The 70993-nt window shown below is 35.5% G+C and overlaps 7 protein-coding genes across 10 annotated transcripts; 4 read left to right on the plus strand and 3 right to left on the minus strand.

Moving 5' to 3' along the window:
- Positions 1-411: 411 nt before the first annotated feature.
- On the minus strand, positions 412-13673 carry LOC106139122 (mitochondrial Rho GTPase). Of its 2 annotated transcripts, none has more exons than XM_013340497.2 (11): positions 13262-13673; positions 12365-12573; positions 11550-11702; positions 10781-10912; positions 10434-10630; positions 9759-9948; positions 9355-9490; positions 8838-8968; positions 8388-8615; positions 2347-2540; positions 412-706 (listed from the first exon to the last, which is right to left on the minus strand). In XM_013340497.2, exons 1-11 carry the CDS (start codon positions 13452-13454, stop codon positions 580-582), a joined length of 1890 nt encoding a protein of 629 aa, XP_013195951.1. In that variant the 5' UTR covers positions 13455-13673; the 3' UTR covers positions 412-579. The 2 variants fall into 2 exon arrangements, with proteins under 2 accessions (XP_013195951.1, XP_060810937.1); XM_060954954.1 differs by lacking the exon at positions 13262-13673 and adding an exon at positions 12918-13013.
- A 754-nt stretch (positions 13674-14427) lies between these two features.
- On the plus strand, positions 14428-21989 carry LOC106139117 (DNA-directed RNA polymerase III subunit RPC2). Its single transcript, XM_013340488.2, has 12 exons — positions 14428-14688; positions 14924-15255; positions 15533-15645; positions 16069-16244; positions 17191-17378; positions 17869-18253; positions 18647-19010; positions 19432-19890; positions 19998-20792; positions 20869-21005; positions 21314-21477; positions 21773-21989. The coding sequence occupies exons 1-12, from the start codon at positions 14614-14616 to the stop codon at positions 21987-21989; spliced, it is 3405 nt and encodes a 1134-aa protein (XP_013195942.2). The 5' UTR covers positions 14428-14613.
- A 129-nt stretch (positions 21990-22118) lies between these two features.
- Positions 22119-28562, minus strand: LOC106139098 (sphingomyelin phosphodiesterase 4). The gene is made up of 13 exons (XM_013340465.2): positions 28358-28562; positions 27856-28158; positions 26486-26588; positions 25672-25888; positions 25217-25391; positions 24789-25078; positions 24434-24617; positions 24015-24136; positions 23711-23928; positions 23283-23413; positions 22974-23081; positions 22748-22870; positions 22119-22480 (listed from the first exon to the last, which is right to left on the minus strand). The coding sequence occupies exons 1-13, from the start codon at positions 28373-28375 to the stop codon at positions 22157-22159; spliced, it is 2316 nt and encodes a 771-aa protein (XP_013195919.2). The 5' UTR covers positions 28376-28562; the 3' UTR covers positions 22119-22156.
- A 505-nt stretch (positions 28563-29067) lies between these two features.
- LOC106139099 (tRNA-dihydrouridine(16/17) synthase [NAD(P)(+)]-like) lies at positions 29068-32774 on the plus strand. Of its 2 annotated transcripts, XM_013340466.2 has the most exons (7): positions 29075-29456; positions 30074-30233; positions 31103-31298; positions 31447-31695; positions 31791-32046; positions 32134-32298; positions 32512-32774. In XM_013340466.2, exons 1-7 carry the CDS (start codon positions 29238-29240, stop codon positions 32665-32667), a joined length of 1401 nt encoding a protein of 466 aa, XP_013195920.2. In that variant the 5' UTR covers positions 29075-29237; the 3' UTR covers positions 32668-32774. The 2 variants fall into 2 exon arrangements, with proteins under 2 accessions (XP_013195922.2, XP_013195920.2); XM_013340468.2 differs by lacking the exon at positions 31447-31695 and having other exon boundaries at positions 29068-29456.
- A 377-nt stretch (positions 32775-33151) lies between these two features.
- On the plus strand, positions 33152-34274 carry LOC106139044 (palmitoyltransferase ZDHHC11). Its single transcript, XM_013340378.2, has one exon. It carries the CDS (start codon positions 33207-33209, stop codon positions 34272-34274), a length of 1068 nt encoding a protein of 355 aa, XP_013195832.2. The 5' UTR covers positions 33152-33206.
- Positions 34275-34507: 233 nt separating this feature from the next.
- Positions 34508-42453, minus strand: LOC106139054 (bax inhibitor 1). Of its 2 annotated transcripts, none has more exons than XM_013340392.2 (5): positions 42091-42453; positions 41342-41568; positions 40916-41142; positions 36072-36242; positions 34508-34710 (listed from the first exon to the last, which is right to left on the minus strand). In XM_013340392.2, exons 1-5 carry the CDS (start codon positions 42135-42137, stop codon positions 34678-34680), a joined length of 705 nt encoding a protein of 234 aa, XP_013195846.1. In that variant the 5' UTR covers positions 42138-42453; the 3' UTR covers positions 34508-34677. The 2 variants fall into 2 exon arrangements, with proteins under 2 accessions (XP_013195846.1, XP_013195847.1); XM_013340393.2 differs by lacking the exon at positions 42091-42453 and adding an exon at positions 41882-42014.
- Positions 42454-44390: 1937 nt separating this feature from the next.
- On the plus strand, positions 44391-51273 carry LOC106139124 (pre-rRNA 2'-O-ribose RNA methyltransferase FTSJ3). Its single transcript, XM_060944528.1, has 10 exons — positions 44391-44631; positions 44749-45506; positions 46907-47056; positions 47328-47432; positions 47912-48073; positions 48973-49180; positions 49356-49616; positions 50027-50227; positions 50472-50671; positions 50758-51273. Exons 1-10 carry the CDS (start codon positions 44565-44567, stop codon positions 51196-51198), a joined length of 2553 nt encoding a protein of 850 aa, XP_060800511.1. The 5' UTR covers positions 44391-44564; the 3' UTR covers positions 51199-51273.
- The last annotated feature ends 19720 nt before the right edge of the window (positions 51274-70993 follow it).

The following is a 70993-nucleotide window of genomic DNA, read 5'->3' on the forward strand; positions in this document are numbered from 1 at the left end:
TAAAATAATAACGTGAAATTAAAATGCACGCTTCGAATTATTTTAAGTAGGTACTAACTGCTGACTGCGGCTCGAGCTCGAGTGTGCGTTTGAATGTATATACCAATGACTATTTGCGAAGTTATGTAGGTACATTAGTTTGATAACTAACCGATGTCCTTACGGTGAGGGAAAACATCTTGAGGAAAACTGCACATTTAGGCAACTGGATGTGTATGTACGTGTAACCATATGATCCAATACCGGTTAGGTTCCCAAAACGTTACAGAGGTCAGACGAGAGTCGCTTCGTGTGAAAACCTGACTTACCCAATCCAGGGTCGTCGGCTTACCCCGGGCTCCTCTCCAGAGTGATGAGGATGCCACCGGGACAATAGCCAGGCAGAAGAAAAAGGTAAATGAAAGCAATAAAAATAATGAAATAATTTTAATTTAAATATCAAACCAATATGTAATTGCTTTTTAAGTATTTCTTTGGTCTATATAACTACTACTTTGTTGTTTAAATTAATATATAAACTATTTTTAATACAACAACTTTATGTACATATGTGGCAATACTCTATGAATGGCTTGATATTTATCTTCTCTGGAAACTGAATATTTTGATGAGGAGAAGACCCATGACGGTTGCCGCGGCGACGCCGATGCCCGCTTTCCACCACGACGAGTTGTCCCCGGATAAACTGGCGAAGTGCTTCAAGTGTCTAGAAAATATTAAGATTAATATAAATTTATCAGTATTGTATTATATTGAACAGTTTAAAAATTTATTATTATAATAACAAATACCTATTTATAATTAGAAAATTATAAAGAAGATAAATAAAAAATGGCAGCAACTCATTCGAGTCTGACTTGGTTCTACCAAGTTTTCTTCAAAATGTATTTTTGGTTTGTATCGAATAATCTCAAAAAGTACTGGACTGATGAGGAAAGCATTAATTAGAGGAAGAATCATAGACTATTTTTTTCTGGAAATTCCCACGGGAGCGAAGTCTAGTAAAAGCTACAGTGCTATATTCGTTGCAAAGGCAATGTAATTTAAAAAAAATATATATTACAACTTGGATTTCAATACTGTTTTATGATTTTATGTTCTCACCTGTGTTTGCTGAATAACATCCAAGCAGCTTGAAATTGACTGACAAAAACAATTAAAATAACAACTTAGGCAGCAATTATTGCATAAACAGTTAAAAGTAATTTACAATCAATGTCACAATTATATCTATGGGAGTCGAGAAAAGAACCCACAAGAGTGCCGTTTGACCACATTTAGTAGCATTATTAGTCTTTCCAAAGTGGTGGTTGGTAAGACTAGTAAGTTAAGCATGAAACCTATAATTTTTACCTAACCAATGTAGCGGGAGCGATGATTCGGCTCGACCGCCACCAAAGGGAAGATCTTCCGCCAGGCTAGGTGTTATGCCTGGGGAACCGCGGCTCCGACGATGTTGTGTCGGAGGTTGTATATATAGCTCCAATCCGTGAAATCTCTGAAATCGCGTTCTAGATACTTCGCTGCTATTGGTTGAGCGCGTCATTTTCTTCGCGATGATTGACAGTAGTTGTTTGATTTGATGTTTGTGGCGAGTGGCGTAGAGATGTCGCCACAGTACTCCCCCCCAAGACCGGAGGTCTGAAGTCTTGATCTTGCTGTGCAATCTGTGCTTCAGTAGCTTGCAAGTGCCAGTTGTCTTCCAGTGAGTCGGAAGTTGCTCGAAGTCCTAGTGAGTCAGGAGTGAGCCGTTGCGTTGCTCGTAGTCTGCGGTGAGTCGAGACAGTAGAGAGCGAAGTCGACTTGTTGGCGCCGGGAGAAATCGTGCAGAGCTGCCACGCTGGAGAGAAGAGCGGCCGTCGAAGAGATCCAGGCGTGGGCTGCGGTAGATGCGTCGGTCGCTGAAGTCGATGAGAGTGAAGTGCGGGTGAAGACAGGACCAGGAAGCTCGGTGAGTCGGCTGCGATGGACCTGCTGCGATACCCAGTTGCTGGCTTGAGTTGGAGTTGATTGATGATGGAGAAGGTTGCTTCCAATCACGTCGGGGTCACCAATGTAGCGGGAGCAATGATTCGGCTCGACCGCCACCAAAGGGAAGATCTTCCGCCAGGCTAGGTGTTATGCCTGGGGAACCGCGGCTCCAACGATGTTGTGTCGGAGGTTGTATATATAGCTCCAATCCGTGAAATCTCTGAAATCGCGTTCTAGATACTTCGCTGCTATTGGTTGAGCGCGTCATTTTCTTCGCGATGATTGACAGTAGTTGTTTGATTTGATGTTTGTGGCGAGTGGCGTAGAGATGTCGCCACAACAGCATTAGTAGGTGAGCGACAAAATTATACTTACGGAAACGCGGCCATGGTGGCAAGTTTGACAAAGATGTCGTGTTTGTTCTCCTTGATGTTGAACATCTGCGGCGCCAGGAGCTGGTACTTGGCGCAGAACACCTCGGGCTGCAGCATGTACTCCTGCCGCGCCACAAGCGAGTCGCCCTTCGTACCCACTATCAGAACTGGAATGTGGCTTTCGGCGAAATATTTCTGGAAATTTATGGATATTCTTGATAATAAGACATTTAAATTTAATAATATTAAGACGGTCAGTGTTTGAATAGTTAAAGGGATGATAAAACTGGTAAATGCATATAACTCTAGAGAGAGTATGAGTTAGAAATGAAACTTATGTATTTTAATACTCTTACGACGAGGCAATAATCGGTGCATATTCAGGAAACTAGATGACGTTTTACCAACCTTAATGGGCAAGATTAATCTGCAAAAGTTGCGTAGGTCAGGCGAGAAACGCTTCGTGTAATATCCAGGGTTATGGACTTACCCACTCTTGGCTCCTCGGGCCAAGAAGTTGAATGTTATGAAATACTCTAAAAATAGGGTTAAGTTTACCGCGTCTTGCGTGCAATACTAACTAATGAGCGTAGCGAGGATTATACACGTTTGTTTTTTTAAAAAATGTTAGTGCAAATCACGCCTCTAAGGGTTATTGATATATCGGAGCTTAATAAAACAACCGCCTTGCTTCAATGCTGGTTTATTACTGAATAGATACCCGCAAGACTTGACATAAGGAGTAATCAAAACTACATACAGTACAACTCCCTCCAACATTAATTTGGAAACCTGTAACAATAATATCACTAACTAATCTAATTATCAACTAAAAAACTGACACTGCTCTGCTCATCCTTATATAATATATATGTTTTAAATCTTAATAACAAATCAATATACCTAATTATCTACAATCTCGGCTTGTCTGCTTGAAAAACGAATGAGGAGCCTACGGTTCAAAGAAAACCGTTGGTTTCCGAACTCTTTTAGAACGTCTAGCAATATCTTCATTTAAATTACTTTGTTTGTCGTTAGTCGCCGCAACTACCTCATTCTGATTTTCACTCCGCTCCGATGATTGAGCCTGAATCACATTTCCCTCACAAGCCTCTGCCCACACTTCCCCATCGTCTTGATCTCTCTCACACCGAGTATCACCTCCACCACCGGACATTACCGACATCTCTCCCCCCTCAACATAAGTAGGCAGATCAGGGCTATGTGCCGATGCCGGCGCGAGCTGTGGCGGCGCCGCGGCGGACGCGGGCGCGGGCTGCGGGGCGCGCGAGTCGGGCGCCGGGGCAGGCGTGGAGGACACGCTCGGGTCAGACAATAAACACGTATCTGGACCGGCCGTGTCCCCGTCGTCGTCGCTTATCATATCATTATTTGTAACATTAGCCTTAGTTAACTTCCTTATTTGATCTATATGTCTATAACCATAACTATTATAATCCTTAAAATAAATTTCATACATTCTTGAACCCACAACTTTGTTTATAATGCCTGTACACCAAATAGCTTTTCTAGCAACAAACCATCTCGCCCATACTGCTTCACCTACTATGAAGCGTCTACTAGGCTTTAATAATGCTGACTCATTGTTTACAATGTCATCGGGCTTCGAGTTTTGTGGCAAGATAAGATCTAACCTGCATCTCAGATTGCGACCTAACATAAGTTCAGCTGGAGTTGAACCTGTAGCACAATGAACAGTATTCCTATAACTAAACAAATAGCTCTGTAATTTTTCTAAAATTTTCCTTTGACACAAGTTGCTCTCCAAAAACATACATTTTAACATTTTTTTACAAGTTTTGACAGAATTTTCTGCTTGGCCATTACTAGCTGGGTGGTAGATAGGCGATGTTAAATATTTAATACCATTAGATTTACAGAATGTATGAAATTCAGCAGAATTAATTTTTACATCATTGTCAGATACAATAACCTTAGGCAAACCAAACCTACAAAACATTTCTCTTAGTTTTTGTATCAATGCGAATGTAGAAGTGCCACGTTCCATATAAATACATTCCAACCATTTGGAAAATGCATCAATAACAATTAAATATATAGCCTGTCCTAAAGCCATGTAGTCAATGTGAATGCGATGCCAGGGTGCCGAGGGGCGCGGCCAGGGCGCGGGGGCCGCTCGCGGCGGAGCACTGCGCACTGCGGAGCAAGCTGCGCAGGCGCCGACCCACCGCTCAATGTCGGCGTCGATTCCCGGCCACCACATTCTACTACGAGCCGCGCTTTTAGTTTTAACTACACCGAAATGTGCTGAGTGAAGCTCTTTTAACATTCTTTCTCTAAAAATATCCGGAACGACAACCCTATGTCCGCGAAACAAACAATCATTGATAACCTCCAAGTCAGTTTTACATTGAAAATAAGGCACAATATTCTTACATTTAACTTTCCTAGGCCAACCAATTTTCATGTATTTAATAACCGTTTGCAAAACTTTATCAGATTGTATGGCACGTTTTAAATCTGAAAATAGAACCGGTTCCGCTCTTTCTTCAAGGAAAAGAAAATATTTAGAATTTGCGTCTTGCTCGCCTTCGTTGTTAACTGATACTGGCAATGGAGATCGAGAAAAATAATCCGCCACGTCGTTACTTTTGCCATCTATGTACTTCACTGTATAATTATATGCGGACAATATTATGGCATACCTCTGCAGACGTAAGGCTGCTGTTACCGAAACCCCTTTGTTTTTATCAAAAATTGACAACAACGGCCTATGGTCGGTTTTTAATATAAAAGGTTCACTGCGACCATAGATGTATTGATGAAAATGCCTAACTCCAAAAATTATAGCTGTTGCTTCCTTCTGTATCTGGCTATAATTCTTTTCGCTCTTTGACAAAGATCGCGACGCGAAGGCAATCGGTCGCTCGCGCCCGTTGGCGTCCTGATGAGCCAGCACGGCGCCGAGGCCGGCGGGGCCCGCGTCCACCGTCAGTACGAGCGGCGCGGACGGGTCAAAATGAGCAAGTACCCGCTCGCTAGCTAGGATCCGTTTGACTTCTTTAAACGCCTCCTCTTGACGCTCCCCCCATTGCCATATTGCGTCCGTGCGAAGAAGTTCATGCAACGGATTTAATAAGGCTGATGCATTCGGTATGAAGTTCCTATAATAATTTACGATTCCTAGGAAACGTTTTACGCCTAACATATCAGTAGGTGCCGGAGCACAAACGATAGCTTCCACTTTGGTTGGACACGTTCTTAGGCCATTTTTATCTATGACATACCCTAAGTAGGTTACGCTCTCCTGAAAAAAAACAACATTTTTCTTTCTGTAGCCGTAAACCTGCATCGTCTAACCTACTTAAAACCTCGTGAAGTCTAGACAAATGAGACTCTTTATTCGGCCCAGTAATACAGACGTCGTCCAGCCAGATACTAACCCCTTCTATCCCTGCCAACAAGGTCTCCATAGCCCTTTGAAAGATAGCAGGTGCACAAGCTAAACCATAGACTAAACGTGTATAGGAAAAAAGGCCCTTATGTGTATTAATCGTACATAATTTTTGGGACGACTCAGATAATCTAAATTGATTATAAGCATTACTCAAATCTAATTTTGAGTAGCACTCCCCCCCACCAATTTTGGAAAACACCTCTTCAATTCTAGGTAATGGGTACTTATCAATTTCCAGGTCCTTATTTAGAGTGCATGAAAAATCGCCTGCAATTTTTAGTTTACCATTCTCCTTTAATACCGGAACAATCGGCGTAGCATAATCGGAATAACAAACCGGTTTTAAAATGCCTACACTCACGAGCCGGTCGAGCTCTGCGCTCACCTTATCTTTGAGAGCGAAGGGAACGGTGCGAGGTTTGAAAAATTTTGCCGATGCTTTGTCTTTAAGTTTTAAATCAATTTCAAACCTATTAAAAGACCCTAACTCATCTTTCCACAGGTTTGGGAACTGTATCAATAGACGTGGCAATTCTTTGCAGATTTTATTATCAGTTATCATATAATTTTTAGTAGCAAAATAAATTTTAAATTTCGCCATAAAGTCACGACCCAAGAGAGGGGGTCCGCCATTTTTAAATACATACATTTTAATTTCATGTACAGATTTAATATATTTAACTTTCGCAATAAAATATCCCAGGGGGATGATTTTGTGTCCATTGTAAAGACACATATTTACATCGCTCTTAAACAATTTTAGGTTAGAAAAATGCTGTACATATAATGTACTTGAAATAATTGAACTCCCCGACCCAGAATCTAACTCCATACACATATCTACATCGTTTATCCTAACTGATAATTTAATCGGTTTATTGACCACATACCTCATGTTGAATAATTCACATTCACTGCAATCCTCTCGATCCGAGCCCACATTTTCCGGCACGATATTATGCACATTTGACTTTTTAACTACGCACATCCTTTTTAGGTGACCTTTTTGACCACAAACAAGGCACTTGTAATTTTTGAATCTACACTTAGAACCATCGTGATTCCTGTAACCGCACACCGCGCAACGCACTTCATTATCATCGACCTTACGACCGCCTCCCTGACGGCCGCTGCTACCCGCGCCTCCGCCTGCGCGTCGATGATCCCCTGCATAGAACACGGACTCCTCCTTGATATCAGCTGCCCCTGCGCCACCTGCGACGCTAGCGCGTGCCTGACGGACACACGCTGCTTTTTGGGCAATTTCCATCGCTTGCGCTAGTGTCAGCGTCTTTGAATCTGCTTCAAACAGACGGTCGCGCTCCCGTCCTGTTCCAAAGCCCAAAACGAAACGGTCCCGCAGCACGGTATGGAGTTCCGGTCCAAAATCGCAATATACCGCCAGCCCACGTAGCCTCGCAGCCCAATCTTCGATGCTCTCGCCATCCGATTTTACCGCGTCATAGAACTTCGCTCTGTCAACGAACGTCGACCTTTTTGGCGTAAAATGCGTGTTGAGTAACTTCACCAGCTCACTATAGTTTGATTCTTCAAGCTTATTCGGATGCACAAGGCCCCGAACCAGACGGTAGGATTCATCCGATAAGTTTGTTAACAGCACTGCACTTTGATTTTCAACCGAAATATTATTCAACTTGATGAATTGCGTCAATTTTCCGTAAAAAACTTCCCATTCGTGAATTTTATGGTCAAAAATCGTAAGATTTCCAATTTTGACGGCCTCTGTGGCGCAGCGGTAATACGCTTGTCTGTGACACCGGGGGTCCCGGGTTCGAATCCCGGCCAGGGCATGATGAGAAAAGAACTTTTTCTGATTGGCCTGGGTCTTGGATGTTTATCTATATAAGTATTTATTATTATTATTATAAAATATAGTATCGTTGAGTTAGTATCTCGTAACACAAGTCTCGAACTTACTTCGAGGCTAACTCAATCTGTGTAATTTGTCCCGGATATATTTATTCACATAACGCGTTGACAAATTTTTATTGTCGACATTTTGTTTTTTTTTTTTAAATTACGTGGGTAGTGATGCCTCGTCGCCAGATGATATATCGGAGCTTAATAAAACAACCGCCTTGCTTCAATGCTGGTTTATTACTGAATAGATACCCGCAAGACTTGACATAAGGAGTAATCAAAACTACATACAGTACAACGGCCTCTGTGGCTCAGCGGTAGTACGCTTGTCTGTGACACCGGAGGTCCCGGGTTCGAATCCCGGTCAGGGCATGATGAGAAAAGAACTTTTTCTGATTGTCCTGGGTCTTGGATGTTTATCTATATAAGTATTTATTATAAAATATAGTATCGTTGAGTTAGTATCTCGTAACACAAGTGTCGAACTTACTTCGAGGCTAACTCAATCAGTGTAATTTGTCCCGTATATATTTATTTATTTATTTTATTTATTTACAGTTATACCAGAGCCTTCGATCAAACACAGTCAACCAAAAAGGCTCCGACCGAAAGAGTCAGATAGAATTCAATTTGAGATAGTTACAGTTTGCTCGGCCATCGCCTTAAAGAAGAATTCAAGTTTATAAGCATTTACTTTCGCTAGAAAACAAGTACAAACTTACTATATAAACCCTCGCGATGTACTCGAAGGACCTGCTAGCTGCCACGTCGTACACCAAGCAGGCGACGTCGCAGTTCACCTCGTTGGGCTGCAAGGAATCCGAGACGCGAGCGATTGGGATCTCCTTCAGAACCAGGTACTTCTCCTGGCCGTACACGAGCACCGTGTTTATGCAGCAGGTGTCAGCGACGTTGCTGTCCCCGCGCTCGTTCGCGTGCGGCTTTATTTTCTGTCATATTAAGTTTATATTTATTTTAATTAATTTATGAATAAGTTTCAAGTTTTACACTATTTATGTACTGTAGGGTTTTCGGTTATGTCTAAATAGACAAATGGCAATGGCTTAGTTTATTGAAAAAAAAAATCTAAATATAAAAAATAAGCGTTAACGCTCAAAGAAACTTGAGCGTACAAATCATGTTTTTTTTTGCAATGAAAAAATGAACCTCACCTTATGCGCAATACCAAGGAAACTCCTACAAATAGAGGTTTTGCCACACGATCGCGGGCCAATGACGTGGCACTGGTAAACGTTACGGCTCGACTGTTTCTTGGCAATATCCACCTTTTTCTCACGCGTTACTGTAATAATAATCATAACACGCATTATGGTTATTGTTCACTGTTCAATACACTTGGGGGAGGGACTTGGATTTGGACAAATTTGTAAACATGCTTAACAAAGTGATGAATTCTAGCCAAACTTGTAAATTCTTTGTTTAGTGTTAACCCTATTTTCCGAAATTCCCACGGAATCAGAAATTAACAAGAGCTAATGCGGTTTGTTTCACACGGGTATAGCCGCAGGCATATTCTATATACGTGGTTCTATTGAACAGATCTCATATTGTCCTGTATAATAAATAATTCACTTAAGATTTTATAGTGATGACAAACAGATATTAATTAAATTATATTCTTATTTTACATATATCTTTAAAGTTTTTAAATGAACCTTTACCACTTACTATGTATAGCGGCTTTTTGTGACTCATTTTCTAGAAAATTAAACCCAAGATATGCTAAATATGCGCTAGTGTTCTGCAAATCCGTAAGGGTCATTAAAGTCCACCGACACATCCACCCTTGTAATGTCAAATAGCCCTGCAACAAATTAACTCATTTAATGTCAAAAATTATTATAACACAAGTTTGAGGATTTCTACAATCTGTGCCATATTTTACATACATAAAATCATGACTTTTCCCCGGAAGAGCTCGGCACGATCCTTTACATTTATTACTCTTTTCGCGCAAGCTTTTTCTGCAATATTTCTATCATCTCTAAATATAATGAAGACTAGCCGTTCCCCACGGATTCTATACTTCATCACTTTGTAAGTGAGGAACTATGTACAAACTTTTTATTTACCTTATCATTTGTTGGAACAGTGTATCTTAAGTTATGCCAAGGTATCCTAGGGCAGCAAGAAAATACATTTTTTAATTCTGTCGGGTTTAGCATGCCATCCTTATCCCTGTCATATTTTTCAAATAACTGAGTAAGAAATTGTTGTCCCTTGTATGACAACTCTGTAGTGCAACCAACAGGAACTTTTATACTGCAAGAGAAATTGAGTTATTAATGTCTAACACAATGTTTTAATCAACTATGCTTGCTATGCATTTTTAAATATTATTGATACCGACACGAAGCTGCCGAAATTGTTATCATTATCGACAATACAACACAGAGAGAAACAATATTCCGTTTTTATTTTGTAAGTTTATATTTTGTATTATCTATAAAATATGAAAAAATATTTGAGCGCAGGTTGATATTGACCTTTTTTAAGTGTTATTTTCATAACATTTACTTTTTTATTATTTTGACTAGTGTCTCACCCAGTCTTCGTGGGGATATCATTTAAAAATATAAACTTTCCTCAGAAAATCCTTTTTCCAATATTTTGAACAGGATCAAAATCTGTCCACAACTTTTCGAGATTAGTGCATACATACATACAGGCAGAGAAAATAATGGGAATTTACAACTTATAGTAAAAAAAATCGAATGTAAATGCTACATATTAACCTAAAAACATACTTAGCATATAAATAGCTGTGGGTTAGTTCTAAACTCTCATCATATCCAAACTTGCGGAGTACAGTCCACGTGGTTTCGTTTCTTCCTCTTTGTATAAATAAACAGTGTAGGAAAATAAAACCTTTGACTGTAATACAATCATTCTCAATTCCACCAGCGATGTTCTGGGCAATCACCGATTTTACCTCATCTAAAACCTGCAAATATTTTAAACATAATTAATAGTTAACATGTCTGAAATTGATGTTTGATTACTAGCAAGGTATATTTTTAACGTCATACACACACTCGTTTTTTTGTTTTTCTAAAATTTATTCATAACAAGAAGAAAAATTATGAAATTTCACCTGTAGTTGCAGTGGTGTATCAAAACATTTCCTCTGAAATATTGTCACCTCATAATCATCCAGAAGTCCATCGCCGTCCAAGTCACATATTTTGAATATTCTTGTTAGTGCTTTCTTACATTTTTCTGTTAACTGCAATAGAAAAATATTTAAAACCTTAAGAATTTCTATGAAGTACATTATTAGAATAGATATTATTGTAAACCAATTTGTTCCTTACTATCTGTTGCCCGCGACTAAGTTCGCAGAAAAAGATCACTGACAATCTCAATAGATTAAAGCTGAGCCCGGTATTACCTTTTGAGTGTTGGGTGGAAAATTTTTAATGCAAGCAGACAGAAATTCTAAAAGTCCCATTTTTGGCCTTTTGCTCTTATATACATCCCCCATATCACTTTTTTGGCAATATCTTCCCAGTACAGACATTAGCCAGTTACAATTTTTTTATTGTATGCATATCCAATCCAATAGGTACCATGATTGAATATTGGGAATTATTATTAGATAAGTTGAGAGTAGAGATGCAACAAAAAAAAACAATGTCAGGAACAGTGCACAGTCTCATTGATTATTTCTTGTTTTCCACTGAACTTTCCAAGTAGTTTTTAAGCATTCATTGTTTCTGAGAGAAAATAAACAGTGAACACAACTATCACTTATGTAACTTAAACCCCACACAGGTTTTAGTTATTTAAAACCATATTTCACTATGATTGGATTAAAACCAAAATTAATTTTAAGCCTAGTTTTTTCAATTACAAATTCTTACCTCTTGTTCATCAATGGAGTATATTGGGCAAATGGGATGCAGGACAGCTTTTTGTGCGTTGTAGAACATTTCAGACACATTTGTCAACGTTTTTGCAGAACATTCAATGCATCTGTCTACTTCTGGATACTCTTCTGCTATATCCCATATGTTCTACCATGAATAATTATATATTAAAATACAATAACTCTTGATGCACCACAATAAATTACAGCAAATTCACATTTATTAAAAACTTAGCAGCAAGAGGCGATTTTATCACGAACTCTTCCAGGTAACCTGTGACATACATATAATCACGTCTATATCCCTTGCAGGGTAGACAGAGCCAACAGTCTTGAAAAGACTGATAGGCTACATTCAGCTGTTTGGCCTAATGATAGAATTGCCTAAAAGAAATCCCAGGTTTATAAGCCTATCTACATTAGTCGCCTTTTACGACAGCCATGGGAACAAGATGGAGTGGTCCTATTCTTTTTTTATTGGTGCTGGGAACCACACGGCATATACCTATAAGTAACATATAAATTGTTTATAAAACATGACCTAGAGAAAAGATTAACAGATGGTGCTTAGTTAATAACATACTATAGAAAATTGTTAATATTGTATGATACAAGATAAAGGCATAAGTACAGGAAGTATTCATTTACACTAACCCCATGCCGCGGCCTGGCTGTGTAGTTTAGTATATGAATTAAAACCTTTAATTCATGTACTAGTTAAAAAGATTGTATTAATTAAAATTAAATTAAAATTTTATTATCAAAAAATAATACCAATTACTACTGATAAGGTAAAACACATATACTTACATCAATAACGGAATAATCAATTAAATCTATTTTGTTGCCAACCAGTATCACTGGCTTACGTAAATCTTCAGGGCAATTGTCCCTTACAAATGGAAGCCAGTAAGAAGCTATTTTGCTTAGGGTATCCTGTCTATCCACTGAGAACACTATGCATATTACATGTGCCTTCTCTATTTCTTCCCCTAATTGTTCCAAAGACTGTTCAGCAACTGCAAATAACATAAAAAGATGTAAATAATTTTTAAATTCAATGCAAATTTAACATTTTAATTCATACAACATTGGTTGACGTCAAATAAATTACATAAAACTAAAGTTTTCTGCAGCTTTCAAATTGTCATTATAGAAGAAGCGGTAATAACCTGTACTGCAGTATTTTGTTCAATAAAGTCAACTTCCTATTATCTAAACTTAGAATTTGAATAGAAATGTGGCTTGATTTAATTGAAATTTTAACTGTGAAATGGAATAAAAAGATTCTGCAAAACTAAATAGTTTTTTTTCACTTTTTAATTATTTACTTAAACCAAATAATTAACAAGTAAGTACCTACCATACTTTCTATGAACCTAATTTTTACAGTGATGAGCCACAGTTAAAAGATCAGATAAGAATATGTTGATGCAATATTTTTTTATCATTTTGAAATAATTCAAGTAGGTAGTTACTCAGTCAGTAGAAACTCAGTTCTAATTCCATAATAAAACTGATTTTCTATCAAGTATAAGTTTTATTATGGACTTATTTTATATCAACGAGTTCGAAAAAATATTTTTATATTTGACAAGTTCCTCAGGTCTTTTATAATGGCCCTCTGATGGTTTTCTCCACACAACAAATAACAAAGACATACATTATGACATAATGCAGGAAAACGAAATCATCGCAAAAACATACCGCAAACATCAACAATGTTCGTTGGTACTTGCTCAGGTGTAACATCGGCTGGGATTGTAATTTCTTCTGCTTTCGGTGGCACATGTTCTGTAAATTCTTCAGTCACCAAAGAAAGAATAAGAGAAGTTTTTCCGACTCCTGGCTCACCCAGCAAAAGAATGCGAACATTTCGGGGCAATGATTCGTAAACCATTATGGCTATTCGGAGTTTTATGTGTATTACGTAAACATTTTATTTCTTTTTAGATAATTGAACATAATTTTGGTAAATCACAAAAATATTTAAAATATTTTATTGCTGTTTTTTTTACATTTAAAATATTTGACTTTATTTTTCACTCCCATTCACATTTCATCACATCACAGTGATCACAGATGCGAAATCACAGATATTAATATAATGCGAAACTCACTTACAGCAAGCTAGGAATGTGAAAAAAAAATCGATTATGGAAAAATTCGATTAAAAATCAATTTTAAAAAAATAAAAATCGATTTTTATACGCGATTTTTCAAAATTAATAATCGATGTTTATAATCATGCAATAAATGCACTCCGACATTACGTTTTTGTCTTCAAGCTTGGAGACCGGAACGCGAACTGCCAAAGAATACTATCATAGCTCCATAATATGTATTACATTAACGCCATCTGTGCATTCTTTCTGTGCTTTTAAAAAAGTTTAGTTGATTAATTTAATCAATCATTCTCTAGATGGAGTAAGTCGATGAACAGTTTTTTACTGACATTCGGTTGATATGTTATTCATTAGTCGTTGCTGAAAGTTCCTTTTATTAAACTTTATTGTTAAAAACTTTAATTTGTGTTGATTATATAAGAACTTACTGTTTCTGTTGTTAATTTTTTTGAATATGGCGTTTATTTTGACATTAATTGAAAAATTAGGAAAAAATCTATCAATATAATAAAATCGATTATTTTCTTAAGAAAAATCGATAAATCATTAATTGATTTTTCATACTTAAAAAATAAATCGATTAGATAAAAATCGATTTTTTATCAGAAATGTCACATCCCTACAGCAAGCAAAGCAAGCAAGCACACACAAACCACAGTTAGAGAGCGCTTCGGCCACTGACGTACATATTGGCAAACAAGCAAGAGACAGTTTTCGTGAGTGGAAAAAAAAAGTTATTGACAAAACGTCAATGTCTAACGTATTCCGAAATACTGTCGACTCGGAAAAATAATAACGAAAATAAAATAAATCTTGAATAAATCATATTGATTACATTTTTCAATCAAGCCTAAATAAATTATATTTAGGTTTCCATTGGAATTACCTACTTTTCATGTAGAAGCGGCGAAGCTTATATTCTAATATACTTCAATGGGTGGACTACATGAAAAAGCGCGTGTCTGGGAATCAAACAAAGGTCTACGAGAACCTATAAAAACTATAGAGGTTAGTATCACAGATGAAACATTATAATTTAATCTTATCCATACTAATATTCTAAATTTTAAAGTGTGTTTGTGTGTCCGTCTTTCATGTCAAAAGCACTGAACTAAAATGAAATTTTATATGTACATGTAAAATGTGAAATTAATTTTTGAGTACGGACAAAATGTACATGTAAAATTCCATGGAGGTCGGTTCAGTGCTTATTTTTTAGGAATAAGCTTCATTATCTTTTTAGGACAAATGGAAGTTGGTGCCATCGTTTCTGCAAGTCAAAGGTCTTGTTAAACAACATATAGACTCATTTAACTATTTTATAAATGTGGAAATCAAGAAAATTGTTCAAGCTAATGAGAAAGTATTTTGTGATGCTGATCCACTTTTTTATATCAAATATTTGAATGCATATGTTGGCACCCCTGATCTAGAGGAGGGATTTAATGTCTCAAAACCAACTACCCCACATGAATGTCGTTTAAGGGACATGACTTATTCTGCTCCTATCACAGTTGATATTGAGTACATCAGAGGCAACCAGCGAGTCATCAAAAACAAGCAGTTGATTGGCAGGTAGGATTGCTTGAAAGCAAATCAAAACTTTGAGTAAAAATTCTTCTTCATGATACTTGATTTAAAAATAAACTTTGTGTGTGAGCCCTATGGATTAAAAAAAACACCGTTAAAACATTTTCAAAGTTTTTGGGAACAATTCAAACTTAATTTATTTTATAATAAGAATTCATCAATACATCTTTGTCTTCAAATATTTTAGATAAAAACAAGATGAAGCTTTTATATGATGATAAAAAAATTAAAATACTAATTAAATGAATTAATAAAATTTTAGAATGCCTTTGATGCTGAGGTCTTCAAATTGCGTTCTCACAAATAAGTCAGATTTTGAATTGGCCCAGCTGAATGAATGTCCACATGACCCTGGCGGTTATTTCATCATTCGAGGTAAGAGTCATATTAATATTCTATTTATTTAAAATTAAACAACTAAAGGGAGGTTCTCAATTCAACCATATTTTTTAAGTTACAGTTATTAGATAGTAAAGTTATATTTGCAAGTATTTTCATGAAAAGAAACATGAAAAAATTAGAAAATCTAACACCAAGGTATGCAGGATCAAGTCACATACTAAATAACTAGCTCACCATTTTACCTCTATAGGCATTTACTCATTACAGGTGGCCCATTTAAATCCTGGTAAAATTCCAATAGTGGGCTAAATGAAAAATGTCATTTGTATTTTTTAGATATCTTTGCTGCCTTTCTATCCTTTGCACTTAACTGGGACAAATTTTATATTTGGCCAAGCTTTTGTATAAACTGTTTTGGCAGAGTACAACTAAGCAATGTATCTGCTTTTCAACTAGGACAAGAAAAAGTGATCCTGATCCAAGAGCAATTGTCTAGGAACAGAATGATAGTTGATGAGTTCAAAGGAGCTATCCAGTGTCAAGTTACAAGTTCTACACACGAAAAGAAAACGAGGACAAATGTTATTGTGAAGAATGGAAAATATGTGCTAAGACACAATGCATTATCTGATGTAAGCTATTTATATTTGGTTATTTTTTATTTTTTCATGTAATTTGACTACTCATTTACTTTGCATTGGCTCTTGCTGAAATGCTAAATCAAATGGTCCATTCTTTGAGATAGTTATTATACGAATTAGCCATTCTTATGAAGAACTGATGTATATTAAAAGTACTTATTGCCTTTGCTCTGCTTGTGTGTAGGTTGCTTTTCATGTGGAAACTACTTTTTTCCAGATCTGTAATTGATTTAAAAGTTTATTCTTTATTATCCAATTCCCGTGCCATTTTACAAAGCCATTAAATTGCTTTGCTCACAAATTGAAAATATTAACAAGGCATTCAATGCCATATGGGTCCCGGCACTTTAGAAAAGGACCTCTTTATAACTTTCCCATGAATATCATTAAAGGCGACTATGGAAAAGGCTTATTAACTTGGCATTCTTTTTGTGGGCGATGGGTTAACCTGTCCGTTTTTGAACTTTTATTACATCATTTAGTCATACAGATGAATGTAGACATTCAGTCTATTCAAGATTGTTGGCTCTGTCTACGCCGCAAGATATATAGACGTTTATGTAAATCGCATTCAACTCTGTTAAAAAGTTTTGATGTAGTGCTTGAAGTAAATTTCAATTGACCATTACTTTATTTTCCCTTTACTGATTTTGATAAAACAAAGTTTTGACAACGCTCCAAATTATACTAGTAATCTACATGTGAAAACCGTGTTCTTTATTGAGTAGATTAAAAATTATGATGTCCAGATAGAGAAAAAAACGTTTTTATGGTTTTTGTTATTCTTTTTAGGGTAGTGGTGGTGTGGTAGGTGCCCCTTTCAGTTTTTAGGAAAGATATTTAATTTACAGAAACTCGATTTTTACTTTCTTATTATTTGTATTGATTAATGATGATGATTAATCGTATTGAAATTTTTATCTATTGTTTTTTTCAGGACATTCCAATAGCTATAGCCTTTAAAGCTATGGGAATCTGCAGTGACCAGGAGATAATGCAGTTGATTGGCACTGATGATAACACTGTGAAGAAAATGGCTCCTTGTATTATGGATTGTCACAATTTGAAAATCTTTACACCAAATCAAGCATTAGCATACATCGGTAGCAAGCTGAAAGTGAAAAGGTAGATTTAATATATATATATTTTTATCCTTTTATTTCATTTTGATGCCCAATTAACTACATATATATAAAATTCAATACCGTTTTTTCTAGTTACCTATCCAATTTCCTTAAATTTGAGAGTGATCACTAATGCATATACATCATATTATAAACTAGCTGTGCCCGCGACTTTGTCCGCGTGGAATAATTATTTTGGGTATCATTGAAGCCGTCGAGGATATTCATCCTCAAAATTATTCAATTTTCCCCGTTTTTTTTTCACATTTTCCATTATTCCTTGCAGCGTGATGTTATAGTATAGCCTAAAGCCTTCCTAGATAAATGGTCTAATCAACACAAAAATAATTTTTCAACTTGAACCAGTAATTCCTGAGATAAGCGCGTTCAAACAAACAACTCTTCAGCTTTATAATAGATGGTTGGGCCAAGCTTATTTTATAGAGCTTTTATTAAGTTATCGTTATGTATCATTTGAGTAAATATTTCAGATTTCAAACGGCAAATTCTAAGTCTCGTACTCCTATTGATGAAGCTCGAGATCTTTTAGCCACAACTATATTAGCTCATGTTACAGTAGAAAACTTTAACTTCTATGTCAAAGCCATTTATTTGGCCATCATGGTAAAGAGAGTGATAGAAGCGGAAACAAATAAGGCAGCTATTGACGACCCCGATTATTATGGAAATAAACGATTGGAACTGGCGGGGTCCTTATTGGCTTTGATGTTTGAAGATTTATTCAAAAGATTCAATTGGGAATTGAAGTCCATAGCAGATAAAATAATACCGAAGGTGAAAGCTGCACCCTTCGATGTAGTGAAGCATATGCGGCCCGATTTAATCGCTAATGGGTTATTCACGGCTATATCTTCTGTAAGTATAATTATATTATTACTAGCTGTGCCCGCGACTTTGTCCGCGTGGAATAGTTACTTTGGGCATCATTGAAGCCCACAATGATGAATAATTTTTCCCCGTTTTTTCCGTTTTCCATTATGTCTTCGCTCCATATAGTTGCAGTGTAATGATAAATAGCCTAAAGCCTTCCTCGATAAATGGTCTATTCAATAACAAAAAGAATTTTTCAATTCGAACCAGTAGTTCCTGAGATTAGCGCGTTCAAACAAACAAACTCTCCAGCTTTATAATATTAGTATAGATTTCGACGACCTCTCACCACAAATTTTGATTACTATGTCTATGGTATCTATGGTATATACATATTTCATTATGGTATGTTTTGTACATTAGAATTAAATTTTTCAGGGAAATTGGACCATCAAAAGGTTTAAAATGGAAAGGCATGGGGTAACTCAAGTACTCAGCCGACTTAGTTACATATCAGCATTGGGTATGATGACCAGAGTTAATTCTCAATTTGAGAAAACTAGAAAGGTTTCAGGGCCTCGGTCTCTTCAGCCTTCACAGTGGGGTATGCTTTGCCCTTCCGACACACCTGAAGGAGAGGCTTGCGGTCTTGTCAAGAACTTGGCGTTAATGACGCACATCACTACTGAATGTTCGGAGGAACCGATAGCGAGATTAGCTTGTAATGCCGGCGTCGAGGACGTGAGATTACTAGGAGGAGAAGAAATAAATCATCCCGCCGTTTACATGGTATTCCTAAATGGTAATACTTACTTCGTCATATTTTTTTTTAAACCGTGTTGTTACCGGCACCAATATAAAAAAAAGAATAGGACCACTCCATCACGTTCTTGTGGATGTCGTAAAAGGCGACCAAGGGATAGGCTAAAAACTTGGGATTCTTTTAGGCGATGGGCTGGCTACCTGTCTCTATTTGAATCTCAATTCTATCATGAGGCCAAACAACTTAATGTGGCCTATCAGTCTTTCCGAGACTCTGGGCTCCGTCTACCCCGCAAAGGATATAGACGTGATTATATGTATGTATTTATTTTTTAAACTGACGTCAGATATGGACTTATAACTGTATTCAGTATGTGTCTGTATGTGTGTATTTATAATCTACATTTGCTGTACATAATTTGAATTAAGATATGTTTCTATAACAGTATTTAAAATTTCAGGTAACATTCTAGGTGTTACGAGGCAGTACAAACGTCTTATCCGGGTATTCAGAATGTTCAGAAGGCGCGGTCTAATCTCGGCATTTGTTTCTATTTATCCAAACCACAATCAGAGAACTGTGTATATTTGCAGCGATGGCGGTAGACTATGTCGGCCATATATTATTGTCGAGAATGGTTATCCTTTAGTACAGCAAGGCCATATAAAAGAACTTAATAGAGGCATAAGAAAATTTCAGGATTTCCTTTCAGATGGACTTATCGAGTATTTAGATGTCAATGAAGAGAATGATAGTCATATTGCAACTGTTGAAGCTGAAATTGACCCATATGTGACTACACATCTTGAGATTGAACCTTTCACTATTTTGGGCGTGTGTGCTGGTCTTGTACCATATCCTCATCATAATCAAAGTCCTAGGAATACTTATCAATGCGCTATGGGTAAACAAGCAATGGGTAAGTTGTTCTATCAATAAAATATCGTTGTAGTATCAATTAAAAAAAGGTTATTCTCTCCTTACTTTATAAGTATACTAGAAATTCATATTTGGTAATATTTACAGGAACAATAGGTTATAATCAAAAGAATAGAATTGATACACTTATGTATAATTTAGTGTATCCGCAATGCCCTATGGTAAAAACTCGGACAATAGAACTGACAAACTTCGACAAGCTGCCTGCTGGACAAAATGCCACAGTTGCTGTGATGAGTTACAGTGGATACGACATTGAAGACGCGTTGATTCTCAATAGAGCTTCAATCGACAGAGGGTACGGTCGTTGCCTAGTTTATAAAAGTGCAAAAACAACCATGAAGAGGTACAGCAATCAGACTTCAGACAGAATTTTAGGCCCATCTAGAGATGCAAATACAGGAAAAATTATTAGAGCGCATGAAATATTAGATACTGATGGCATTGCCGCGCCTGGGGAAATGGTAGAGAACAGGCAAGTTCTGATCAACAAACAAATGCCGCCGGCCACAATCAATCCCGTGCCCCAAGGTCAACCGCAGCAAGTGGAATACAAAGATGTACCAGTCACATATAAAGGACCTGTCGAGTCTTACATTGAAAAAGTCATGGTGTCGTCAAATTCAGAAGATGCTTTTCTTATAAAAATACTGCTTAGGCAAACAAGAGTTCCGGAGATCGGTGATAAGTTCAGTTCTCGGCACGGACAGAAGGGAGTGACGGGGCTTATAGTGCAGCAGGAAGACATGCCATTCAACGACAGAGGCATCTGTCCCGACATGATCATGAACCCGCACGGTTTCCCCTCGAGAATGACAGTTGGGAAAACCATAGAGTTGCTTGCTGGGAAAGCTGGCCTTATGGAAGGGAAATTTCATTATGGTATGTATTTTGAAATTGATGATTTCGTTTGCAAATGCGTTTTCAAATAGCTTTAATAAATTTAATATTTTTATAGGTACTGCATTTGGTGGCTCGAAGGTTCAAGACGTATGCAATGAATTGGAAAAACATGGTTATAATTATCAAGGCAAAGATATTTTCTATTCTGGTTTGACTGGAGAACCCTTGGAAGCGTATATTTACTCAGGCCCAGTACGTATTTGATTTTTCTTTTCAACAACTCTTATAACTTATTATATATTAATTTATAAGTGTTGTTTAAATTTCCTTTAACTATGTAGCGCAAGTTAAAGATCTGCTTTGGTACAGTCAACGAATTATGTTATACTTTTCATGGAGAAGCCAAAACTGGAAAGCCATGTTCGTCTTTATCATGGAACTGAGTTTAAAATAGTGACAGGTTGCTAGTCCATCGCCTAAAAGAAGAATCCAAAGTTAATAACCCTTTCCCTTAATCTGCAAAAAGTGTTCAATTGGTCCTAATTACTTTATTATCTCAGGTGTATTACCAGAAGCTGAAGCACATGGTGCAGGACAAGATGCACGCTCGAGCGCGCGGCCCGCGCGCCGTGCTCACGCGGCAGCCCACGGAGGGGCGCTCGCGCGACGGCGGCCTGCGCCTGGGGGAGATGGAACGAGACTGCCTAATCGGATATGGCGCCAGGTAGAATACTGTTCATTACTGTTTATTTGGAGATAACGTGAAGAGGCGAACTGTTGGCGTCACACGCGTGGCGTGCAACACCTACGCCGACAAGGATCACAACTTTATATATGGAGTCTCAGGATGTACCTACGCATCACACATTTATGTGATGTTAATTATCTGTTACGGTAGTACGGCTCACTAGGAGTTCGAAAATTTCTCTGATTATGGTCCCCCAGCAAAAAAAACCCACTCCTATTATACACTGCGCTCGATATGGTTCCTTTTACTAATATATTTGTCGGTTCCCCAGCATGTTGCTGATGGAGCGCCTGATGCTGGCATCGGACGCGTTCAGCGCGGACATCTGCGGCGCGTGCGGGCGGCTGGCGGCGCGCGCCTGGTGCCACGCGTGCCGCTCGTCCGCCGCCGTCTCCACCGTCGACATGCCCTACGCATGCAAGCTGCTGTTCCAGGAACTGGCCTCTATGAATATAGTGCCTAAGCTTACTCTTAAGAAATATTCGTGATGTTGTTATTAAAGATTTGTTGAAAAATTTTGTTTTTTTTTTTCACCTTCTCACGTAAGTAGCCTGTTTGCGTCTGGTCAGATATTTTTAGTAGATTAGTCGGGTCGATTAGTAAATGATACAATAAAAAATATCAAAAATAATATATTCAAATACAAAACATTCCACTATTTCAAGATCTTTAACATTCTTAAAGATGCTTTTGAAAATACAAACATCATCCACAACACTAACAATATTAAAGTGTAAGAGAAGCCACTGAAAGACAAGAACCTAAATAATAGGTAGCCGATACCGACCCAGACTACGAAGGCGTGGGATCCGAGTCGACGAAGGACCAGCCGCGGGGGAAGCTCTTGGGTGACGATTTGTTGGTGATTCGTGAAGTCTCTCACGTACGTCTGTATGGTGCACGGCCGGTGTAACACTTCGCGGGCAACGTGACCCCAGAAGTTGTCTTTATGCCATAGGGATACGAATTCTTCTTGATACTGTGAATAAAAATAATTTGTGCTCATTCCTGAACGCGAATTTTATATGTGCAAAATTCAGATTCAAGAAATGTAGATTTATAATATTTGGCAAAAAAATACGCTATCTTTTGTTAGGAAATGATAAATTTTCTGAATAAATCAGTTTCAATGGTAAGCGTTTGCGAACAAACCAGATACAAAAGTGTGAATATGACAATAGTGATACGAAGAGTACAGAAAAGCTCCTAAAACTATAATTTCAATCAAACAGGAGAAAACACTTACTATTTCATTAATCCTAGATGCTATTTGATACAGCATGCGAACCAAAATTGTGCTTTCATATGAAGTTATTGGCATGAGATCTGGATCTCCCATGTACTTCACGTCGGTGGGTTTGCTCCGGAGCTGAAATTTAACAATAATTATTGTATTTTGCTTCTGTCAAAGAATTAAGGAATTGTTATAATGTATTTTGCTGTGATGGAGACAAAAAATAAAAGAAATATACCTTATTTGTTATAAAATTTGGAAAGCTGGACGAATTGGCGAATGAAGAATGCTCCAAGGAACTGTCTTCGACGATTGGCTCCGGGGGCAGTAGACTGCTTTCGTTGATCTGTAGAGGTTTTAGTAAAAAATAAATTACGGTTAGTACTTACTACGGTTAAAACTATAGGTTTTGCAGAAAAACTTATAGTTTTAACAAACACACCAAAGTAAATACAAGCTGATTAGGAGAAAATAAAATAGTGTGCAGAATAAAATTAACTTGTGCTGCTTATGTAACACAAAAGTGAAGCACTTGTTATTTACTTACTAAAAATATAGTAGCAAAATGATGGACTGATGCATTAAGATATGCTGGAACTTTCCTTGTCTCCTCTAATAATAAATCTTCCTCAAACTGGTTGTCTATCATAAGCCAGTGCTTTATAGACGCCCAAAGGCCTGTAAGTGTATAAGAATGTTATTACCAATAAAAAAAAATATTTTCCCTTTTGCAATAGTCTCGATAAGATTCGAAGGCCACATTCAGCCGGATGACTTAATGACGGTGATTCAGATATAGACAGGTTCCTAGCTGCATCACCTAAAAGAATCTCACCCAACATAACATTGTTGTAGTTATTTATCTATGATATTGGAATGTCGCTCGGTTTATCTTTTAGAACTGGCGAACCTTAAAGTCTGTTAAGTCAATAATTAGACTATAAAAAGGACTTCTTATAAAATTTTAAAGTTTACCTTGGTGTTTTTGGTTCATTTTCCTACTTATATCTTCCAAATTACGTTCAGAGATAATTTTAGCTGCAAGGATCTTTTTAATAAAGTCCATTGCAAATGGTTTCTTATTTTCGCCCCAGATAGGATCGTATTCAAAATTCGTGGATAAATTTAATTCTGACACAGCCTGTTTGGCAATAGCCACCCATTTGTGAAGAGGTATTCCATTGTATGTATAACTGAAACGAAAAGAAAAATTGTTCAATTAGTATGCAACTCGTTTTTGACTAATTGTATGTATGTAGATATTTATTGTGGCATTTACCTTTGATCGTGCATTGAATTATTAAAGCTAGAGTCTGGACTATGTAGTAGACTAGAATTTAAATCTGTCATAGCATGTTCCAAATTCCACAGTATGGGCACCAGATGTGGTTGTGAGAATACCTGCAATTGAATAAAAATTTCAAACTCATCGAGAAAATTTAAATAATTCAGAAGAACTATTACTTTTTAATTAACACAGAATAATATTAATGAAGATTTAATTATGGAAGACTGCAGACGGCCGACTTTTAAATTTAAAACTTGGTAAATCTTTTCACATTTCATTTAAAATGCTTGTCTTTAGAGGACACAAAGTATTGAGGCGATCATGCCTGTACTTGTATAAGCATGACGATAATAGATAGATAGTAGCTGCTAGAGATACCTACATGAAAATACGCAAAGATTTACACTTACCTTCCCTAATCTAAATAACATGACGGTATTTTTGTATGCAGTAAGATCTAATCGTAAGAATCTAGGCAGTACCAACTGGAAGATACAAGTGTATGAAGGGAAGTTTTCTGCAATAAACTGAGTGTAGCTGGCATCTAATGTGCTAGTGTTTCCCTCTTCTTGATTGTTATTTGCAGTACGGAATCTGAAAGTAAGAAAGTTGTGTCTAAACATAAATACACTAGAGAACAAATTTTACTAGTATACTTAGAAGGTTTCTATTAATAAATTGGCATTGTAAACCTGCTAAAGTTTTATACATTAGCAGGTTTACATAGTGTACTCTTAGGACAAAGGGTTACAGGGTTATATTTACCTATCTCGGTTTGTCATATTGTCCGTGTATCTCCAAGGCTGAATGAGACTCAACCATAGCTCCATAACAAGTCTGAAGGAAGCGTCCAATGGCCAAATGGTGACCAAGTGTTTGACGTAATGGTATGCGCGCGCGCACATAATCTGCCGCGCGTACTTGCGCAGTGCGGACGACCGCGACGCCGGGTCCGACAAGTGTTTCGCTGAGAACGAATGTATGTGTTTTATAAGAACTCGCACTATCCTGACCCTTTCAGGACTTGAGATTGTAGGGTAGCTTCTTTGGAACATCTGCAATAGATATGTCGGTCTAGTAATATGTCGTATTTATAAAGCATGGCTATTATATTATGAAACTTCGTTAAGAACAATTAAGAACTAAAAGTTCTTAATTCTTCTCTTCTGTTTTTTATGATTAAAATGACTTACATCACCCCTAGAGTTGAATTCCTCCACACTCATCCAAATATCTATAAAAACTTGTAAAACTGTTTCTGAACGCCAAACTTCATTCCTTGATTGAGACTGAGAAACATGTTGGCTGTGATTATTGGTCATGCTCGACAAATCCTGTATTAATAGAAGGGAAGGCGAGCTGAGCGGTCTGTAAAGAAAAGTATCAGAAGTTATTTCAATATTTATAGCCAGCAGAGATGATTGCAAATTTAAAAAAGGGAAGAAAGGAAAGTTAATTGAAAGAAATTTACTGAAAATCTACTTTCCGGGGCTTTAATAGTTCTGATCTTGAATTTCTGATTTCTTTATAAACCAGCTCTGTTCCTAGAAATTTGACAAACAAACTAATAGGATGCCACACGCAAAAACATCCAACTCAATGATTGGAGGAAAAAAAATAGGTACCTAATTGTATTTAAAATTAATACCTGTTTGCTGTTTGCAAGGGTGCTACCATCGGGACCTTCCCCGTATAATTTGGTATGTGAGGCAGCACCGGCTCATTTGGATCAGTTGGCAGAAAGTGCATCAGGTAATCGCAGGCCAGGGCAAAGTACACACTGTTCCAGTTTTCCCAAGAGCTCTTGTTTTGACTGTTGTTTATCAAGAAGAGAGCAAAGCAAAAAATGTAATAATCAAATGGATCTGACACAAATTTTTGTGAGGAACTTATTCCAAAATATAGCTTTGTAAACCAATGTTTCATAAAAAGTAGAACTTTACTAAATGTAGGAAATATGTCAGTTATATTAAACTAACAAATAAGTAGTTTTTTTTTTAAATCATAATTCAAATAAGAGACATGTTGAAAAGCAAAAATGATTGCATTTATTATTCTGAAAGAAACATAAGTGCTTTTTTGTGACCCCAGTTCAAGTACAACTAACTATACATACATATTTTTGCACAAAACAAAGTTGTTTTTTTCTTTTTAATTTATTGTAAGACTGAAACTCATCAAAGTCACCGTGCGGCGCGGCGGTAAAACAGTTAGAGCGCGAGCCCGCGTTTCAATTTGATATGACGAGTTTCAAGAGTTTTTTGTACTACAGGTGTTAGCCCGCTATACATATTATAAAGTGGTCTGTTTCAAAAAATTTAAAAGACGTCATTTAAGCCAGTGATTAAAATGAAGTGACTGACTTTAACATTCTTTGAAGTACAGTTATCAGCACTACAGCCCATGTCCCATGTAACAAATATATACACCTACTGAATATTCTACATGTTTAAAAAGGATACTGAGTGATAAAGCTACTACATTTAATGACTGTGCATCCATAGTAACCATGTCTGCATAAAATTGTGAACTTCTTCCCCGCTCTAGGTTCATTTGTAAGTTCAACTGAAAAAAAAAATTAACCATTATTTCTGTTAGCTACATCTATTGTTTTGTCCTCAGTAAATGAAGCTAAAGTATAATAATAAAAGTATGTGACTGACATTAAAATTATATAATTTTTATGGGTAGCTAATAAAAGAACCATTTTTGTATATAAATAACATTGACAATTTTTTTTAAGTTTATGAGGCATGTTTCCCTACACCTAAGAATCAGGATCACCTCTTAGATCTCCCTGGGATGTCGTAAAAGATGATTAAGGGAATTAATAATCTATTGCAAGCTTCCATGATGGTCTGGTAGCAAATTAAGAACATATTGGGTGGCTGCTGCTTCCCTTCCTGTGCAAATTATAATATCTTTGGATTTGGATTCTTCAGCAAGGTGATGGGCTTGACTTATCAATATTTGTATTTCAATTCTATCACTAAGTCCAATTTTTCCCTCTGTCTATCCCATAAAGCAAAAACATGTGATATAAATGTGTACATAACAGCATAACATATGGTACACACAGTCTAACAGATACTGAAAGAACCATATTGAAATGAAGAGTGCAGATATGGTATCTGATATCAAGTGGTACCTACCTACCCCAATTTAAACTAGAGATGCAACGAATAGTGATTACACCAAATATCGAATATCCGACCGTATCCCTGGGCGCCGAATATTCGACGAGAGAAACACGCGTAACACGCAGCTACAAGTCATGCTAGCTAGCCTGGTGTTGGCTATCAGTGACAGTGACGGAAGGGAGTGTTTGTTTCATTTGCAAGTAAATCATGTCACAACATGCATAATATAAACAATAATTAAACTATAATTACTGAATGTGTGATTTCTTTAATAAATACTTATATTTTTCTTGAAAAAATCATCTTTTATTTTTAGTTTTAACCATTGAGCTGAAAACTGAATAGTAAAGTAGGTACTATTCGGCTAAATATCTCCTTGAAAATAGGCTGAATACTGAATAGTTGCTGAATATTTGTTGTATCTCTAATTTAAACCCCCAAGATCAACATTTTACCAACCAGATCTGTTGGTAAAATCCATACATATATTCACCTCTATATCCCTTATGGGGTAGACCGAGCTAATAGTTGAAAGACATGTCATATTTATTTAGATGGTTACTAATTGCAAAAGTTGCCTTGCAAAAAATCTACTGGAAGATTTATAAGGAGTCTGACTATTCTACTAAATTATCCTTACCCCATTATATTGAGTTGTTGATTTTGAGTATCAGAATTATTGATTTACTTACCGGTAACATATTTATTGGTAAATTGTACTTTAACTGCGGATCTGACAAGAGTTTGTAACATAATCGAAACATTGGTCCTTGAGGTTCTAGGAAAGAAGTAAGTGCCTCAAATTCATATTTATTAGCATCTAAAGTAATCATTCTTAATCCCCAGCCATTTGTAAAAGAATTGGCAAATATGTTATTAACTAATTGCGGAAAAAGTGCCTGTAATTCTTTGATGGGTCCCGAATAATCTATAATTCTTGTTAATTCTGCCAATTTATCTTGCACTGGTAGATTTAAACTAGTATAAAATTGACTCTGAAATGAAAATAGGTTTAAAATTAAAAAAACATATCATATATGACATTAAGTATATCTTATCCTATATGATATATTTTTTGAAATTATAAAGTTATTTAAAATAAGTAATTAGTAGTTGCAAATTAAAGTCGCAACTGAAGAAATATATTTATTTATAAAGCAATGCGAAAATAAAAAAAAGTAAGGATAACCTTACCGTGACATCGTGTGTCATTGTTCCGAATTATTGAAAACTCTTAGCAGCAGTAAATTGATAAAAACGGCGTGCGTCTTATCGTAATGAAATTTCGGTTAGGGTACCTCACTATTATCAAAATATATTTTAAAAATTTTCAAAATCGACGGGTTTTTACGGCTTTCTTACTCAAATCAAACTCTGTCAAACTCAAAATCAAACAAAACTCAATCTTACTTTATTGACATTGACAACTTTTTTTTTTAATAAAATCTTTAATGGACGTCACACATTTTGTTTGGAAGCCACAAGCCACGCTCTTTTAGATAGATTCAAAAAGGAAAATGACCTTGAATTTCCCTCTTTTTTAGGGTTCCGTGCCTAGAAGATAAAAACGGGACCGTATTACTAAGACTCCGCTGTATGTCTGTTTATCTGTTTGTCACCAGGCGTTATCTTAAGCAAATAAGTTATGTTAAAAATAATAAAAAAATCTGTATTATTTTCATATGATGTATTGAACTAACGTAAGTATTAACAATTATGAAAAGTATTGCATGCCGGAAGGGGCAAATTGTTGTTACTATTAAAATGTACTTCCATCCACATGTCTTCACAGTTAAGCTGACTGAGTACAATACTTTAATGTGGGTTACAAGTATTTCGGGCTAAACAGCTGATTCTGGTGCCGAAATACGGACATCCTCCTTTGACGATGACAGTTGCCAATGCCGACCCGACCCTTTTATTATCTGTGATTCCGACACCATCCATCCATTTCCATTCCAATTCCATTCATTCTTTTGTACCTACCCATAATAAAATGCTGTTAAAATAAGACCTTTACATAAAATTACAAAATACGTATTTTATCTGGCTACAGGAATTTTATTTCGTAGATATGACAAGTGATTGGTACGATGGAATTGGACGCCCACGTTATGTCGTGGCCCCAATGGTCGATGCTAGTGAACTTTCATGGAGAATACTTTGCAGGAGGCATGGAGCTCAGTTGTGTTATACTCCGATGTTTCATAGTAATGTTTTTGTAAAAGATTCTAAATACAGGAGAGATAGCTTACAAACATGTGATGAGCAGGATAGACCTTTATTTGTACAGGTACCTAATGTTACTTACATACATACATAGTAACACGTCTTTATCCCTTGCGGGGTAGACAGAGCCAACAAGACAAGAGTCTTGAAAAGACTGAAAGGCCATACATACATACATACATATCATCAAGTCCATATCCTTTGCAGGCTAGACATAGCCAACAGTCTTGTAAAGTCTGAAAGGCCACATTCAGCTATTCGGCTTTAAGATAGAATTGAGATTACTATCTCTTAGTCGCTTTTTATGACATCCATAGTAATAAGAAAGAGTGGTCCTATTCTTTTTTTTTTGGTGCCGGGAACCACACTGCACCTAATGTCAATTCAAGTAATATTATACTATTAATACCAAAAATGTTAAGAATTGCACTTTCGAATTGGACCCCTGCCTCTCTTTCCCGCGGATGTTGATAAAAGCAACTTAGTTTCATAATGATGAACCACGTTTGAATTTGTTCTGTTCAATTGGGCCATGAAAGTTGGTTGTAATTTGCCTGACTCTCTTGCACCGTAATCATGGCCATATACAGAAATGTTTATTTAACTGTAATTATTATCAGTTAAATAAACTTTTTGTTTGTTGTGGAGAGTTCCAAACATATCAATGCTGTTTTTTTGCAGTTTTGTGGTAATAATCCAGAAACAATGGCTGCTGCTGCTAAGCTAGTTGAAGGACATTGTGATGCTATTGATATCAATCTTGGCTGTCCACAAGCAATAGCCAAACGAGGCAGATATGGCTCCTTTCTCCAAGATGAATGGAAATTATTGCAAAGTATAGGTAAAATTCATTTTGGTCTATCAGTAGAATAAAAGACAATATGAGTGCCATGTTGTATTATGATTGTCTTGCTCATAGACAGTTTTTAATAACAGTTCTAAAGCTGTCAAATAAATTTTAGAATTTAGATATAAAAGAAAACAATGGTAATAAAACCAACAATTGCAATGTGACATTCACCAGTACTTTTGTTTAAGTGAATTATTTTTATTTCCCTGAAATGGACATATTAATACATTTTGTTTGCATTTTGCTTGCTGTTATAACAACAATTCTAAAAACAGAATAAAATAATTATAAGGGGTCTTCGATACAACAAACATGATTTACTGATTAAAATGGGAAACCATTTCTGATAAAAATTTATGAATTCTTATGATTTCATAAGAATTCATAAATTTTTATCAGAAATGGTTTCCCATTTTAATCAGTAAATCATGTTTGTTGTATCGAAGACCCCTTATAATTATTTTATTCTGTTTTTAGAATTGTTGTTATAACAGCAAGAGACATACGTACAAACTTTAACTTCCTAGCTGTTATAGTTCATGAATCATGTACAGTCAAGTATTGTTACCAGGCTATATTTGTATCTCATGAACCATGAACAAACAGACAGAAAAGTGTTAATCATAATCATTTATTGTTATGAATATGGTTACAATATAGGTCTTAAGTATTCAGTTACAGTTTCTGTTAACACATATTCTACCTTTGAAGGCATCGGAATTATGTACGTACATATATTTTAAATAAGCAGCTTTTAAACAAGCTGTCTAATTATGATCATTTTGTAGTTGTTGTTAGTTATTGGGTTCCTTAAAATGAGCATAAGTCAACTTTTAAATATTAATTTCAGTATTGTATAGTTTCAGAAATGTCTAAAGCAGTTTCAATACCAATAACTTGCAAAGTTAGAATATTTGAAGATGTTGCCAAATCTGTCCAATATGCTCTCATGCTGCAAGACGCAGGTTGCAAATTGATAACAGTACATGGTAGAACTCGGGAGCAGAAAGGACCACTCACTGGGATTGCAAGCTGGAAACACATTAAAGCTGTGAGGTAATGAGGTATTTCTCGCAATGCAAGATACAGTTAGTGGCAGAAAATTTGAGCCCATGCCATTTCTCTGCTATCAATTGTATAGTGTTTGAATGTTTTGCTGTTTTAATAAATAATATTAGTACATATTTTCTTTATCCTATTTTAGGGAAGCATTATCAATACCTATGTTAGCTAACGGAAATATTCAATGCTTGCAAGATGTGCATAGGTGTTTAGATTATACAAAGGTTGATGGTGTAATGAGCGCAGAGGGTATCCTCACTAACCCAGCTCTATTTGAAGGCATCAATCCAGTAACGTGGGACATTGCTTTGGAATATTTAGAACTAGTGGAGCAGTTCCCTTGCCCATCTTCATATATAAGAGGACATTTGTTCAAAATTTTCCACAAAATGTAAGCAGGTATAATAACTATGATGTACATTATATTTTGTGTAAGACACTGATTCAGTAGTTCGGTAAAAACTTTTCTCTCATGTTTTGTTATAGATTCACTTTTGAAGAGAATAATGACATACGACAAATATTAGCAACAGCTCAAAACCTGGATGACTTCAGACTTGTATGTTCTAAAATACGAACCAAATATTTGCCACTACATGAAGGTATTCAGTATTATGATGACAATAATAACATATCCAGAAATGGTTTTGATTTGATTTTGCCACCATGGATTTGTCAACCATATGTGAGGATATCTCCTGAAGAACATACAAAAAAAATGAACATGCATAATAAAGTTCAGGTGATAAAATTATGCCAATAAGATGTAATGTTTTTAAGATAGACGAAATCTAAATTATTGATAGTTTTTAGTTTGTTTATTTCCCAGGATGAAAATCAGTGTAAAAGACTTCATGAGGATACAGATGGCAATATTATATCAAGAAAGAAAATGAAAAAGTTGAGGCGAATTTTGAGGAGGCCACCAAGGCCTGACAATCAGAGTGGGAGAAGTGGTGATATATGTATAAACAATGGTTGTCTTAACCCACTTGTAAGTATCTCCATTCCAAGTAAAGCATTCACCATGAGAACTACATGCCAATTTTTATTTAATAAAAAAAATAGCATTAGTTCTATTATTTGGTGGTTTAGAAATCATAACATAATATAATATTTGGTTGACACTTAAGTATTTAAGTAAGCAAAATTCAAACCTCTTTTACTAAGTTCTTTGCCAAAAGTACAATAATTTTTTTTGTTCTAGGGTGGTAAATGTATATACAAATTTTGCAAAAAATGTTGTAGAAACAAATGTTTCGCGGAAAATTTGGATTGTACAGGACACAGGATACTAGTGCGTACTAGACGGGACATGGCAAAGAAATTTAGTGACATCTGTGAAAAAGACTCATGTCAATAATAACAAGGTTGAAGCAATATTTAATGAAAATATGAAAATTATGTAAATACATAATAAGTTTTTATGGATTGTCATAGAATAAAATATTATTTTATGAAAATATTTAACCCTTGTTTTTTATTATTTGGCTTACCATAATTTGAATTTTTAGCTTTTGTAAAGTAAAAGTCAATAAATGGCTCAACGGCAAGAAAAATCGGAATCGTGGATGGCAGTACATAGGTATTGTGTTGCTATGGAAACTAATATATGACATCAAAAACAAGTTCTGGATGTTTATGTTGTTATTAAGTCTGAAATAAGTACATTAGGTACTCTCTAAAGAATAGTCACTACTGTCACAAACACTTTAACCTCAGCTTTAACGATTAGCAGGTTAGAACCAGATATGATGTCATTTCTCCACTAAGGTCTCGAGGTCGTAGGTTAATGGATTTCCTTTATTATATTGCGCGCGCAGTTACTTTTGCTGATCTGCCACAAAAGTTTTCGTTAATCAACAGAAACTAAAATTACTTGCATACTCGTACAGTACGCAAATGCATAAATGTTGCACATCCTCGCAAGGTCGAAGATCATACCGGAGAATAAATGGACTGGAACTACCACTCAACTATCAGCAAGTAATCGGCTGGTTCGTTCTCATAGTAACTGGAATGGTCAATTTTTTAATTTTAATACAAATTCAATTTGACGAGTTGAAGATATCTTCATTAATAGTGTATATCGTCTTATACCTTTCCCACATTATAGCGCATATCACCGCCTCATATATTGACCCAAGTGAGGATGAATTGCGGAAGCTCCCGATAAACAACGTGCCCGAGTTCGACCGGAGTCTCCACGCACATGTCATTGAAAATGGGCGATGCCATCTGTGCAATATTTATACCAGCAGCAAAAACACCAAGCATTGCAGCCTTTGCAATAAATGTATTAATAACTTCGACCATCATTGCAAGTGGCTGAACAATTGCATCGGACAAAGGAATTACACTTGTTTCCTTGTAAGCGTAACTACAGCCCTTTTGATTTCTATTTTGACATCATCCCTTTGTATAACTGATATAGTGATGTTTTTTGTATATCCCTATAAATTAAGTAATGTAGCACAGAAATACATCAAATGCCCATCGATATCAGCATCACCAACAATATTTTGTAAGAATTCTATAACACTTTTAGTGTTTTTAATATTTTTTTGTGCAATTGCTTTTGCAATTGCATGTGCATTATTACACTTATGTTGTTTTCACATTTATATATCAGTTTTGGGGGTTTCAACTTATGAATATATTATGAAAAGTGGTACTCCAGAAGTCAAATCTATCTTTTCAAATAATTGTCGTGGTTTGAAAATTCCTGGGAAAATGTATATAAGTAAATCTACAGACAAAAGCAAAAGTCACGATGGTGTGAGTACTTCAGAGTGTGGTGCTACTACTTCAAATAGAGTTGCTATGATGAGCGGCCCACCTGTGAACACCGATACAAATGTAGCTAATTTGATAAGCGTACTTACTGATAATGAATTAGGCAGGGCTACGAGATTTTTTATTTATAATAAAAATAAAATTCATCCTCAAAGAGAGCAGAGTGGAAGCTAACATACTTTTTAAAGTTGATAATTTAAGTGCCTTGAACATTTTTATAAACATCACAATCTATGTTATTAGTATTCTTAATCTAATATTTTTAATTAATTTCAATTTAAGTAACTAGGTACCTAACAAGAAATATAAAAATCTTTAAAGATGTTCGTTATTTATTCACTTACAATATACCCAGCATTCTTATTCGTCATAAGAAAATGAAAAGTTAGGATATTTAAAAGAAACAATTGTGTTCTTCAGTTCCACTTTATTAAATAAACATACAATTTCCCAAACTTAATATCAGTATTAAACAATAATTTACCATTTACTTTCTGTGGTGTAATTTGGATTTTGTAGCTAAAATACCTTTGTTTTCCTTTAATTATACAATGAATAGTAAATACATTTATGCAATTTAATCACGTTTGCGGCGACGATCTTGTTCCTCCTGAAAATATGTGAATAATATTATGTAGGTACGAGATTTTTATGTGTATCATACTTCATTTTCTGTGTCGCTCAAGCATTAGCTTGTTTCTATGTCGTAGAAATTTAGAGATATGTTACTAATTTTGTGACTTTCATAAAATGAAGGCCATGCATTATGTTTAATGGTCATGGGCGGGTAAAATTTGACTGGGAAACATCAGATCACCTAAGAAATATTTTAACTACCATATATCTACTTAATAAAACATTCATACAGACAGAGCCAACAATCTCAAAAAGACTGATAGGGCACATTCAGCTATCTGGCATAATGGAGTCTGAAACTTAACTTCGACAAATGTTTCTGTGCCGGATGAGCAGCCGACAGAATGGTTCGTTTATGAGTTGTTCAACGACACAACCTTTCTACTACGAACGTTTCGCCGACAAAACGATTCGTTAATGAGTGAATCGACGACAGAACCTTCTACCAAAAGAAGGATTCGTCGACAAAGCTTGTTTGGGCGTGTTTTGCCACTAAAAATAATCACCTTAGCGTATCCGTTCCGTGGGGTTATGAAACTTCAACCACTGATCTACCAACGCTCACATAGTTTGTTACTACTAAATGTACCTAACTAAATTTAATCTTATGTTATGGAAGTTTATAGAAAATTTCACAAAAGCGATGGTTCCGAGGAATTGATGAGTTCAATTGTGCGTTCTGTGTGCTTTTGCATTTCTCATTTAATTAATACAAAATAATGTATCCTACGAAATTAGAACAGCTTTAGTGAAATTTTCTATAAACTTCCATAACATAAGATTAAATTTAGTTAGGTACATTTAGTAGTAACAAACTATGTGAGCGTTGGTAGATCAGTGGTTGAAGTTTCATAACCCCACGGAACGGATACGCTAAGGTGATTATTTTTAGTGGCAAAACACGCCCAAACAAGCTTTGTCGACGAATCCTTCTTTTGGTAGAAGGTTCTGTCGTCGATTCACTCATTAACGAATCGTTTTGTCGGCGAAACGTTCGTAGTAGAAAGGTTCTGTCGTTGAACAACTCATAAACGAACCATTCTGTCGGCTGCTCATCCGGCACAGAAACATTTGTCGAAGTTAAGTTTCAGACTCGGCATAATGATACAATTGTGATTCAAATAGTGACAGGTTGTAAGCCCATTGCCTGCAAGAAAAATCCCAAGTTTAAAAGCCTATTCCTTAGTCGCCTATTACGAAATCCATGGAGAAGTGATGGAGTGGTTCTATTCTTTTTTTATTGGTGCCGGGTACCACACGGATTAAGTGCCGTGGCAATAGGCAATATAAACCTTAGTTAAACTATTCATGACAAATTGATTATGCTTTATTTACCTTCTGGGTTAGGATAATGACAAGTCTCCTGAACATTCCAATGAAGTCTATGAAAAGCTCAAGAGCATGCTGTACAAAATCCTTGCTACCCATGCGACGTTTCTCGATGATGAGTTGAGTGTCAAAGAGAACAAACCCGCACATGAGCATAAGGCCAAGATAAAGGTGAGCCTGAAATAATAAATTAATTGTTGAAACAGTTGCCAATAATAAAAAATACCGTGAAACACGCCAACATTGCCCACTTTTTAAAGAAAAACTAGATTTTTTCAATTATTTCGTATGAAACCCAGCGCATATTTTTGTATTTCAGGCAACACTGAGATCACGTGCATGCACTGGATTATTTAAATCTAACATTAGGCATCATTTTCTTTGTCATATTTCAGATTTAAAGAGCGGGTAAAGTTATCTGGACTTTTGGCCAACATTGCCCACCCTGATTTTAACCGAAACTGTCGACCTTATAAGGTTGATACAAAAACCAGATAAAGTATTTTGGCAATAAAGACGATTGATTCATAAAAGAACTCGATAACATAAAAACATTCTGCTTAAAATTATTGGGCAATGTTACCCTAACAAAAATCATTTTCTCCATACAAACTTCATGCAGCCATGTGAAAGTGCTAGGGTTGTCAAATTTTAGAGACTAACGTTATTGAATATTACTTTGATCGAAGGTAGGTAGGTCGAAAAGAAAAAAAAAGACATTGGGAAAATTGTTTATGACAACAAAATAGCATACAAAAATTAAATAAACATTTTAGTCTTCTGCGTAACATAATTGAGATCAAACATCTTTCGCCCTTAGTAAATTAAACATAAAAAAAAATTATGTTACTAGCTTACTAAACAAAAAATTAAAGAAATATTTCTTTATAAAATTCTGCTTAAATTAACATAACAAAAATAGAAAATATTAAGTAAGGAATAAAATTTTCACCAGCCTAATTCCACCTATTAAAAAATAGGAAAAATTAAAATATAAATGTTAGGATATAAGTGCGAAGTAAATATAAGCGAAGTCGTTTTTAAAATCTACAGATGTTATTACAAATCTGAATCTTCTTTATCTATTAATTAAAATTATGCTTTGGAGAATAGGGTCTAATAAGAACAAATCAAATCAGTCTTATTAATCTACGCATAGTTATATCTAACAAAATCTTCTCAAATGAACTTTTATTGAATGTTACCACGTCATATAGCTAATATAGGAAAATATTCATTTATTGTCTCGGCTCAAATAGTAAAGTCAATTACCTACTCCAATATTAACCTTAGTAAATATTCTAAACATAGAAGCGTACATTTGACAATATAATTATGTAAATCACAAGTAAAGGTTTTTAAACATCTACCTAATTGAAAATATATTTAGCAAAAAAATTTCAATGACATAAGTGACTTGAATGTTACAAACATTCAAGTCTGAACTGCAACTGTTATTGTACGTTGAACTTTCTGAAATCCATATTAAATACAATTTGACCACGTCGCGTAATCGTTGGTTCGGGTAAAATTGTTATAACATCTTCTAAGTGTTGGATGGAGCAAATATCTTCAACTTTTGGGTATGTAAAAACCATTCCAGTGTCACATTTTGATTCTTTAACTTTTCGTAAAAATTTAACCATAGGATTTACACCATTAATTGACATAACCTTACCTACATAGTGTTTCAAACTTTTTTTTGTGGCAAACTGAACAATAATCCAGTCATTTTCTTTAAGTTTTTCTTGAGTGTTAGAAAAATATTCAATATTATGCAATCCAAAGGGGACTGTTCCATTTGTAGGGTCAATATTTTCCTGTTCTTCTTGTGCTCGTAATGCTTCTGCTATGTAATAGTCATTTAATGTTTCGTAATCTGAATCATCGGTGTCAACTGTTATAACTTCATTACCCGCCGATATCGAGCTAGATTCACTATCATAATATCTTTTATTCTTTAATTTAACTGAATTGGATTTTCGAACTGACTTTTTTTCTTTAAACTTATTTTGAACTTCTCTCTTTCTATTGATTTTCTTATTTTTTTTTTGTATTTTCCTTCTTTATAGTTCTCTTCATTTCTTTATTTTTCTTCCCTTGCAGGCATTCTGGTAAGTCACTTTTATGCGTAGAGATAAATGCTGTATTTTCAGATTTTGAAGCTTTATTTAACAAACAAACATCAGTCGCTGATGTTCCTGATTTAATAAGCACATTCGAAAGTATAGTTATTTTATTTTGTTTAAACGGGTTAGTATTTTGTACGAAGCTTTTGTCATCTGTTTGTATCATTAATGTGTTTGCGTTATTAATAAAGGAATTTTTTAAATGTGAAATATCAGTAGGCACTAAAGTTGCAGTTTCCACACTCAATGATTGACCCAAACAGAAATTTATTACAGTGATACATTGTTTGCTCAGGCTTTCAGGGATTGAATTATCTTGACTTTGAGTAACACTGATAGCCTCTTCCAAGTAATCATAGTATAAATCATAATTTGTATCCTTGTTTGAAGAAAGATCAGTAGTTTCTGCTACATAAAGGCCAGTTTTTTCGTCTAAATAGAAAAATTTTTTGTTAACTTTTTGTAAATTTACCACTTTAGTGCCTTTCTTTGTGGATTTTTTTTGGCGAGAATCAATATTCAAATCGGAAACGGTGACTGATTTTCCTGGCTCGCAATATATTTTTTTACTTCTTGGTACTTGCATAGGTTTTTGTGCTCTGGTTTCTTTTAAATAATCCACCAAGACTTGATCTATTCCATACGACAATATTTCTTCTTGCATTTCGGGAATCTTCTTGAGAACTTCCTGTGGATTCAGTGGAAATATTCCCAATGCCTTAAAGCCTCTTATTATGTTTAATGTCTCCGTCATTCGCATTGCTTCAGTTAATTCACATAGTAATTTCGGAAAATGCTTTTTATTTAATGAAGTTTGGGTAGGATTTTTGAGCTTGTATTGGTACAGAATTTTACGCCAGCATTTTTTCAAAGGCGCAAAAAATGCGACATCTAGCGGTTGTGTAAGATGTGTTGATCTTGGGGGAATGAATACAAACTTGATGTCATGTTGTTCGCATAACTCAACAACTTTAATGTTCAAATGGCTTGATAAGTTATCACAAATGACAACTTTTGTCCCTACAGTTTCTTTTACCCACGGAATAATAACAGTTTCAAAGTAATTCTCAAACATGACGGCGTCGAACCAGCCTGACTTAGTACAGTTATATCTAGTTTCTGGTGGTCCTCCATTAACCCATTCTGAGTACAAATTAGTTGCTTTATACACAACATACAAAGGAAGGCACTTACCGCTTGCAGTGGCTGTAAACATGACAGATATGTTTCCTTTGCTAGAATTGACTATCCTCTCCGGATATTTTACTCCTCTTCGAAAAATACCCTTAACAGAGCCAGGGTCATCCGATAAGTTTGTTTCATCAAAATTTAAAATATTTTGGGCTGGTATATCTTTCAATGTAGCACTTAAATTATTGAAGTAGTTGACTATTTCTTGAACTCCTTTTTCCGCTCTAGCTTTTGAGATATTTTGCGTAGTTCTTAAAGACAAATCGTTAGCATGCCTTGCTAGAAACCCTTGGACCCATGAATCACCAGGAATGTTATCTTTGAAAATATGATCGCGACAGTTTTTCTTCAAATACTCAGAAACCAGCAATTTCAAATCTAGTTTTGTAAGTGGGGAGCCAAAATTGCTAGACGCTTGTAAGACTTTTACGATTTTGTTCTCTTCTTCGGCTGTTAGCGCAGTAGGACGTCCAACTGATTTCGTATGTATTTGTTTTAGTTTATTCAATATAGTTCGCCTTGGAATACCAAACTGTTGTTGAGCCTCTCTAGAAGAAATGTTACCTGATTGAACAACTTCACACGCAAGCATCAACATTTCTTCAGAGTAATTTTTATACATCCTTGACCCGATTTCACGTCTTGACTTTCTTGGTCTAATACGAGATTTGTGCTTGTTTTTCTGAAATACGAAAATTCCAATTAACTAGTTTCACGTTCAAAATGAAGTAAAAAAGGTATCTGAAGGATTTAACTATTACAAATTAAAAACAAAAAGTGTCAACCCTAAGCGTTTTTTGATGGCGGGCAATGTTGACAATCATACAGCGGAACATTACTAGGTAACTTTGCCCATCGTCATAACTTTTGTTATATGCGAGATAAATTAATAACAATACTATTTAAATGATCTACACATGTTTACACATTACATACAAGTAGTTAAACTTACCTGTGTATTCGCCATACTCCACAATTAACTTTCAAATTATCTCAATAATTGACCCGCAAAAATATACACCTTGTTCGACAAGAGCCAGCACGTTACTGAGAGAAAGTACGAGTGCTAGCGCTGTTTAGTGTTGTCATGTATATAATTTATTTTCTACCAATACCACCAGTTACGATGTAATTTTGTTACTTTTTTTAAATTTGTAGTTTTTGTTAAAAGTTGTGTTTTTGGCAATGTTTCCCCTGGTGGCAAAGTTGGCGTATTTTACGGTACCACTGACTTTTTGCATAATGGAAAATATTTAAAAGTGTAATAATGATTGAACCATTGAGTTGTTTCTTTTGTAAGCTTGAAGAATCAGAAAAAAATTAGTTATACCAAATATCTGCAAGAACTAAATGGTAAATAATGATAATCAATATTCTGGTCTGAAAATTTGATCCAATGAATGTTAATTTACATTTCATATACATATAAAAAAACCACATGAAACCAATGTGATCAGATTGTTGCCTTGTATACTATTTTTAAAAAATTTACATTTGGAAACATGTCATGTGTCAAAAACATAAACTTACTTGATAAAGGAAATGGGATTGCATGAAGAGATTCACTAGGGTCATCAGGGACATAGATGTGAGCAATGTCATCAAGGTTCCACCCAAGAAAAGCCAGCTTCCGCGCTCTGCAAGCATGGCCGCAATGGAGAAGCATACAAATACCAGCGTGGTTCCCATCAATGCTGTTACAATTATGGATGGATCTACAACACTGACATATTCCAGTAGTGGGCCCATACTCATGCCTGCAAATATAACATCAATTTTTTTAATGGATTCAAATGAAATAGTAAAGAATAATGCAGGCTACAACGCACAAGTGAAGGTGTAAAAATACAAACATATAATATAGACAGCCAACAATCTTGAAAATACTCATTGGTTTTTACGCTATGAATATTGTTTCTTTGCTGCTTTAAATGTTAAGGGTATTTAGTTACTAACCAGAAGTCAAACCAAATCCTAAGAGATAACCAAGGCGCAGACTTGTGTTCTTTCCATTATCTGGTGTGGCAATCAGCATCAGCATGAGTCCTGCTCCGATAATGGCAGATAGGAATCCAGCTTGGAATCTTGTGAACATGTCCACATACACTCCAGCAGTGGCAGCCCCACAAGTCATCATAAGTGTGCCATAAACATTTTTGAGATGTTGACGAACTGGAGGTTCCCTAAAAAGTTAAACAATGAAACACATTAAGTGGTAATGATACTTAAATGGAAGGTTTACAATAGATTTCAGTGAGATCATATTTTCGCTTTAATAAGGCTACACAATCAAAATTATGTAGATGGGGTTGATCCCAAAAAAATATTTAAAAACAATGATTGTCATGTTTTGTACCTATTTTATTATATTTAATAAACCTAAATAATATTATTTTAAACAAAAAATTAGGTTCTCATATTGTACAACTAACAGGATTAACCTAAGTTTATGATGAATTATTTTGCCTATAGCTTATTTCACAATAATTACATCACCATTAAAATTTTATTATTTAATTATGACAAATTACTGTCATTTATTGTCCTAGTCGAAATCTCCATATTTATGTTGTTTATGTTCTAGAACAGTTCGAAGTTTCAATGGCCTCGATAAGAAAGAATTCATGCACTGAACTCAACCGTATATATACTGTTCTACTTGTAGATAACTCGAAAACATGATTAAGTGATTAAAATGTACTCACAGTCGATTCTGAAAGCTATTTATGAAGGTTTGGATATTGGGAGTCATGTTGAGCAAATGTAAATTTTGGTATTTCACTCGAATTTATTGACGGAGGTCAGAAAATCTTGTGTGCTCAGTTTATGTGCAATGCAAAGCAAAATTTATAGAGGGCGCTTTGACAAATAGCTTCAAGTCACTATTTAATGAAAAAACTTTATTTCCAAATCACACAACGATCCAGACTAATGCGCAGAACACTTTATATTTGATGATATTCTCTAAATTACGAAGTACACTGACGATTGTTCAGTTCAGAGCTTTCTCGATAATTAACTGGCAAGGCAAGCAATAGCAGACAGACAATTTATTGATCTGTTGACATCTGATAGATGACATTGACAATTTATGACCATCTGTGGTAAACTTGCAAACTCACGGACCAAGAAATCATGGCAACACTAGCTCACATTTTTACTAGATTTTACACTCCCCTTACGACTTTATAAAGAACCGTTGAAAAGGGTCTTGTCGTTCCTGTTCCGCCGGTATACTTAACATTAAATTAAGACCTGATAAAATTGTCTGCTTCTTCGTATCTCACACTTTCTTTACCTACCTATTAACAGTTGCACAGCAACGAAAAAGAAAAGTTCGAAAGCGATTCAAATACTTATGTAGGTACATTCTCAAGACGAAGAAGATTTAGATATCATATAGGCAAAGAATTCTGGATATAGTTTAGTAACATACATACCTACATAAAAATCACGCCTCTTTCCCGGAGGGGTAGGCAGAGACTACCTCTTACCACTTGTCACGATCTGTTAAGTATAAGTTTAGTAACAACAAAAGAAAATGTTTTTTTCGGGGCTGTGTGCATCAATTGGAGTCTTATAAATTTTGTACATACGTATGCCATGAATGACCCCGAAATAAATATTATTCGTTAGAAACATCGGGGAATGAGGATATCTTTTCGTTTCTCTATAAACCGTTTAATACATACATACATAAAATCACGCCTCTTTCCCGGAGGGGTAGGCAGAGACTACCTCTTTCCACTTCCCAAGATCTCTGCACACTTCGCTTCATCCACATTCATAACTCTCTTCATGCAACCGTTTAATAATTACATTTATTTATATGGCAACAACCTAACTTTATGATGACATCAGTTAACTTGGTAAACGTATACGTGTTGTTTTGCTTTTGGCTCAGCTAGAGGTGTAAGCCTCTTGTAAGCGGATATAAACTTATATACTCTATGCTTTTTGTTGTTGGACCAATTAATAATGAACACTTCACTCAAAATCAGAAATCATCAGCAAAATTAATTTCTTTTTTTTATTTTTGGCGCCTATTACATCTTATTTAGGTGTCAAAAAGGTCTAACCCATGTTTATTTTGTGTGAAAATTTGTGGGTTGACAGATGACTTGATGACAAACATAAAACGTAGTAATAATATTCTCTTTGGTCAAACGTGTGTAATCTATCAAGGACGTAATCATTTCACGAACGTAGAATGATGGAATTTTTCATGTATATCATCACTAGCTATATTTTATATGTATATCACCTCGGGTATATACATATAAAAAAATTGAATTGCACCACAAATATTCATATTTAATGTCACGAATGCGCGTCGCATGTCACAGCAGGGCTTGTTAACGTTACCAAATTTACACTAAAAGAAACGATAAATGATAATTTCAAAAAGTAGTTACTGATACCGTTAAAGGCGTGATATATATATATTGAACCGTTACATAACATACATACATACATATAATCACGTCTATATCCCTTGTGGGGTAGACAGAGCCAACAGTCCTGAACGGACTGATAGGCCACGTTCAGCTATTTGGCTTTAAGATAGAATTGAGATTCGAATAGTGACAAGTTGCTAGCCTAACGCCTAAAAAAAAGAATCTCAAGTTTGTAAGCCTATCCCTTAGTCGCCTTTTACGACATCCATGGGAAAGAGATGGAGTGGTCCTATTCTTTTTTGTATTGGTGCCGGGAACCACACGGCACACCGTTACATAACTATATAAAATATCGGTATATATCGTTACCACTTAACGTAATGAACAACGATATGAATAAATAATTATGTATAAAGTATATTATAAATAATGTTATATGAGTATAACGGTAATTAACGCCAAAAATATCGTTACCAGCATAACGGTACTGAATTTATAACGGTAACCCTGTTTGACAGTAATAACGAAACCAATTTTTTTATGGTAATTCAATCCCTGACTGCAGGCAGGAAGGACCAAAAGGGAATTTGACAGTGACATATTATTCTAACCTCAACAAGAACATGCGACATTGTTGACTTCCTAACACTGCTGGCTGCGTGCATCGTGCACTATTGTCGTATTAGTGAGCATGATGTGACGAAGAAAATAACACAATTGTTTGAAATAATTGCAGTAGTACCTAATTTTGTCTCTAAGTTAGTTATTTTTCTTAATTCATAATGGGTAAAAAGACTAAAGTAGGAAAACAGCGCAAGGATAAATATTATCAGCTTGCAAAGGAAACTGGTGAGTATGGAAAATGATAACTATGATAACATTTCACGAAATTGTAAGAAGTACTTAATTCACGAATAAATTCATCACATATAAACTGTAATTAAAAATTTGGGGATTGATTTGCAGGTTATAGATCACGAGCTGCTTTTAAGTTAATTCAGTTGAACCGAAAATTTGGATTTCTACAAAAATCGCGAGTATGTATAGATCTATGTGCAGCTCCTGGTGGTTGGATGCAAGTGGCTCATCAGAATATGCCGGTATCCAGTGTTGTTATTGGTGTGGATTTGTTCCCTATCAAACCAGTTCCTGGATGCATTGGCCTCACAGAAGACATTACTACGGAAAAGTGCAAAGTTGCTATCAAAAAAGAAATAAAAACATGGAAAGCTGATGTTGTCTTACATGATGGGGCCCCGAATGTAGGTCTCAACTGGATTCATGATGCTTATCAACAAGCATGTCTTACATTAAGTGCCATGAAATTAGCTACAAATTTCCTCAGGCAAGGTGGTTGGTTTGTCACCAAAGTGTTTCGATCAAAGGATTATCATGCTCTTCTATGGGTTTTAAAGCAATTCTTTAAAAAAGTTCATGCTACTAAACCTCAGGCATCTCGTAATGAATCTTCTGAAATTTTTGTTGTGTGCCAAGGATATATAGCACCTGATAGTATAGATCCCAAGTTTTTGGACCCAAAACATGTATTTGAAGATTTGGATATTGTTAAAAAGCAACATAACAATTTATTGCATCCTGAAAAGCAGAAAAAAGCTAAAGCTGAAGGTTATAGAGACAATGACTACACAACACACCATAAAGTTTCCGTGACAGACTTCATTAGCAAAGATGATCATATAGACTTACTTCAAGAATGTTCAGAGGTAAGTTTTTGTATATGACTTACATTTATCACAGTTATATGATATGATGATTGTCGCAACAACAACAGGTTAGCCCCATTAGCACCAAGTTAGCTACACATGGTTGACCTAGCAATAAATACACAAGATAGAGAATCTTGTATTATGGAGCATGCAATCATAGTTGTTTATTATTTTTTCTCCTGGTGTTAGTGTTAGTTACTAAAATTGCGCTGACACAATCTCTTCTTCTCCCCCTCCTTGATTACGCTGATACTGCTTATCTCGACGTCACTGAGGAACAGTTAAACAAACTCTAGCGTCTTCAAAATCTTTCTATTCGTTTCATATTTGGGCTTCGCAAATATGATCACGTTTCTTCTTTCCGTTCGCAGCTGAAGTGGCTTCCTATCCGACTCTGTCGCAATTTGCATATTGTGACAATGCTCTATTCGGTCTTATTTAATCCTTTTTCTCCATCTTATTTAAAGGAGCGCTTCAATTTTTATAGCGATGCCCAAGGCGCCACCCGCAGTCTGCGTAGCACGGTTACCCTACGACTAAGACTACCGACATCCAACACCAATTTTTACTCCCACTCTTTTACTGTACAAGCTGTCCGTCTATGGAATGCTCTCCCTGTCGATATCAGGAAAGCCCAGACTATTAATAGTTTCAAAAATCTCGTTAAGTCTCATTATCTTTCTACTCTATCCTAAGTATATGTTATTATTATATGTATTTATCTGTATTTATGCGTATTTGTATGTATTTATATGTATTATATATTATATATAGATATATATTCTGTTTGTATTTTATTATATTCAAACATTTATTTATCTTGCTCTGCGCCAACGCCGATCTCCTGTTTGGTTTCCTTCCACCCAAAGGTTGACTGGAAGAGATTGCTTTAGCGATAAGTCCGATTTGTACCAACTATATCTGCTTTGTGTTGTTTTGTATGTTTTACTCTTATGGTGCAATAAAGAGATTTATCTATCTATCTATCTATCTGTTAGTCCCTGTTACAACCTCATCTCTTTGGAGAGAGCCTTTCGTTACATTTATAATCCTAGATTAATTTAGTGCAGTTTTTACATGAAGCAAGTCCCATCTGACCTCCACAACATTTGCAGAGAAATCTTTACCTAACCCGTATTAGATCATAGTTAAACATCCAGTTACTTATTAATATTTATTTTTTAACAAGATGACTTGCAATGCAAAGGACTGATATCCAAGGTTACCAAAAACCTGACCAAGTGGAAAGTGAAAAGTCAGAAGGCATACCCCAGGCAAAGTAAAATGTTTATTTAAAAAAATATTTGTTTAAAATAATGGAAATTAAATAAGTTAAATATGTCCATTTCTCCTTACCTCTTAAAAATAATAATATTGTTGCTTCAAAATTATTTCAGATTGTGCTTGATGACAAGGCCATATTGGAGCACCCTAAGACAACTGAAGAAATAAAAATCTGTTGCAAGGACATCAAAGTTCTTGGTAGAAAGGATCTCAAAGCATTACTAAGTTGGTTAAAGCAAATGAAGGAATGGAAATCTTCTCAGGTAGGTAATTTACTTGAGGTATTTCTATTGATATTTATAATCTTCGTTTCTAAATTGATATCCTTTATCAAAATGCTTAAGTGTATTTTTTATCTACCATTATTTATGTCTGTGCAATAAAGTCTTGAATAAATAAATACCTATTTTTTTTAATGGCTTTTACTAATTATTAAATAAGTCAATATATTAATAAATTCATTAAAATAAAGTTAATAAATTTGCAGAGAATAAGGATGAAGATGTAAATTAGATTTTTATTTACATGTTTTAGGAACCCAAGCCAGAAAATGAGGAAGAAATCAGTGAGCCTGATGTAAACGGAGATGAAAAGAGTGATGGTGAAGACAATGTTGATGAAAAAATAGCTGAGCTTCAGGTAAATTTTGTTGCTTAATTATTATATATAATATTTTTTTCTTAATATAAAGATAATTAAAACAAACCGTTCATAAAAGTAAATCATACATAAATACATACATATATTCACGCCAATATACTTTGCGGCGTAGATAGAGCCAACAGTCTTGAAACAACTGATAGGCCATGTTCAGGTGTTTGGCATAATATTGAAATCTTTAGTTTTATACTCATTATCACTTTTTAATGTACACAATGTGCATTCGTCCACTAAATCGTGGTCCAATAAATGATTCTAAGTTTGGATTATTGTGCAGTTAATGTTGTCGAGGAAAATCCTGCAGTGCAGTGCAGTTTGTTATCAATTTTAGTTATTTATTTGACCTCAAACAATGTTTCGAAATAAAAAGACGTGACCATTAAGTGATGTTCGAAATGTCCCACAATGATAAATAAATTGTTTTCATTTTCATATATCATATCTATATTATTTATCAGGATGAAGACCGGCGATTGACAAAGAGGAAAAGAAAACAATTAAACAAGCAACGACAGAAATTAGCAGAGAAAATGAACCTCAAAATGGTACTGAAAGGTGATGACGGGCCTATCATGGAGAGTCATGACATGTTCAAACTGTCTGATATCAAAAATGCAGAGGTATGTTACTCTAATTTTTAGTATAATTGGTAATAGCAAAGTTGAAAAGGAAAATTTATACATTTTCTCAGTTATCTTAAATTCCCAATTAACTGATATACATAGATCTCAGGATAGGAAATGGTAAGAGTGGTAAGCCCCCATAACCTAAATTTGTCGTAAGATTGAGTCGAAACTTGTGTTATGAGATACTATTGGATATATTATTACTAGCTATATTTTACAATAAATATTAAGCAATCATCTTTTTTCAAATTTAATATAGTAATTGATTAATTTTTTACATAGTTCATTGTCAACCTACTAAAGTTAAGCATGCTGTGCACAGTTCGTTTGTGATTTTCCAACTAGCCTTTACACTACTGAATGTAAAATTAGACTATAATCATACATACATATGATCACGTCTTTATCCCTTACGGGGTAGAGAGAGCCTTTGCTAGAGATTCAAATAGTGACAGGTTGCTAGCCCATCGCTTAAAAGAAGAATCCCAAGTTTATAAGCCTATCCCATAGTCGCCTTTTACGACATCCATGGGAACGAGATGGAGTGGTCCTATTCTTTTTTTATTGGTGCCGGGAACCACACGGCACTATAATTATGTTGTGTTTTATGTAAAGCTGTTTTGTGTGCCAATAAACAAAATAATACTTATATTAATAAACATCCAAAACCCAGGCCAATCAGAAAAAGTTTGTTTCTCATTATGCCCATTTCCATCATGTTTCTCATAGCCGGGATTCGAACCCAGGACCTCCAGTGTCACAGACACTACTAATCACCTATTTTATCAAAATAAAAAGAACACACATTAGTAACGATATTTAGTGCGTATTAATTTTAAATTAAAATAGTGACTTCGCTAAATATATTATAGAGTGACAATATTGTTCTATAGGAGATGTCACGCATAGTTGACCAGCAGCCAGACATTGTCGCCGATGCCAGTGACGATTCTGATGATGAACTGAAAGTGAAGAAGAAATTTGTAAAGTATGATGTGGAAGCCTCAAAATTAGACTCCTCAGGATTATTTTACAAGGACTCTGATAGTGAATTAGAGATGGAGTCTGATTCCGAGGATGAAAAAGAAAAGGATTCTCTTGGTAATAATATTCATACACCTTATAATTACTTTTGTTTTAAATTTTTATTAGTTGATACCTACTTAAAGAGCTTTTAATGCAATAATGCCACCACCTTTATATTTGTTACTTTCATTATTTGTTAGTATGATGATTAATATTTCTATCAATCTAAGTTTAATTTTTATTTTCACAGCCTTCTCAGACTCGGAAAACGAAAGTAAGAAAATTGCCAAACTGACTAAACTGAATACTCTAAGAAATAGCCAGGTGACCAGGGCTCCTAAAATTCCCAAAAACAATCCACTTTTAACTGACTTGGATAACACAGACCCTGTATCGAAAAGATCAATGAAGGCTGAGCTCTGGTTTCAGAAAGATTCCTTTAAAGATATTGATGAAGAGGATGATGAGGGGGTGGACTTGGATAAACTGGCAGAAACTTACAAAGAAAAAGGTACATATTTTTTCATTATTTTCTGGTGGAACCTAAACCAAACTTATTTCTGCCACTACTTATTTAGATGACCCACTTCAATCGCGATCTGAAAAGTGTATTCAATATACATATTCCAGTTTTGTGTTTATATTTATTATAATTTTGTTCTTGTTTGCCTTCCTTATGAAGGTCTGACCACTGTGGCCTTATTGACAGTGCAACCTGACCTGAATATGTTGGAAAGAGCAAGATGATATATATATATATTGCCTTGTCAACGTTCATGGATAACAGACAGTTGTGTGTGACACATTTCGTTGTCAGAACGCAAGTTTCTTCAGAACACAGCATACCTTTAATTTGTACTTAAATGATAGCTCATACGAAATATTCTACCAAAACCCTAGTTCATGCGTTAATATTTGCAGGCAAAAAGGTTTCTGAAGATGTTGCTGAAGCAGACACAATGAGTAATAGAAAGAAGAGGAAACATAGTGATACAGAAAGTTCAGATGACGAGTCTTCCGACAGTGACTACGATGTGGAAGAAACAATTGCTCCTACTAGGGGTAAAAATGGTGCCAAAATTGGCAAGAAAGAAGAGTTTGAAGTTGTTTCTCAAGATCCGGGTATTTATATATTATTTTTTGAATTTTTTTTCTAAAGTTGACCTCAATAAGCGAGACCTTGTATCCTATTTTGAAAATAAATCTATTTCTATTAGTCTGCCAGACTGTTTGTCTACTAATTGCTTTAAAGACTGCAGAAGTTTGCACAGTTTTATCTACAAGAATATACGAAAGTGAACTGTAAATAGTTTAGCATTGAAGATTTATTACCGTTTAATTTTAATGGTTCATTTATTAATTTTAGAGTTAAAAAAATTAAAGAAAACTATGAAGATGGACGCCGAAGCTCTTGCTCTGGGTACAATGATAGCAACGTCAAAAAAATTCAAGAGAGATTTAATTGATGATGCATGGAACAGATATGCTTTCAATGACACCAATCTGCCTGATTGGTTTGTGGAAGATGAGAAGAAACACATGCACAAACCAGTTGTTATCCCAGAGGTAAGTTCTGTTTCACTCCAATTTTCAATGCTTTCTTCATAATATTTATGAGAAGGAGGTTACTGATATGATCAATATTATTTCAGAAATACACAGAAGAATACAAAAACAGGCTTCAAGATATAAACGTGCGACCAATAAAGAAAGTCATTGAAGCTAAAGCTAGGAAGAAGAAGCGTATGATAAAGAAAATGGAGCGCGCCAAGAAGAAGGTGGAGGCTGTTATGGAAAACGCAGACATGTCTGAAAGGGAGAAGGCTCAGCAAGTGAGACAGCTGTATAAGAAGGCTCAGTCTGATGGTAAGAAGAAGGTTACATATGTTGTGGCTAAGAAACATAACACAGCTAAACGAATGAAGCGTCCAAGCGGAGTAAAGGGACAGTATAAGGTAGTCGACCCGAGGATGAAGAAAGACATGCGAGCGCAGAAGGCCAAGGAGAAGACTAAAGGGCGCGGCAAAAAGGCCAAGGCGACGAAGGCCAAGGTGACGAAGGCGCCAAAACGAAAAGGGAAAAAAGCCAAGTGATACGTAATCGCTAGGTATTACTACTAGTATTTTATGTACAGTGTACATTGATGAATACATTTTATTTAAAATTAACTTTTTTTTTATACATTCATTTTGAACAGGTAATGAAGATTGATTGATCTTTAAAATGTGTATGGAAAATGCATCGTGTTGATGTTATCTATTTAAACTTTGGCAATCATGAATCAGATTCCGCACTAGCTAGCTAAACTATGACGTTAATCCATTGAAAATACGATACGACTGAACGATTTCTGCCTTAATTACGTCATTGATTGGCTATAACGCTTAAATATCTATGTTTGATTTGAAATGTAAGCGTATCCCAAAAGAACTAATGAAAACATCTGATAGTGTTTAGGTCATTATCATTGTAATCAATAGGCACTGCAGTCACAAACCCGCCAGTCCAGCGTGGTGACTATGAGGAAAATCTCCTCATTCCTGAGGAGGCCTAAGTCCAGTGTTGAACTTTTATAGGCTGTTAAGCCATCAGAGTATTTTTAATAAATAATGATTTGAACTTTAGTAATTGCAGAAGGGGGTATGGGGTGTAGACCGCAGACCCATTAACTGACATTACAAAGATTATTTTTACAAGGAAGGTCAGGGCGATATTTGAGGCCTCGTGCGTCATTGGCGGCGAGCAGAGTTCAGGGGCAGGCACGCCATATAAATGATATCATTCGGCTCTGCGACCTTGGTGTCTAATTCTGATTCGCTCTAACTACGCCGTCTGCCTACTAAACGGTTCCGTTTGTGTTATAAAAGTTCTATTGGCCTGCCCCTGATTTGTTTCTTGAACAAGGGCTAATTCAATAAAGAAATCTATACTAATATTATAAAGCTGAAGAGTTTGTTTGTTTGACACTAATCTCAGGAACTACTGGTTCGAATTAAGAAAATCTTTGCATTGAAGAGAACATTTATCGAGGAAGGCTTTAGGCTATATAACATCACGCAATAAGGAGCAAAGAAATAATGGAAAATGTGAAATAAAAACGGGGAAAATTATTCATCCTTGAGGGCTTCAATGATGCCCAAAATAACTATTCCATGCAGACGAAGTCGCGGCCACAGCTAGTTTTAAATAAATATGGTGACTTATAGGCTACAATAGGTATACGAAGAATCTCAAGTTTATTAGACTTCCTATCTGCACGGGAACATAAGCAGTTGGCACACACTATGTTTTTTTCGCTATCAGGCCAGCATGGCCAGCCAGCTTGTGCTAGATTTACTTGTCGACTTTTACTTCATTCATGAATAAGAGATTGAGTGCTGCTATTCTAAATTGCTGGAAACTACGTGACATCATCACACTAAATAATTCAGAATAGGTAGATAATTATATTACCCAACTAGCAGGATTTTGTAAACATAAGTACTAATCTGAATTTAATAATTTAATTTTATTGATGGGCCAAAAAATAATGGTGTCTTTGCCTTAATGCAATTTTAAGGGTATTTTTAGTGAAATTAGAAACACTGACCTAGTATTAACAAAATTAACTCCTACGTGAAAACGGTGTAAGCTTATGGTGAGTTAGGTAGGCCCCATTTTAAGTACACCGTACGTACAATGCGTACATACTTATAAATGTAATTTTCCTGTATGCTCATTCGGTTTTGATGCTTCGAAGATATACAATATTTGACCTGCCACCTGCCATAGGAAAGCAAAGGCTCGCTGTGGCAACTTTGCTCAGTCGTCTTGTGCTCGATGAATTATTTTATTAAACTACGTTTGCCTCGTGGTCATTTATGTATACAATCTTACAAAATTAACCATGACCATAAAAACTTACAATTAAAAACAATCAAAATATTACTTTTAAATTTTGAATAAAAATAAAGTTTTAAAAAAACCCGACTACTAACACACTCCAAAAAGTACGAAACGAGAAAATAGTTTCAGTCAGACTGCGCCGGATAATAAACGTCGATTCACCTAGTCTTGGTTAAAAACCAACTTTTCGGACTTATTAATTGTCATTGGTCATTCAGGTAAGTAGATGCTATTTTATATAGGCGTACTGCACTTACGCCTACATAAATATATATAAATATATACGGGACAAATTACACAGATTGAGTTAGCCTCGAAGTAAGTTCGAGACTTGTGTTACGAGATACTAACTCAATGATACTATATTTTATAATAAATACTTATATAGATAAACATCCAAGACCCAGGCCAATCAGAGAAAGTTCTTTTCTCCTCATGCCCTGGCCGGGATTTGAACCCGGGACCTCCGGTGTCACAGATAGTGCGTACTACCGCTGCGCCACAGAGGCCGTCATAAAATAATAATGGGTCAATAGTTTGATGTTAAGGTGCAACTGCATTCCCCTGTTAAACCACATCCTCATTTCAAGGGCTACCCATTCTAAAAGTAACAGGTGGCCTGCATAATGAACACATTCTATTCTATAATACGATACGGATTGTAAAAAGTTAAATGGGAATTCAATTGAACATACATACACATACATATAATCACGTCTATATCCCTTGCGGGGTAGACAGAGCCAACAGTCCTGAGCGGACTGATAGGCCACGTTCAGCTATTTGGCTTTAAGATAGAATTGAGATTCGAATAGTGACAAGTTGCTAGCCTATCGCCTAAAAAAGAATCTCAAGTTTGTAAGGCTATCCCTTAGTCGCCTTTTACGACATCCATGGGAAAGAGATGGAGTGGTCCTATTCTTTTTTGTATTGGTGCCGGGCGGGAACCACACGGCACGGAATTCAATTGAATTGTCCAAAAAGTTACATACTCGTAAAGGTGAAAAAGTGCCTCTTAGATTTCCTGAAACGTTAATCATTCCGCGCTTGTCCTGTTTTTACGGTTAACGAGGCTATTTACTAAAGACCATCTTAAGCGTGGCTCTTTGTTGGAAATATCCGGAGAGCATCAGAAATTCAGAAGGTACAGTAGTGTGGGGTAGGGGTGGCTGGAGGCGCGGAGGAGGCGCGGGCGGTGGCCGGGCTATATCGAGCGCACGATCACGGCCAAGGACAGCAGCACCGCTCCGTCCCGACTGCCGCCCGCAAACCTACCGTATACAAACTCCAGCCTAACGGCTGCTATTGCGTCGTATTTCATCACCCTGTTTCTGTATGCTCTTATGTGAAAGCCAATTTACATCCGGCCAATTATAATCTACCTAGATAGTTCCATAGACATTAGCTCGAAATCTGATTAATGAAACTCGGAGAAAACAGGGAAACTTTTTTAATTCAAATAATTTAATAGGTTTTGTATATGACGACAGCAGCATAAATTGCTTAAATTCAGAATGTGACTTAGATAAATTATTTCAGTTTCAAATAAATTAAACCGATAGTACTTAGCATTCGCCAATTGGATTGGTGTTTCATACACTAGTCATAACCACGTTATATTACCTACTAGTAGTAAAATTTCTTTCTTGAGAAATTATTAAACCAAGCAAATGAGAAAATTCAATACAAATTTTTCCACAAATCAGGTTTAAGGTCACCGATTTTCGCGAATGGCAGGCAGGAATTATAGACTATGCCGGGTCCGCAAATTGACTGCCTGAAAACTCTGCACCCTAGATTCCGCATTAACTTATCGCAATACCCATTGCGTCATTGTAATATTTTTTTTAACTTATTTACACAGGATATATTTTTCACAGTAAATTTTTGTTAACATAATTTTATTAATAATTAAATATAACGTAATAATAAATAACATAATTCATACAACATTATTAATCTGAGCTCTCACGTAATCATCAATTATGTCGTTTGAACCAATTGTGCGTGGATAAATTTTAGATTAATAATCAGTTGGGATTTAAGATTATCTGGTTAAAAATCTTTTTACAATATTCTATCCAGACAGCTAACAGCACAGATATAGAATCAAAATCTATGGCGAACAGTGTTACGGAACGAAGTTATTGGGTAAGTACACAGATTTTGATTAGGCTTATTCTATAACTGCGTTTATTATATGTTTATTATGTATATATAGTTTAGTCTGGTTATTAATAATAAAAATCATTCTTGCAGTAGGTATTCTTTTGTCAAATGAGATTCTGTGAATCATTTTCCATTGTGACGTTTGACCTTCCATTTGGAATTAAGGTCGTATTTTACTACTTATACCTTCGTTATGTAGGCCTGAGGGTCCCGAGTGACGTCCGCGGAGGCGGCAGGTAGCTGCGAGGAGAGGGATAGGGTGGTGTGACCTCGCCCTCACAAGGTCGTGGGTTTCATTCCACTCGGCTACGCCAAATATTTCTCCCTTATCCCGGTTCCATAAACGACCTCGAATCCTGCCACTGGAGGGCGAATAACTTATTTGGTACAAGGTCTCAACTCAAGGTTATTTGGGACAGAGGTGAATCAAAAACACAGTATATTTTGACGTTTTCGTTTTAGAATTTTGAGCCTAGATGTGTGATTTTTTTTCCTTTATATACCTATGTATATAAAGGCGCAAAAAAATATAGACGTGATTATACCCTATGTATAGTCACGTCTAATATTTTTGCGAGATAGACAGATCCAACATTCTTGAACAGACTGATAGGCCACATTCAGCTGTTTGGCTAAATAAATAATAAAAGATTGAGATTCAAATAGAGACAGGTTGCTAGCTCATCGCTTTAAAAATAATCCATAGTTTATAAGCCTATCCCTTACTCGCCTTTTCGACATCTATGGGACAGAGATGAAGTGGTCCTATTCTTTTTTGTATTGGTGCCGGAAAACACACGGCAATTTTTTAAATTGATAAATCTTTGTTACCTTCTGACTAGTTTTTTCCCGCAGCGCCGCCTATGTTAACCATTCCCGTTTTCGCGGTTTTTCGTTGGTATTCGTGGGAATGGTATGTGCAATATTTTAGTTAGGTATATAAACTTGTGCCTTTATGTCTGTCGATTCACATGGAGCGTTCGAAGTGCGGGAGTCATCGAGTTTTGGATGGATTGCCATTTCGTGGACATATCGCAAATCTGCCGCCCCCGCGCCATAAGGCCCAAAGTTTAGTGGTCGGACACCGGGTGAGCGACCACGTTCACGGCCACGGAACAGGGTGTCAAGTCTGTAAAATTGTACCAATAGTGTGTCGATAGAACACAGAATTGTTTTTGTTATTCGGTAACTAATATGAACAAACTATTCTACTAACGCTCTCTCGACCCACTATTAGTATTATACATATTTTTTTTTCAGATTTGTTGCCTTATTGAAGAAATAAATAACCAATCAGGTCAAACAATCTCGAGAGAAAAGTTATGAAATTTGTTATTCGAAAAAAAAATTTTTATAATATGTCAACAACAATGGAAATAACGGAAGGATATTTCAGGGTAAGTTACCGAATGAACACCATAAGTAAATGAACAAATATGTGTCGATAAATTATCAGCGGAGTACTTTTATATTTGGTGTTGGTGCTCACATTTGTAGCTTTCTTGGATTTAAATCACTAAACATTGTTTAATTATTTAAATGTTACTATATACGAAAGCATTTAGACTCTTCTGATTAAATTATTTACTTGGGATTGAAGAAATAGATTAAATTAATGTTATTTGGAGGTGGGCATTGACATCTGCGACAAAACTTAATAACTTCTGGAGATCGTTATCCTTAGTCGTTTAAATCTTGTTCTCGGTGTCCAATTATTTTTTATTGTTATATGGGCTTTCGTATATTTTGACAGAATTGACGCCCAGCCAGCATGCTCTTGCTCTTGCGAACAAAGCCGCAGCCTGTTACTCGCATCGCATCGCAGGTGAACGACGACGATTAACCTCTCGCGAACGGTCGTTAGCCGAAATGGACGCTTAAACAGGGCTGCCGAGAAACTCTACTCGTGCCTCGGATACCTTTCAGACATTTTACGATGACAGCACGACAGTAAAACCCTTGATGTACCGACTACTTCGTATCCTTCATTGTGATCTTGTTTTTGTTATTCCGTTTTAAAATTCTCATGCCCAGTGATTCCGATTTATGAACATTGATTTCGTACAGAGAGTGAATTGGATTTATAAAAATGATTCTATTACTTGCGTCCAAAAGCATATCATATGAAAATTAGCAAACAATTTAATGAAATATATATTTCATACTATTGTAAGCCAAACCATTTCTTGATACTGACACGTTAATTTCTCAAATTTAATTTTCATTGAGACAAAGCTCTAAACTCTTCAAGCTCTTATTCTGCACGTTGTTGAAAAAAGAGAGATTATGACTTTGTGAATGAAAATTACGTGTGCTTAGTCTATAGAATTCATTAAGCAATTGCATTAAACATATTATTTTTTTTTTAATTTAATTTGAAAATTAAATAACGATGATGAAAATACCAAAATTCAGCTCTGAAGGAGTACGGGTTCTATAACACTGTCTTTTTTTCCTTCTTTTTAGACCTATAAAAGATTAAAAAATTAAATATCTACTTAATGCTAAAAAAATATCGCACTATGTTTGTTTTATTTTGTTTATCGGGGACATTGCCGTGACTATCCTAAATAAAAGGGTCGTTTAGCTTTTCGGTCCAATGCTTACGGATCAACTGATACTGTGTCGAAACGCTGAACAGAAAAATATTATTTTGATGATATGGATAACAAAATGTAATATAATCGTGATTCATACAAGTTTATTGACAATTTTGAACTTAAGACTAAGTTCAAAATTGTCAATAAACTTGTATGAAGTTAACACAAGTATTCATTATTATATTCTGATTTCAAACCGGGTGGAAATACTCAGTGTTCAATAATATTATGCTATCATAATATGAAAAAAATGTATTATATTTATTCTATAATAAATACTTACATATATTAAGTAAACACCTCGCCCCAAATTCTAATTGTTTTTCATTAATTTTTCGTTCGTGTTTAATTTTAGAACAAAGTAATTTTCTAATAAAATTAAAACTATTAAAAGTGTGCCTAATCCTACGTGTTTATCGTCGGTAGTGTATACGCGTGTCGGGCGGCTCGGGCGCGGACGGCGGTGTACGCGCGGTGTCAGCCGGTGTCGCTGAACCCGCGCGAGTCAAGGGCCCGGTCGACGACCGCGCGGCCGCACAACAAAACGGCCACTTTACAATGTACCCAAGTAACCGCATTCATGTAACTTGCTCCACTATCAACATGTAAACAGCTATGTTAGTTTACCAATATCGTTTCAAAACTTGACAGCTTATCACATGTACGAATAGGAAAAACATCGTGAGAAAATCTGCAAGTCCGGGCAATTTGATTTGTTACCAACCACTCTCAAGTCTCTCTCCAGGCAATGGATGCAACCGGTACTACTTTTTTACTTGTTTACCAAATAAAAATCAATTTTGCCTGCTCAAAGTTAACAGTCAATATAAAGTGTGTGTTGCAATGTTCTGGTGCACAAAAATTATTCAATGATCGATCAAATTGTGATTTTCCCGTTTTCTTTGAACTATTGGAATACCCCCTTAGTGTTTAGATTCTCTTGAAGAAGGAATCTTTGTGCAAAACTCCACGAGTTTTTTTTTCTCTAATTTGACAATTTACAGTACACCAGTTTAAGTCAGGCGGTGAACTTTCAGATTAACAAGCTGGACCGTTAATCTGAAATTTCGTTAAAAAATAGCGTATTTATTCACAAATCTAGACTGACTAACGATCTATAGATTTACTTAGAGAAGATAATTTTGTATGAATTCTCATGTACTGAGTCGTCATATTATATCTACTTTGTAAAAAGTTGGCAAAGCATGTGATTGTATTCGTCATAGACTAATCAGAAATACCCACACCGTCGACTTTGCAGTCGCAACATGATAGCTGTGAGCCTATTACCGTTCCATGCTCTCAATGACATCACGAACGTATTTTCCTTGCCACTTGAAAATTTGCAATAAATGCGAAATTTGTACTAAGACAGGAAACTTTAAAGTTAAAAACGATGGCGAAATGTGAAACGCTCGGGGAATTTTTGTAATTTATTTGTATGTGTGCGCCCTTTTCAAAATCCGTTTTATTGGGTAAGAACAGTAATTATTGTAACGATATTATTGTTTTGTATTCACCACATATTTAAAATATTTCAGTATCAACAGATACTGAGAGCTATTGTCTTTTTATAAATGCCATGTATTTGTGATTTAACTTTCTGTACTTACTATTCAAGTACTTCATGTTCATTCTTCCTCCTGGCTTTACATCCTCACTACTCTGGATAGGAACCCGGGGTAAGCACTTGACCATGGATCGTGGATTGGGTGAGACAGGTTTTTATACGAAGCAACTGCCGACTGTCCTCCGCAACCTTTGCAGGGGCACCTAACCCGTATTTGATCATATGGTTGCATACCCAGTTACCTGAATGTGCACATTTCCTCATGATGTTTTCCCTCACCGTAAGAGCATCGGTAAGTATTCAAACTAATGTAACGTACCTACTTCCTATATCTAAATTTAAAATGTCGTGAACATGTACTGTGTACTTCCAAGTAAACTATTGATACAATACAACTAAATATAAGCCGCATGAATTGCAAGTGTTTCATTCAGTTGTTTTGTTCATAACGTCTAATCGGTAATCGGTCAAACTCAAACATGTATTGCTATTGCTATGCGTGCGAGCGACGTGCCACGGTCGGTCGTCGAACCTACAGCCGCGCCACTCTATTTGTTTCAAGGAGCCACTCTACCTACAGTATCGTTCTTAGAAAATAGATAAATTTTATTCCGCATTATTTTGCTAATGGTGTACATAAGAATAAATGTTTTTTTTTTTAAGTTTAACTATATTGTAGTTGCTTTATTTTTAAAATGTAAGAATTAAAAATACTTATCTAGTTAATCTAAAAATATTTTTCTCTTTCAGGCAAAAATCTGATATTGTACATTTTTAATTTTATGTAAGCAAAAATGGGTATGTTTATGTAGTAAAAAGTTTACAAACAAATCAACTATTAAATATTATTAAATAATAACTTGTATTCAGCATGTCAATTAGGTGTGTATAAATACATACATATTTCATTTCGAAAAATCTTTGATGCATTATTTTATATGTCAGTACGAGTTAAACATATTTTTTTGTACGAATTTTCTACCGTTTTTACGCGTTTATGTCTTTTACATTAGATTATTTTTGTACTTTCATGATTGCAGTAAATATCAAATACGCTTTTCTTTAGTTTCAGGGCAAGTCCCTGTCTTTAAAATTATTTAAGAGGTCGTTCTGTGATGCGAGTACAAACATATAGATATACAGACAGAAATTCTAAAAATCACATTGAAATTAAAATAAATAAATATATACGGGACAAATTACACAGATTGAGTTAGCCTCGACGTAAGTTTGAGACTTGTGTTACGAGATACTAACTCAACGATACTATATTTTATAATAATTAGTTATATAGATAAACATCCAAGACCCAGGCCAATCAGAAAAATTTCGGTATCGCAGACAAGCGTACTACCACTGCGCCACATTAGGCCATTAATAATAAATGTGATTATATAATTTGCTGAGTGACAGACAAACAACGTACTTACAGCCGGAAATATTGAAAGTAGCTAAAATTGTATGTAAGTACTTCCCTACATCATCCAACTAGGAGGAAGAGGAGGGAAAACATCGTGAGGAAACTAGCTCTTTCAGGGAACTGTGAGTTTTTATTTTATGTGGCTGTACAGTCAGTTCTTACCAGCAACTTACTAATCTAAAGTGCATTGGATCTCTGACAGACAGCAAGTTCACGTTTCTGCAGTTCATAGATAGTTGTGACTTTCTATAAAATGCAAGGAGAAAGTGAGAGAAAATCGAAAGTACTTGGTGAATTCTGTATCGCTTTCTTACTGTTTTAAATGTTTTATTTTCATATTTGTAAAAGCATTTTTATGTTACCTACAAAGAAACTGACTTTGTATTTCACTCTATTCAAATTCGACATGAATATAGCCTAGATAATTTAATATTTGATAATGCTTAGTTATATTCGCAAATAGATAAGAATTGTCAGCAGAATAAATTAAAGGGTATGATGTAGATTTGGATTTTTAGTATTAGTTCTTTATTTATTAAGAAAAAAAATTATCAACCATTTTTCTAAGAATAGAGGAGTGTTTTCGCATGGTGTAGTGTTCAGAAAGTTCCTGAGCTAATGGTGGCGGCAGCATGGCAGTTGCGCCTGCGCACCAGAGCAGTGAAAGTGGGTTGAATGCGGCGCCATTACTTTCAGTTTCTCTTGCGCACGCCCGATCACCGCTCGTTACAATAAACATCGCATCCCGTCGATTTCTCGCTCCGCTAAATTTCACCTTTTCCACTCTACCTACTATCGCACAGTGCAGTTTGACCTGCCAACCGCGGACTCTTTGTAGAAAGCTGAATTTATTTTTGCAACAAAATAGGTGATAGTCACAGCAGATGTGGGCGTTTCACTTTTGATAATCAAGAGATAACAATATTGTACGAGACAATATTGTAAAGAGATAAAAAATTGCCCTTTTTAGATTTACCTAAAGCTGACACATCAGCTTCAGGTAAATCTAAAAAGGGCAATTTTTTTATTTTCTTCAAGGAAGCATATTAGTGATTTTGAGCACTTGTCTAAATTAAATATAGGGGTACATTCGAAATTGAATTTCATTTGCACTCTATACTTGTAATACTTACTTTATCTTTGAGTTTACTAATAGCTCCTTTGCTTAGCAAAACTAGTAACTGCATGATCGCGATCGCGATGCGCGATCGACAGACAAAGCGAGTCCTGCCTTACTTCCGCAACCTCGGAAGCCCAGATATTGCGGATGTCAGACAAGAGTTACCTAACTTATACTCGTATCTGATAATGGATGCACATTCAGTTGCCTGAATGCGCATCAGAAACGCTGTTTGGGTATGCTGTATTAAATGTACAAAAATAATTTTACCATTTTGTTCGAGTTGGTTGTTCCAATTGTCGTCTTTAACTCTAGATATTTTTTGTGTTTAAACATGTACAGCATTAGAAAACTCCTCTATTATAAAAGTGCGTGATTAGCGTGACGGTGAAGAGTGGCCTAGAAAGTTCTTACTTTCGACGGCCGGCGCCCGCGCCGCGTTCGCGTTGGAACGTTCATATGCTCAAAAATCCGGTCCACTTTTTTTCTGGCGCCATAATTCTGCATGATTTACAGATTTTACAGCCATATATGATGCAAATGTTTTAACAATTACGAGTTATGGAGTTAATTGATTAATATATGATGTGTCAGGTGTACGATACTTTACTTTCTTTGTTGCGTTGTTTTACATGTTAAGTTTTAATAGAAAACATAATATTATATTAATTATATTAATTGATAAAATAATTAATACTTGATATACCTATCTGGTTCCTCCGTATCATTAAATGTGTCATTTTGTAAAACTTTGCGAAGATGATGATTAGAAAATAAACACGTTGCAGCTGTCTTTCAGTTTATGTAGATAGAAACCTGACAAAACAGTATAATGAATACACATTTCTGAACGCACGCGTAATATTATTCAATCTTTTTAAAAAAATTCACATAATAGTTTATTCATCCATTTTAAATAGTTCTATGAACGCATGGATAAATGTCAATCATTACTTACAGATTTTGACAAAAAATTTGACAGCTCCGAAATTAAAGAACTTTTAGGGAAAATAACGCATTTTTCAAGTATTCGTCAATTTTTCAGTATTTTTAAGATATATTCTGCTATTCGGGGCGGAGACAAATCCAACAAATCAAAAACCATGAAAATTGGTCTTGACTTTGTTTTATATATATAGAGATTTAGACGTTAAAGTAAAAAGAATATGCAAATATCCATTTTCGAGCGAAATGAGAAACGCGAAAATACAACCGCTTTAACACGATTTCATACATAAATGATTATTTATGCAATCAAACCATACTTTTCTGTTTTAAAAAAGCCAGTTCCACTTTATTAGTATGTAAAGAAAGGAGGTAATGGATACGTGCTAAGCAGCACGGCAAATGTTCAGCGCGGTGCATCCGAAAAGAAATGAACGAAAATGAAAGTGACCTAGTTCCCCTCTCCCCGCTCGCCGCGCGCTTTCTCGGATTTTTTTTATCTAATCTGTTAACTAAAGTTGGTACAAATGTTACTTCCGGAATCATATGGAAGCACCTTTGGTCTTGCCCCTGTTTTAAGGTTTCGTCTACACCTTGACAATGTAAATAAGAGAGAAAACCTAGGTTTTATTGATATTTTCATTTTCAGAATACGTTTTCTTTATAAAGTTTATCATTCAATTTGGAAAAACTTTCATTTGCAGATATTAATTATCTGATAGACGCGTTAGTGAACAGAATAAATATTTATTTTCATTTAATCTACAAAAATTAAGTTCAGCCCAATATTTTTCAATTTTGTTATTTTGGTTATTTAGGTTGAACATGAAAGCTGGTGTTTACCAGTAAAAAATATATTTATTGTATATTTTAGTCGATAAATGGTAATAAGAATAATAACAATTATTATTATAGTGCTGTGTGGTTCCCGGAACCAAAAGAAAGTAAGAAGAGAAAGACACCATCTCTTTCCCATGGATGTCGTAAAAGGCGACTAGGCTGGGCTTATATAGGATAGGCTTATAATATTGGGATTCTTCTTTTAGGCGACGGGCTAGCAACCTGTCACTATCTGAATCACAATTCTATCATTAAGCCAAATAGCTAAACGTGTCCTATCTGTATTTTCAAGACTGTTGGCTCTTACTACCCCGCAAGGGATATAGACGTGATTATATGTATATATGTATGTATGTATTATTATTATAAGATATGAAGAAACATAATCATATGATGTGATCTGCAAATGCTTCAAGTAGTAAATGTGGTTAGAGCTAAGATAACGATGAAACAGATTAATTCGCGTTCAATTCAATAGAAAGCAGGCGAATGCGCCGAGCGACCATGAGAAAGTTAGGCTCTTTTATTTTCCAAATAGAATGATTAATGACCTGCTCTGGTAATGGCACCAACTTTTCTTTGCTACAAAAGAAACTCCATGCCTAAAAATAGAGCAGAGTTATTTGACCGTTTGTGTGACTGATCTGTTTGAAGATTTATGGCGAACTTTGGTCTTATTTACTTTTTAGGGTAACTTAAATACTGTTCAAGTAACGTAAAAAGATAAAAAGAAAAAACTGTTTGGATAAAGCCAAACCTTAGTCTATTATTGACGAGAATGTTTTACAAAATATAAGCCTAATAAAAACAGTGTTTTAAGAACTTCACATCATTAACAAATGTGACACACAGACGGGCATGACGAAAATATAAGGATTCCGTTTTTTCCATTGTCTATGGAACTAAAAACTTAGTCCGTGAACTTTCACTGATTTTGAATAATGTGTGAAGGCTATTTGGAATTCATTACAATGGGGTCCTCCTTTGTAAATTGACTGGACTTATTGACTAAGTCTAATATTTGTTTAGTTTTAACTAATACTAATTACCATAAACTAAACCTGAAAAAAAAATTATGCTCTTCCTCCTAGTTTTAGTCCCGGTCACATCCTCACCTCTCTGGAGCCCGGGGTTTGCCTTTGACCATGGATCCTAGATTGGGTGAGTTAGGTTTTTAGACGAAGCGACTCCCATCTGACCGCCGCTACCTTTGCAGGTAAACCTAACCCGTATTGAAGCCATGGTTATATATTCAGTTGCCTGAATGAGCAGGTTTCCTCACGATGTTTTCCCTAACCGTAAGAGCATCGGTTAGTATTCAAACTATTGTACATCACTTTGAAAAAGTCATTGGCACATGGCCGAGGTGGGATATGAACCTATACCTTTTTGCGCATCACGCATTTTAACCGGGCACCTTACCGATTCGACCACCGACGCTCTAATCAAATAAGATATTCCAACCAAACAAGTAATTATGATTACAATAATTTTCCTAAGTGAAATATTATTTTGAAATTAATCTTTCAACAAACTATCTTTTAAACAAACCTCAAACATCAAAGCATTTGGTGTTGAGATATGATACATAGGGACTAAAAGGAATAGAATCGTAATATCAGCTTTCAGGGTCAAAGCATTTCATCCGCTGAAGACTTAGTGAAAATGTAAAAGTTTAGAAAAGGCACAGGGGTTTGGATTGGAGTGTGTCTTATTTCAATGATATTTGAAACTTGTTATAAATGGCATACCTGACTTTAAGTGTACACTAATCTTGTTTGCCTTGTATAGAAAAACATTTGAATTGGCCAATGTGCCTTCAAATGGAATGAACCGTATTATATCCCGTTCTGTACAGTGCAGGTACCTTCCACCGCCAGTTGAGATACAAAACGAGGTCGACGACCCCGACTACGTTGAATGACACCATTTTTGTAACAAATTTAGACACGAAATGTTGTTTTCATAACAAAGAAATATCCACTATAATTATGTCAGAATTTTGTGGATACTAATGGCTACATCTTCTTGATTGTTCTTCTCGAAGTAAATCAATATTTAGTTACTAAGTTTCCAATACTTTCGGATGTAGAAAATAACTAAGAAATACATTTCTTGAGTCAATGAAAAATTTATGTCGATATTTAACAAAGATATATTTATTAAAACTATATTAATTCATTCGTCATTAAGATTAAGATATGTTAGTTTTATTTTTTGTGATTATTGCTTTGCATTAACTTAATTTATTGACTTGCTTTTTTGGTACCTACTTATCTATTGTAAACATGTCGAAAATTAAGTTTTAAACCAATGAATCTGGATATTTCTTTAAAAATTACAGATTATTGTAATTTCTATGAAAATTATCATATAAATTATTGAGATGATCAAATGAGATGATCAAAAAAAGTTAAGTTAAACCGGAAATTTTCACCTTTGAGCAAACATAGCAATGCATGACTCAACATAAAAAACATTAAGAATTAATTTATCAAATGACATGCGTGTGTTAATAGTATTCGTGTCTGCATCAATTTGTCACAAGAAAACAGCTCAATAAATTAGTGAACAAACCCAAATGGGTTTAAAGTTCGTCATAGTCACACTACATATAGTGCGGACATCAGTGATGTAGCGTGTAGTGCGTAATTATGCGCTTGCGACTAGCACTATCTCTAGCGCGGGTCAGTGACCGCTTTGAGGCCGACGCCCCCTGACGTAACGTTACGCGAATTCCGACCGTACACCCCGCCCCCCGCGGCCCCCTCTCGGGCTCTCGCTTCGCAACGACCTAATTCTTTCGAAGCCACTTCGTATGTGCATCGCTAATTATAAAGCGTCGTTGCAACGCCCTGCCAAACTCGATCTATTTCTAATTTAAACGGCAGCTATTTTTGGAGCAGTATAAAAATGGGGTTGCATGTTTGGTGATTCATTTTATCCACGAAGATGTTTAACTGTTACGTTTACTTTATTTAAATCATAACGTGTTGTGTAAGAAGTGTAGAGCGTCGGTGGTCGTGAATCTCGACTAAAGATGGCAACTGGATGTGTAACATTGATCCCGTACGGGACCTATCCCTGCAAAGGACCGAAGATCCCACCTGACACCCAGTGATATCGTGATCTTAGGCGAACTCAGAGAAAAGCGGATGACCTAGGATAAGATGTAGTTATTATTAAATTTGCGGATTTGTGCGGATAATTTAGAAATATTGTAAGCGTGAATATCGCGATTGGCCTCAATTGACTTTTGGGACCGATAAGGTGGCATCATTGAAATTGAACAAAAATATAAAATCACAATTTTTTATTCATTTTTTCATTATTATTATAGGATACTAGGTACATATCTAACATATTAGTATACTTGTTGACACCCGCAACTCAGTTTGCGTGTTATTGGGAATACAAAGGTTAAGGTTAATTTACTAAAATTTCGGTACATATTACAGAGCTGGTCCCTTTGGCTTCAACATCACATGATCCAGATCTTCCATTTTGAACAAATTTTATCAAGACGTGTTTTCCATAATTCGGATGATTTAGCTGGTCTATAGTGATTTTGCATCAGGTGTTCCAGATCTTCGATTTTTATAAGCCAACAGAAAATTCTTATCAGGTTGAACAACTTTTGATAAGACTTAACTTTGATATTTTCTATAGTTTAACTGAGTTGTTATGGTTCGATATCAGCTGTACCAGATTAAAAAAAAATAATACCCTATATGTTGGCCAGGCATAAGAGCTATACAACAAAAAAAGTTTCATTCAAATCCGTTTTGTAGTTCCGGAGATTAGCGTGTACAAACAAACTTACATACATACATTTTTTTAAAATTCATGCTAGGTTACCATTTTTACATCGTTATAAATTATTTTTTTGAAACAATACTCAATTTACAGACAATATTTTTTTACTGTTTTATTATACATATGTATTGATTATAAATAAGCCCATCGCCGTAAATATAAGTCTTCCTTTGAATGACAATCTGCGCCGGAAGAAAATCTTTCAAGAAATGAAGTTTGGATATAAAAAGTAAGAATATTTCAAGTTATTATGATGGTAAATTGTATTTGTGTTAGATCAGCACAAAATGTACATACATATGTTATCAAAATATTTATTATAATCGAACTTCGAATATTTCTAGTGCAAGCAAGAAATTGCATCAAGGTTACTGCGTCGCAAAATGTTACCAATACCTCAGGGCATCGCACTGTGCAATGTGATATCATGTGTCACATTGCAAATCACCTCTTTAAATGTTAAACCTCGATTAGGAAATTGCTTCTAATTAAACGAACAAATGACGAATTACATTTTACGAGTAATATTACAGAACAAAATAGTAGTTTAAATTGTCAATGATTCTTATTGTTTTAGTAGATTGAAACAACCGTTTGTATATATGATTGGAAAGTGCCAAAAAGGTGACAATGGTAGTCTATCCACGTATAAATCCATTTTTTATTCTCAATCCCTCTAATCAGGAAGCATTTCTGATAATTCTTACGACAGCAAAGTCTGCGTAAAGTACAGAATAATCGCCTGAGGTGATATTGAAAACATTGTTCAGTATATAAATCAAAAGCAGTACGATGTAGAATGAATCACGGATGCACGATGACTCACGAAACGATAGTTTAAAAATAAAATGTGAAAGTAGAGTGCTACGATAAAATAGCTACGAATGACCTACGCGGAGTCCGCGGCTACGGCGTAGCGGGCTTCAGGCGTAGCGCACCTCGTAGACGTAGCAATAGCAAACCGCGACGCGTCCCTCAGATTCGGACCGAGATTTGGTTTTGGAAAGCTGTGGCAAAGATATAACAGTGAATATAAACTTAAATCTTATTTATTGATTAATGGTTTATCTAAACTATTTAGCTATTTCAGGCTACGAAGCAAATACATTTATAATCTGATATTTAATATAACATACATACATACGTACGGTCACGTCTATATCCCTTGCAGGGTAGACAGAGCCAACAGTCTTGAAAAGACTGATTGGCCACGTTCAGATATTTGGCTTAATGATAGAATTGAGATTTAATAATATATGTATATATTTAATTTTTTATTTATTTTAATATAATATTTAATAAAATATAGAACAGGTGCCGTGTGGTTCCCGGCACCAATACAAAAAAGAATAGGACCACTTCATCTCTTTCCCATGGATGTCGTAAAAGGCGACTTAGGCGATGGGCTAGCAATCTGTCACTATTTGAATCTCAATTCTATCATTAAGGCAAATAGCTGAACGTGGCCATTAAGTCTTTTCAAGACTGTTGGCTCAGTTTACCCCGCAAGGGACATAGACGTGACCATATGTATGTATGTAATAGTGACAGGTTGATAGCCAATCGCCTACAAGAGAAATTCCAAGTTTTTAAGCCTAACCCTTAGTCGACTTTCACGACATCCATGAGAAAGATGAGGTGGTTAGGACCACTACTAGAATTGGTACTAAAGTGCCTGGAGCTACACGGCAGTACAATAAAATAAAAAATAAAACGTATTGTTTAACATAAGGAGGAAAATTGTTTTATTTATCCAAGTCTTTGTTAGTGCCAATCTTCTTCGTCATTCATTCATATTTAGTTTCAGTCCTTAGCTGTGAGCAATCGCGACACATCGCACCTTTTATGAGCTCATTGACGCAAGAGCGTGCGTACGAGTAACAATATTTACGTCTTACTTAAGAATATACAAAGGAAAAACCACATTCATAGCGTCTGAAAGACTAAGAGGTTACGTTAAACTGGATGTCCCAATGATGGAATTGCCATATTAAATAAAGCTTGTAATGAAACACAATCAAATATATCAATAAGTACGAATACTTTATACCGTCCTTTGGGTCAGCACATCATTGAGTTAAACCGCAAACTGACCTTGAGCTGCTTATGTACATATAAAATTTTGTTCATGGTATTTTTTTCTTGCATCGGTAGTTATGTAGTATATACATATATAATAATGATTATGCTATTATATATATGCTATTGCTTTTTTTGAATTTACTAATAATCTTGTCAGGTTGCGAGATTAAAAACTACGCAATGAAACTTGAAAATCGAATTCTAGTCTGAATAAAATAACTGGAAGACAATGTACAAGCAATACTTTTTCATTTTATGCCTTTAAGATTATGTGTATTAAATTTAAATAAATAAAATATAATAAGCATAGGTTAGAGGCAGAGGCAGCCTACGTCAGTACCACAAACAGTCCTATAAAAACTCAGCGGTCGGCCAATGTCACCCCCCTTTCCGGCAGGGACGCAGCGCCCGCGCCGGTCACATTCAACGACAAAATACAAATTGATACTACGACCTAACCGTTTAAACTTCTTCGCGACAAGTTAACACCACATATAGGTAGTCAACGTGCACTGCCCACGTCACGTGGCAGGAACGGCACTGATTTTTCTAGAAAACAAATCAGTGTACGCCTATGGGAATGTGAACTCCAATATTGGTTGATTAATAATTTTGGACTTGAGATTTTTGATTGGATTTTTCTCTTATTTGGAGTAAATTCATTAAAAAGTCCTTGAAAGAAAACGATATTGTACATAGCAGCATATGTTGTACCACCAATAGGTGGTACAACATATGTTTCACTGAAAAGTTATTTCCTAATGATCTGTTGGAGACTATACGAACCTTGAGTTTATACTTGTATATAATACTCATGTATCGAACAATATTCCAAGTACACGTGTAAAGTTTATAGCAGTGCAGGGCGCACGCGCGACCTTGCGGCGGTGAGCGGGGCGCGACGGGCGTGCGATCGCGGAGAAATGCGCAGACGCAGAGGTGACGCACTGCAATCCTTATCAACGGATGCAGCTTATCGCAGCCGCAGCCACGTGGCGCACACTAAACAGTTTCGTGCAGCTACTTGTATGAAAGTAATTGAAGTGATCGTTAACAAACTATAACCTGTACGAAAATAGAGTGCTCTTGATTTTATTTCTGCAAATTGATAAAAATTGTGTTCTATTTTCTAATACGAATTTTATACATTTATAAGCTTGTAATAAGGGTCTGTAAATTATAAATGATAACAGAGGCATAATTGATGAATTTAAAATAGTCGTATATGTTCTTAAATGTAAAAGTTATGTTCCTAAAAAAAGTGCTTTGAGGCTTACTAGGTAATTATCAATAATAAAAACTTATTTCATTTGATCAAATCTCAACACTGATGATCCAATAGTTCATGACAGTGAGCTAAGTACATGTAATATTTAAATCTGTTATTGAGTATAAAATCTTTAAATACGATTACATCTCTGCATACTTATAATCACGTCTA

The sequence above is a fragment of the Amyelois transitella genome, chromosome 5 (genome assembly GCF_032362555.1).
Source record: "Amyelois transitella isolate CPQ chromosome 5, ilAmyTran1.1, whole genome shotgun sequence".
In the NCBI taxonomy this organism is placed as follows: Eukaryota; Metazoa; Arthropoda; class Insecta; order Lepidoptera; family Pyralidae; genus Amyelois; species Amyelois transitella.

Excerpts from the sequence above, each read along its gene's own strand:
- LOC106139122 (XM_013340497.2), bottom strand. The coding sequence starts at position 13,454 with ATGGTTTACGAATCATTGCCCCGAAATGTTCGCATTCTTTTGCTGGGT. Across the intron at positions 10,913-11,549 it reads ACTCCATTGATGAACAAGAG|TTAACAGAAAAATGTAAGAA; the intron begins GTAAGAATTTGT and ends TTTCTATTGCAG. Across the intron at positions 2,541-8,387 it reads ACATCGCGAGGGTTTATATA|AAATATTTCGCCGAAAGCCA; the intron begins GTAAGTTTGTAC and ends ATAAATTTCCAG.
- LOC106139117 (XM_013340488.2), top strand. The coding sequence starts at position 14,614 with ATGGGTGGACTACATGAAAAAGCGCGTGTCTGGGAATCAAACAAAGGT. Across the intron at positions 19,891-19,997 it reads TATGGGTAAACAAGCAATGG|GAACAATAGGTTATAATCAA; the intron begins GTAAGTTGTTCT and ends TAATATTTACAG. Across the intron at positions 20,793-20,868 it reads GGAAGGGAAATTTCATTATG|GTACTGCATTTGGTGGCTCG; the intron begins GTATGTATTTTG and ends ATATTTTTATAG.
- LOC106139054 (XM_013340392.2), bottom strand. The coding sequence starts at position 42,137 with ATGACTCCCAATATCCAAACCTTCATAAATAGCTTTCAGAATCGACT. Across the intron at positions 41,569-42,090 it reads AATAGCTTTCAGAATCGACT|GGAACCTCCAGTTCGTCAAC; the intron begins GTGAGTACATTT and ends TTAACTTTTTAG. Across the intron at positions 41,143-41,341 it reads AGGATTTGGTTTGACTTCTG|GCATGAGTATGGGCCCACTA; the intron begins GTTAGTAACTAA and ends TTATATTTGCAG.
- LOC106139124 (XM_060944528.1), top strand. The coding sequence starts at position 44,565 with ATGGGTAAAAAGACTAAAGTAGGAAAACAGCGCAAGGATAAATATTAT. Across the intron at positions 49,617-50,026 it reads AGAAACTTACAAAGAAAAAG|GCAAAAAGGTTTCTGAAGAT; the intron begins GTACATATTTTT and ends TAATATTTGCAG. Across the intron at positions 50,228-50,471 it reads AGTTGTTTCTCAAGATCCGG|AGTTAAAAAAATTAAAGAAA; the intron begins GTATTTATATAT and ends TATTAATTTTAG.
- LOC106139044 (XM_013340378.2), top strand. The coding sequence starts at position 33,207 with ATGCATAAATGTTGCACATCCTCGCAAGGTCGAAGATCATACCGGAGA.
- LOC106139099 (XM_013340466.2), top strand. The coding sequence starts at position 29,238 with ATGACAAGTGATTGGTACGATGGAATTGGACGCCCACGTTATGTCGTG. Across the intron at positions 31,299-31,446 it reads AAACACATTAAAGCTGTGAG|GGAAGCATTATCAATACCTA; the intron begins GTAATGAGGTAT and ends ATCCTATTTTAG. Across the intron at positions 32,299-32,511 it reads ATGGTTGTCTTAACCCACTT|GGTGGTAAATGTATATACAA; the intron begins GTAAGTATCTCC and ends TTTTTGTTCTAG.
- LOC106139098 (XM_013340465.2), bottom strand. Across the intron at positions 23,414-23,710 it reads AATGAACCAAAAACACCAAG|GCCTTTGGGCGTCTATAAAG; the intron begins GTAAACTTTAAA and ends ATACACTTACAG. Across the intron at positions 22,871-22,973 it reads CAAATTTTATAACAAATAAG|CTCCGGAGCAAACCCACCGA; the intron begins GTATATTTCTTT and ends GTTAAATTTCAG.